Raw genomic sequence first — 63151 nt, 5'->3', positions numbered from 1 at the left:
TTTGTGTTTTACCTGCCACTGCTGATGACCAGACCTCTCATTGGAGGAATTTTCCTCTCAGTATAAATCCTCCTGAAGCTCAATCCTCCTTCTCTGTGTCTTTGTCAGACCCTCTGGGCACCATCGAGGAAACTTGGTTTTCCAAACCGGCTGATAACAGGTCCTAGTTGATTCTACACGGCATATATTAGGGTCCCTGTAGAATATTTCCTCATCGGGAACTCTTGCGTTTGCCATCTCCTCAAACTCCTCTTGATTCCTTGGAAAATATCCAGCGCGTTTACCAATCCTCTCATGTACACTTAGTCTGCCCCCCAGCCGATCATGCACTGATGCTCTGCCTCTGATCGGCTCATTGATAGATAAACCCTGATTACTAGGTTGAAACCTCCTTTCTGACCGATTGACCCCGTAATAACCATTGCACTCAGGGCAATTTTCAACAGTTGGCAATTTAATACCTTCTTCCCAACAATGGATGAAAAATGGGCATCTCCAATGATCTTTATGCTGATGCCATTCTTCCCGACGTCTCTCTTCTTGCTGTTGTTGATATCGGTCATTTTGCTGACGCCAACTCTCCTGCTGCCTTCGATGAGTAATGCCAGGTCGAGGAGGATTTTTGGAACTACTGCTTTCTCCCAGCAAACCCTTACTTTTTGCATCATCGGTAGTTATCCGATGTTGGGGATCCACTGACGCGTTTTTCTCAGCAGCCTCTGATGTTAATACCTTAGTCTTCCCTTTGGCCTCCAACATATTTGCTAGAAAAGGGTGTTGATCAATTTTCATCGGCTTCTGGGCCTTGGAAGTACCAAACTTAATTCTCCCAGATTCAATAGCTGATTGTAACTGTTGCCTGAACACCTTGCACTCATTTGTACTATGTGAAGTTGCATTGTGCCATTTGCAGTACAAGATCTTCTTCAACTCTTCTGCCGATTGGATCACATGATTAGGTGACAGCTTAATTTGGCCCTCTTGAAGCAGAAGATCAAATATTTTGTTGGCCTTGGTGATATCAAAGGTAAACTTTTCTACCTCTTTTTGACCAAAGGGACAAGATATCGGCTTTTTATTCTTAACCCACTCAGCTAAGCCGATAACTGGTTCTTCATTAGAATCAGAATCTCCCACTTCTTCAACAAATGATACCTTTTTACTCCAATTCTTTTTAGGTTCAAAAACCCTAGTATCTTGATTAGAGATCCTTTGCACAAGATGACTGAGGCTTTCAAACTCCTGAGAAGCATATCTGTCTTTAAGATGTGGCAATAACCCTTGGAAAGCCAGATCGGCAAGCTACCGATCATCCAGCACCAGACTGTAGCACTTATTTTTTACATCTCGTAGCCTTTGCACAAAGCTTTCTACCGATTCATCATTGCGCTGTCTCAATTTTACTAAATCGGTAAGCTTCTTTTCATGGATTCCAGCAAAAAAATACTTATGAAATTGTTTTTCTAGATCAGCCCAGGTAATAATAGAATTTGGTGGTAATGAAATGAACCACGTAAATGCCGATCCAGACAAAGATGATGAAAATAATCGAACTCTTAATTCATCTCTGCTAGCTGCCTCTCCACATTGAATAATGAAGCAATTGACGTGTTCCATTGTTGATGTGTCATCTTGCCCGGAGAATTTAGTGAAATCTGGTACCTTGTACCGATTTGGGAGAGGAATTAAATCATATGCAGGAGGATATGGAGTCCGATAAGAATAAGTATTGACCTTGGGCTTTATCCCAAACTGATCCTTCATAATTTCTGCTATCCTATCGGCCCAAAAAGCATCAGCCTCCTGATGACGAACTGGCTGAATTTCTATAGGAGGTGCCTGCTGATATCCCTCCACATATCTTTGTGGCCCACAATCTCCAGCAATCGGCATATTTGCCGTTACTTGTGGTCCATTAACCTGTTGGAAAGGATTCATCGGCTGTGCTGCCGATGCTTGATTCTAGAAACCAGCTTGCATATGACCTTGTTGAATCCCTGCAACCTATTGATTTTGCTGAACTGTATGTTGAACAGGTAACTGTCCTGACCAACCATTACTAGAACTCATCGGTACAAAACTTACCGATGGCTGGTAATTTGCTAGCATTGTTGGATAATTATAACCAGCTTGAGGCATGAACTGAACCCTAGTTTGACTCATAACAGGGGCTTTCTGCTGCATCGGTAGTAAGCTTGCCGATGGATTTGAACTAGGTGTTTGAACCAAAGGCATCTAGAAACCTCCAGGAGTTGGTTGCACAGTAGTTGCTGTGGCATATTGAGGCACTTGGGCCATCGGCGAAACAACCGATGGTATAGGAGCTTTTCCTACTGCGTCAAATACTTGAGGTAACCCAGGATTGAAAGCAGATGACTCTAGAGGCATACCATATCCCCACCAATTAGCAGGAATCTGGCTATTTTGAGACATAGGGCCTGACATAGCTGATGCCGCTAGATCTGTATTAAGCTGAACTCGTCCTACCGGATCTGATCGTATCGGTGTAGATTGAATATTAGGTAAGCCTATCGATACTAGAGGAGAAGTAACTTATGTACCCACAACGGCCGAGGGAGCCGATGGAGTATTAACAGATGCCGGCTCTGGTTGGTGATAGGCAGGCCCAACATAATGTGGTGACGCTTGTCCTTCTTTGAGAGTTCGAACCACAGCATTATGAACAGTATTGGATAGTACATTGGAATGATTAATCAAAGTATAATTTACTGCAGAATTAACCATCTCTTGAAGTTTACCAGGATTGGAGTCAAAGGTAACCTGCGGAGGCAACGGTAAATCTTGCTTCTGGATGACTTGTCCACTCTTGTTCAGGCTAAACGATTTCAGACAAAGCTGCCTGTATTCTTCTACAGCTTTTTCCATAGCCTGCCTCTGCTCTTCCTTAAGATCTTCTTCTGATACCGCGATAATGTTCTCTGAATTGATCTCGGAATTGAACATATTGATCGGATTGATTGGTCCCACCGAGTGTGCCAAAAGATGTGTTGATGCAAAAGTGGATCTGCAAACACAAAGGGCTAATACCCGAATCGATATCCAAAGCATGCCAGTCGATTTGACCTATTAATCGACAAGGATGAAGATACGAGCACTTTGGTCCTGACAACAGCGATACGCCCGGAAGTCATGGCCAAGAGGTACTCACGTGGAACTCGAGAATCGCCGAAGGTTGCACTGCGATGCAACTCGCCGAATCAATGAGAACTCGTAAAAAGAAAAATATGCAAGTTGATGAAGTCGCCGAAAAGTAAGTAGATGCAAATAGGAGTAAAAATTGGTTTTGATATTGATTGATATATTTTTTACATTGCCCTTCAATCTATATTTATACCCTGATCTAAAGAGACATAACCAAACATAACTAGGACACCAAATCCATACATAAGGAAATACGTGACTCTTACATGAATCATGTTCTAATAAATACAGAAAAGGAAATCAACTCCTATCTATTTCCCTGTCCGCCTCAATTACGATGGAAATCTCACCGACCTCCTTTCCATCGGCATACTTCCTGTTTCATCGGCAGTAGTCTTCAAGCCTTCCCTCATCGATATCGACAATAACACCTCCAACCTCATTGGCAACGCCCGAATCTAAATCAACCTTTCCATCGACCACCACCAGTCATCGGCAACCATCTTTACAAGCTGACTTTCATCGGCTGTCAGCGTATACAGTAACTTTCCTCCTACCGATTAGTCCACTCCGATCATTTTGACGCGTGCAAAAAACGGTGTCAACAGGTGGTCACCACCACCCTGAGGGTGGTGCCACCGCCACCCCTGTCCGGTGCCCATGACCAGTCAACCTAGCTGTTATGTGACATTAAAGGGGCACTGCCACCCCTAGAGCGGTGCCACCACCACCATGTCTAGTGCCCTCATAGAAAAGGGATCTTTGCTCCAACGGCTCTATTTGGGACTAAGTGTCCATGCTTGGGGAGTGCTTGGGAGCCCTCTAACTCACTTGTGTTTGATAGTGATCATCCAATCGAGTGAGTGAGCGATTCTAGTGTGATTGCATTGTGAGGTTGCATCGAGTGGCACGAGGTGATTGAGTTGCAAGTCGGTGGTGCTTGTTACTCTTGGAGGTTGCCACCTCCTAGACAGCTTTGTGACTTCTGACTCTGTTAAAGCACGTGAGAAGATTGTGCAGTGCTCCAGAGGAGGATTTGTGAGGGGTATTGTGCTCACCTCATGGGGATCGCGAAGAGCAACTCTAGTCGAGTGTGTCATTGAGCTACCCTCACTTGGCTTGTGTGGTTCTTGCGGTGTCCAACATGTGGACAAGGTTCATGGAACACCTCTTAACCACCGAACCACCAAGTGAGCGGTCGACACATAAGGGACGTAGCTTGGTGGCAACCAAGTGAACCTTGGGAGAAAATCATCGTGTCAACCATGTCTTCCCGTTGGTTTGCAACACCGTTACACAAGCTTGTATTTACTTTCACATACATTGTGCTTGTGTAGTTACTCTTGCAATTAGTTGGCTTGTGTAGCTTGCTAGTTACCTTCTTTCTTGTGTAGCTAGAAGTAGCTCCCGTTGCGTGACTAATTTGGTTTGTGTAACCTAATTAGTCACATTGCTTAGTTTGTGTAGCTAAGTAATTTGTGCTCTCTAATTTGGCATTGGTTGCCTTGTTTTTTAGCATTGCTAGTGAGCTTAGGAGCTTTGTGCTTTTGCTTACTAGTTGTGTAGGAGCTCCCTGGTGTGCAAAGTTCTAGTGGCATAGGTTTGTGTGACCTTGCTCCCTAGAATTGGTTAGGTGACCTCTTGCTAGCCTGGTACCTTTTTGCTTAACTAAGATCTTTTATAAGGTTCTTGAGAACTTAGATAGAGGGGTGTAGTCTTGGCTAGACCGATAGTTTTAATTCCGCATTTGTTTTAGTTAGCTGGCATGATTAATTTTAGAAAGGATTATTCACCCCCCCCCCTCTAGTCTGCCATCTCGACCCTACAATGGAGGAGGATGTGGGGGAGGCAGAGAGTGCGGCTCCAGGGATAGAGGAAGGCTGCCGAGATGTGGTTTAGCTCAAGGAAGTGTTGAAAGCCCTCAAATGATGAGTTTCAAAAGACAATATTTGAATTATGTGAGGCTTAATTAGTATTAAATGTGTATCTTTAATTCTTGAGTATATGTATGTCGTACTATCAAGAGAGGTGCAACACTAAGTGCTAGATGTGACCTAGTGAAACCATCTAGGCCCCTAGTTGGGTTTCGGTGATTAATGATGACACAAGATTACTATGACTAACGTATGTTTTGCAGAGACAATTTGAGTTAGGTCATGGTAATGATGATTGTTTGGGCAATTATGGTTTTCATGCCCCTATCGATGAAAATCATTTTGGTTTTCAAAGGATGGATGACAAGGTTAAGAATAGACAAGTTCTAAGTGTAGTTTGGCATTAGAGAGACATTTAGAGTAGTTTAGGACTTTGTTTTTCCTTTGGCCATACTATCAAGGGGGTATGAACTAGTAGCTTGACCTAGGTGAGTCTAATAGATTAGGTGTGGTGCACACTTGTCAAACTTAGCACTAGGTAGCTCAGGAATAGCCCAAAGATCAAGTGGAGTCAACTTCATTCACAAAGGATTTTGAATTGGAAGTGAATGGAGGGTCAAAATGTTGATCGGACGATGGTTTGGTGATGATAGGACTCACAGGTGCTGCGTCCAGTCAATGATCAGTGCACGTAGCAGAAGCCAAGGAGCGACCGGACGCTACACAGTGATTGTAACTAGATGCGCCTCTAGTCATATCTATAGCAGTGGGGCCTCGCTGTCAGGGTGGATCGGACGCTAAATAGTAAATGATCAGACTCTAAGTTTGCAGCGTCAGGTCGACATCAGAGAGGGTCTAGAGATAAAAATTCTTGACCAAACGCATCTGATGGATGTTGACCAGACGCTAGTCAGTGTTAGGTCACGCCAATGCTCTCTCTGATAGGGTTGGCCAATTGCAGCTGTGGTGTACTGACATGCATGTTCGGTCATGAGGACCTGCGCGTCCGGTCACCTCGTATTTTGCTGAGTTGGACAGTAATAGTCATGTTTTGAATGGAGGAGTATAAATACTTCTCCTACTTTTCCAACTTAGCTCTCTTGTCCATTTGTTCAGCTGAGAAACATCTTTGGAGTGCAAGGGAGAGCAAGAGCCTAGTGGAGTGATTGAGATTTGAGAATCTAAGATTAAGGACCTCATTAGAGCATAGAGAGTAGCAAGTGTGCATCCACCTTTCTCATTAGGCTTGTCTTGGTCAAGTGAGAGTTTGTACTTGTTACTCTTGGTGATCGCCATCACCTAGATGGCTCGGTGGTGATTGAAAGCATGGTGATCATCCGGTGGAGCTTGTGGATGACACAAGTCATGGTATGAGCGGTTGTGGGTGATTCACCGCAATGGAGTGTCAAAAAATAAGCTCATAGAGAGTACTTGATCCTTGCGTGGATCAAGAGGGAGTTACACCCTTGCACGGATGCTCCAACGAGGACTACTAGGGAGTGGTGACTCTTCGATATCTCGAAAAAACATCAACGTGTTCCTCTCCATCTCTTTACTTTGAGCATTTACATTTGAGCAATTCAATTCTTGTCTTTACATTCTTAGAATTGTCATACTAGAGTATGATTGGAACCTAGAGTGCAAAACTTTTATGCGGTAGAACAATAGCAACACTTATAGGCATAAGGGGGTGAAATGGGCTAAGTGTAGGGCTTAATTATTGCAAGAAATTTAGAATTATCCCAATTCACCCCCCTCTTGGGCATCTTGATCTTTTCAATTGGTATCGGAGCCTCGTGCTCCTTAAATTAGGCTTAACCGCCTAGAGCAAGATGTCCCATGGGGATAGACCCCCTTCCATCTTTGAGGAAGATGATTTTCCTTATTGGAAAATTCGCATGGAGGCATACCTAGAGGCTTTAGATGTTGGAGTGCTTAGAGCCGCCTCACAAGGCTTCCTAAAACCTAAGGATCCCACCAACCTTCAAGGTGATGAGGTTGACTACGAGAAGTGGAATGCAAAGGCTAGAAACACCCTTTTTAGAGGCCTTTGCAAGGATGTCTTTAACCGTGTGCGGAACCACAAAGACACCCATTCACTATGGTCGTACATTTGTGCGCTCCATGAGGGAACCAAGAGTGAGCGTGAGGAACGCTATCACCTTGTGATGAAGAAGCTTAATTCATTTGAAGTGCTTCCTAGTGAAAGTGCTAATGAAATGTATTCTCGCTTGAATGTTCTTGTAGAGGAGGTCAAGTAGGCTTGGACTCACTCAAATGCAACCATCCGATGTTGTGAGAAAGATCTTAAGTGTCCTCCCCATTGACAAGTATGGGCATATTGTGATGGTGCTTCATCAAGGTGATCTTTTCACCACTATGCCAACTCAAATATTAGGGAAGATCAATACACATGAGATGTACATGCACATCACTCCACAAGATGGCTCTTCTTCCACCAAGAATAAAGATTTGGCATTTAAGGCTAGCCAAGAGAAGAGGGACAAGGCAAAAATTGATCATGATAGCTCAAGTGATGATGAGATTAATGATGCAAGCCTTACTCTCATGGTGAGAAAAACCACCAAGATGCTCAAAAAGCTCAATAAGAATGGTGTCAAGTTTGATGGAAAGAAGAAAAAAATTCTTCACTAGTAGCAAGAGGAAGCCCATCTCCGAAATGGATTGCTACAATTGTGGACAACTTGGTCATCTAGCCCATCAATGCCCTAAGCCCAAGAAAGACAAGTACAAGAAGAAGTACAAGGTCAAGAAAGATGACTCAAGTGATGATGATGATGAGAAGAAGAAAAATAAGCCATACAAGAAGAAGGATGGCAAAAAGGAATATCACAAGAACAAAAATGGCAAGGCTTACATCGTTGGTGATTAGCTCATAGACATTGAATCATCAAGTTGCTCATCTGGTGATGAAAGTGATAATGAGTAGGAGAAGGTGGCCGCTCTTGTGTTTGGGACTTCACTACCTCCACTGCCACCGCCGCCATCATCCTCTACACACCTATGCCTTATGGCCAAAGGTGATTGAAAGGTACAAAGTGATGATGATAGTAATGGTGACGAAAATGGTAGTGATAGTCATGAAGAATTTGAATCACCTTCATATGATGATCTAGTTGTCTTGCTAAATGACTGCACTAAAATCATAAGAAAGATAAGAGTTAAAAATGAAAAGCTCAAACTTGAGAATTAGTCTCTTTTAGCAAAATGTGACATAGCCGAAAAAGCTAGTTGTGAGCTTAGAGAAGAAAATGAAATTGTGTTATCCAAGCCCAAGGAGCTCAAAACTTCTAAAAAGGAGCTTAGAGAAAAACATGATAAACTTGAGGGGTTACACAATGAGCTCACCACTAGATACAACTTGCTAAAAGAAGAACACACCACTCTCAAGTTAATCATGATAATCATGTGCTTTCTCATGAGTATTTATCCAATGAACCGCATGATGCTACTAACCAAGTTGTTAAGATTGATATAGCCACATCATGTGATGACTTGATTGTTGAGAGCATTGAGTAAAGTTCTAGTAGCAAAGGCAAGAAAGTGGTTGAGTCTGACAATTATGATGATTATGTCAAGCTCAAAAATGAGAATAAGAAGCTTAAGAAAGATCTTCAAAAGCTAGCAACCACCAACACAATTGTCTTGGAGACACTTGACAATGATCATGACATGGCTCTTGAGAATAAGATGCTTAGAGAAGAGAACAAGAGGCTCAAGATGGAGAAGAATCTTGAGAGGCTATCAACTCATGATGAACTTAGAGAAGAAAATAAGAAACTCAAGTTGAAGAAGGAACATCTCAAGACTAGTTTGAGCAAGTTCACAAGAGGCCAATATCTCCAAAGTGAGCTACTTATGAACACCGTGATGAAGATGGATAGAAGAGGTATTGGATTCTTGGCAAATCAAGAGAAGAAAGCTAAAGCTCAACATCAACAATACAAGTCAAAGCCTAAACCAAAGAGGTTCTTTGAGTGTGGACAAGAAGGTCACTTTGCTCATGAGTGTGAAACTTCACCACCACAACCCTTGCCAAAGCATGCTAGACCCTTTGCTTTCAATGCTCACTATATGCTTAAAAAGGATTCTAGTGGAAAGATGAAAGTCATGTTCTTAGGTCCACCAAGCAAGAATAGGCCTAAGCAAATTTGGGTTGCTAAGTCACTAGTGAGAAAGTCAAGGGCCCTCATCAACTTTAGGTCCCTAAACATCAAGCTTGATCTCTTGTGTATGTAGGTGAACTACAAGACCGGTGGAGGTCATTGGGTTATTGATAGTGGTTGCACTCAACATATGACCAGTGAGCCTCATATGTTCACCTCACTAGATGAAAATGTGGATGGTTAAGAAAGAATTACATTTGGTGACAATTCAAAGGGCAAAGTACAAGGATTGGGTAAAGTTGCAATATCAAATGACCACTCAATATCAAATGGGCTATATGTTGCTTCATTGAGCTTCAACTTGCTATCCGTTGATCAATTGTGTGATCTTGGCTTTCGATGCTTGTTCACCGAGAAGCAAGTGGTTGTGTCAAAGAAATATGATGATCAAGTTACATTTAAGGGCTTTAGATACAACAACCTATATCTAGTAGATTTCACATCCGAAGATGCAAACTTGAAGACATGCTTATTCACCAAAACATCACTTAGGTGGCTTTGGCATAGAGGACTTGCACATGTTGGGATGAGCTCACTCAAGAAGTTAATGAAGAATGAGTTGGTGAGAGGTTTGAAGGATGTAAAATTTGAGAAGGACAAGTTGTGTAGTGCATGTCAAGCCAACAAACAAGTTGCTAACACTCATCCAACCAAAGCTTACATGTCAACAAGAGTGTTAGAGCTTCTCCACATGGATCTATTTAGACCAACAACTTATAAGAGTTTGGGAGGCAACCTCTATTGTATTGTGATAGTTGATGACTACTCTAGATACACTTGAGTGTTCTTTCTTTATGACAAAACCGAAGTGGACTTATGTTTCAAGAAGTTTGCCAAGAGAACACAAAATGAATTTAAAGTGAAGCTCAAGAAGATAAGAAGTGACAATGGGAAAGAATTTGACAACACAAATATTGAAGTATATTGTGATGAAGTTGGGATCAAGCATGAGGTCTCCGCAACCTACACTCCTCAACAAAATGGTGTAGTAGAGAGAAAGAACCAAACACTAATCACTCTTGCAAGAACAATGCTTGATGAGTACAACACACCTCAAGATCTATGGATGGAAGTTATCAACACCGCATGCTATGCATCCAACCACCTATTCCTTCAAAAGTTTCTTGGCAAGACCCCTTATGAGTTGCTCAATGGGAAGAAGCTGAATGTCTCTTTCTTCTGGGTGTTTGGTTGCAAATGCTATATCTACAAGAAGCAACAACACCTAGGGAAGTTCTAAAGACGTTACGATATTGATTTTCTTGTTGGTTACTCATCAAAGTCCAAAGCATATTGAGTATTTAATCATGCCACTGGCTTGGTTGAAGAAACATATGATGTGGAATTTGATGAATCTAATGGCTCCCATGGAGCACATGAGAATCTTGATGATGTAGGTGATGAATCATTGAGGGAGGTCATGAAGAATATTCAGGTTGGAGACATCAAGCCTAAGGATGATGAAGATAAAGTGCATGTGATTGATCCACACTCTTCATCAAATGTGCCACAAGATGATGATAAAGATGGGAGAGTAGAAAATAAAGATACTCATGTCTCCCATGATCAAATGGTGGCACAAGATCAAGATGTTGATGCTCCACAACCTCCTCCTCAAGTGATTGATAGAAGAAATTCGCCTCTAGTTCAAGCACATCCTTAAGATCTCATCATAGGGAGCCCTTCAAAGGGTGTAATGACTTGCTCTAAAAAACTTACTTTATTTATTGAACATCACTCATTTGTTTCTTGCATTGAGCCTAAGAATGTGGAAGAACCTCTTCAAGATCCGGATTGGATAAATGTCATGCATGAAAAATTGAACAACTTCACCTAAAATGAAGTTTGGACACTTGAAGAGTGACCACAAGATGCAAGAGTCATTGGAACAAAGTGGGTGTTCCACAAGAAGTGAAAGATCCTAATGGCTAGAGAGGGGGTGAATAGCCTTTTAAAAATTTCTACAACAACACTTAGCAAACCGGTTAGACAAATATGAGGCGAAGCGAGTGTTGTGCTAGCCAACTGAAAAACAAGCCACCTACCACAATTCTAGTTTCTATAATCTCTATCCACACAATGGCTATGTTACTATACTAAGTTAGTGTGCCCTCAAAGGCTAACTAAAGAGCCACACTAACAAAACTAACAAGCTCTCACGACTAGCTACACTAAAGAGCTTGACAACTAGTTTGCGGTAATGTAAAAAGAGAGAGCAAGATGGTTATACCACCGAGTCGAGGAATGAACCAATCAATCACAAGAATGAATACCAATGAAGACTAATCACCTCAGAATCAAATGATGACATAATGATTTTTACCGAGGTTCACTTGCTTGCTGGCAAGCTAGTCCTCGTTGTGGCGATTCACTCACTTGGAGGTTCACGCACTAATTGGCATCTCACGCCAAACCCTCAATAGGGTGCCGCACAACTAACACAAGATGAGGATCACACAAGCCACGAGCAATTTACTAGAGTACCTTTTGGCTCTTCATCGAGGAAAGGTCAAGAACCCCTCACAATCACCACGATCAGAGCCGGAGACATTCACCAACCTCCGCTCGACGATCCTTGCTGCTCTAAGCCATCTAGGTGGCAACAACCACCAAGAGTAACAAGCGAATCCCGTAGTGAAACACGAACACCAAGTGTCTCTAGATGCAAACACTCAAGCAATGCACTTAGATTCTCTCCTAATTTCACAAAAATGATGAATCAATGATGGAGATGAGTGGGAGGGCTTTGGCTAAGCTCACAAGATTGCTATGTCAATGCAAATGGCCAAGTGAGTGAGCTTTAGCCGGCCATGGGGCTTAAATAGAGAGGCCCCATGAATAGAGTCGTTGGCTCCTCTGTCTAGTGAAACATGGGCTGACCAGATGCGCTGGTCAGGTTGACCGAATGCAGGACGCCAGCGTTCAGTCACCCGATGCATGCCATGTGTCATCAGCCTCAAATGTTGAGTGCCCGATCTTAACGGCTAGTCTGCTTCACGCCATGTGTTAAGTTATGACCGGACGCACTATAGTGTAGGACTGGATACACTGTCACCCGGCGTCTGGTCACTTCCAGTAAGGTTCCAGAGGCGGAAATTCACGATCGGACGCATCCGATGGCTCATGACTAGACCTAGGCCAGCGTTAGGTCAACTCAGCCTCTCTTTGTTGCTTGCGTTAGCATACGTCACTAGGTGACTGGACGCACCCCCTACATGTCCGGTCCCTCTTTCCCTTCAGCGTCCGGTCAAGGGACTGAGGGCGGCCTTCACTGTGCGCCACTGACCAGACGCGGGGTCAGAGTCCGGACAATACAAAACTTCTCCTTTTGACCCCAAACTTCACCACCCTTGATCAAATGTGCCAACCACCAAGTGTATCACCTTATGCATATGTGTTAGTATATTTTCACAAATGTTTTCAAGGGTGTTAGTACTCCACTAGATCCTAAATATGCAATGAGGTAGAGCATCTAGTGGCATTTTGATAACCGTATTTCGATACAAGTTTCACCCCTCTTAATAGTACAGTTATCGATCCTAAATGTGATCACACTCGCTAAGTGTCTCGATCACTTAAATCAAAAAGCTCCTATCAATTTTACCTTTGCCTTGAGCTTTTTGTTTTTCTCTTTCTTCTTTTCCAAGTCCAAGCACTTGATCATCACCATGGCATCACCATCATCATATCATGATCTTCATTTTCTTCACCACTTGGAGTAGTGCTACCTATCTCATAATCACTTTGATAAACTAGGTTAGCACTTAGGGTTTCATCAATTCACCAAAACAAAACTATAGCTTTCAATCTCCCCCTTTTTGGTAATTGATGACAACCCTTTCACAAAGATATGAATTAAAATTTAATTGAATCCATGTTGCTTGCCCAATCATATTTACCATGTGTAAAAGAATATGGACAAGTTTCATGAACCCCAAATGGTAGCAATTGCTCCCCCTACATATGTGCTAAGAGTTTGGATTGAAACTTGCATATATGCTTAGATAGAAAATATAGGAGACAATGTCTACCAAAAGATGCTAAGGTATAAGAGATGGACCTTTGAAGCGTGATACCAATCAGAGTGCACCAATATACCATCCTTAGCACCATGAGTAACTAGACATACACAAAAACTAGAATACCCCATGAGATCAACATTAGAAGCAAGGGTCTAGTTTTCATAATATGATCATGAGTCTAGTTACTTAACTTTTGCATGCTAGTTTTTCATTTTATCATTCAAACCTACAACTAGCATACACCACATAAGCATGAATATTGAAATTTAAAACTTGTGCCATGCAAGGAAACATATGAAATGCTCATTCAAATGTATCCACCAAGTTTATGAGCTTGCTCCCCCTACTTGTGTGCTGAAAATTTTAATTGATCCCTTACTTTGTCATATCTCTCCCCCCTATGTCAATTTCTCCCCCTTTGTTATCTTCTCACTATCTTTTTCTCCCTTTGACATCAATAACCACAAAGGTTTAATTTTAAATAGGTTGAGATTATCAATGTCAATCAATGGGGTGAGGATCATTTTTCTAAATTTGATCCAATCTAGATCATTTGCCAAAGATATTTAACTCGGTTTGATCTAAGGACAAGCTTCTTCACATCTCCAAATAAGGGTTATCTTGTACCATGTTGAGTTAAACACTTAGAGCTCATTTTCTAGATCAAACACTAGGTTTACATGCCCACAAACGTGTCATATGCTATCACTAGATCAAGTCAAGCATAGAAGCAATAGTGGTATCATACAATTATCAAATTCATTTGATTTTCATAAATGAGTCTATTAAATGTGAAACATGACTAGATACACTAATCATGTCCTTAGTAAGGATGTATACCATGCCAATCAACTTTTACATTAGATTGCTCGAAGGAGAGGTATGTCATATAAGTGGGGGTGCATCAACACAAATTTGAGAAATCCAATATGTTCAACTTATTCTTTAGCTTGCAAAACCTTTTTCTCATCCAATGACTTGGTGAATATATTGGCAAGTTGATCTTCGGTGCCCACATTTTCAATACAAATGTCCCCTTTTTGTTGTTGATCTCTTATGAAATGGTGGCGGACATCAATGTGCTTTGTTCTTGCATGTTGAACCGGATTGTTGGTTAACTTGATTGCACTCTCATTGTCATATAGCAATGGCACTTTATTGAACTTGATTCCAAAGTCATTCAAGGTGGCCTTCATCCAAAGTATTTGTGCACAACAACTACCGGCGGATATGTATTCAACTTTGGTGGTTGATAATGCACCACTATTTTGCTTCTTTGCTGACCATAAAACAAGTGATCTTCTCAATAATTGACATGTGCCCGAGGTCCTCTTCCTTTCAACTTTGCATCCCGCATAATTCGAGTCAGAGTAACCAACTAGTTCAAACTTTACTCCTTTGGGATACCACAAACCAACATTTTGTGTATGCTTCAAGTACCTCAATATTCTCTTTGTAGCCTTCAAATGACTTTCTCTTGGTGAGGCTTAAAATCTTGCACACATGCATACACTAAACATGACATCCGACCTTGATGCGGTTACATAGAGTAGGCTTCCAATCATAGACCGATATAATTTTTGATCCACCATATTGCCACTTGCATCACTATCCAAATTGTCTTTTGTCCCCATTGGTGTGCTAATGGCTTTGCTATCACTCATGCCAAACTTCTTGAGCATGGCCCCGTTCGGCTTACCCCATATCTGGCTTGTTTGGCTTGTTTTTTTAGCTGAAATAGTGTTTTTCTCTTACAACAATTCAGTCAGAACAATGTTTTTCAGTCAGTTTCAGCCAAGATTCAGCAAGCCGAACGGGGCCCATGTCTTTGATGTACTTGCCTTGACTCACAAATGTACCATTCTTCAATTGCTTGATTTGAAGACCAAAGAAGTAACTTAGCTCCCCAATCATAGACATTTCAAACTCATTAGTCATCATCTTTCCAAACTCTTCATAAAAATCTTAATTGGTTGATCCAAATATGATGTCATCAACATAGATTTGCAACACAAATAAGTCTTTTCCAATCTTCTTGGTAAAAAAGTGGTGTCAACCTTTCCCATCATGAACCCTTTAGAGAGTAAGAAGTCCCTCAATATCTCATGCCATGCTCTAGGTGCTTGCTTTAAGCCATACAATACCTTCTTCAACTTGTACACATGGTTGGGCTTCTTGTCATCTTTAAAACTGGGAGGTTGCTCAACATATACTTCCTCATTGATGTAACCATTGAGAAATGCACTCTTAACATCCATTTGATAGAGCTTGATGTTGTGGGCATAAGCATAGGCTAGAAGATTCTAATTGCTTCCAATCTAGCAACCGAGGCATATATTTCTCCAAAGTCAAGACCTTCAAGTTGTGTATATCCTTGTGCTACCAATCTTGCTTTGTTCCTTACTACTATCCCATCTTGATCTTGCTTGTTTCTAAAAACCCATTTGGTTTCAATCACATTGTGTCCCTTTGGTCTCTCTACTAATTCCTATACTTGATTTTTTATGAAGTTATTTAATTCTTCATGCATAACATTCACCCAATCAACATCCTTCAATGCTTCATCTATGTTTTTTAGTTCAATAGATGACACAAATGAGAAATGCTCACAAAATGAAGTCAATCTTGATCTAGTTTGCACACCTCTTGAAATATCACCAATGATAGTGTCCAATGGATGATGCCTTGCAATATTGGTTGGTTGGAGTATTGAAACTTGATCACTTGCACTTGCTTGATCATTTGGTTGAGATGATGTACTAGCCACTTGATTTTGTTTATTGTCATGAGAGCCATTTGTACTAGCTTGATTTGTATCGTCTAGCATATTTGTGTTAGAGAGCACTTGCACTTGTTCATCTTCATCATCGTTCACTTGCCTAGGCCTCAATTCACCAACATCCATATTCTTCATGGCTTTTGAAAGTTGAATGCCTCTAACATCTTCTAAGTTCTCATTCTCATCTTGGGAACCCTTGGTTTCATCAAATTCAACATCATGAACTTCCTCAAGAGTACCACTATCCAAATTCCAAACTCTATATGCTTTGCTAGTAGTTGAGTATCCAAGTAGGAATCCTTCATCACATTTCTTGTCAAACTTGTCCAATCTAGTGCCTTTCTTCATGATATAGCATTTGCAACCAAAGACCCAAAAATATGCAATGTTGGGCTTTCTACCATTCAAGAGCTCATATGGTGTCTTCTCTTTTAATGGATGACAATAGAGGCGGTTGCTACAATAGCAAGCCATGTTGATAGCTTCGGCCCGAAAAGATTGACTCATATTGTACTCACTAAGCATAGACCTTGACATATCAATGAGTGTTCTATTCTTCCTCTCACAAAGGCCATTTGATTGTAGAGTGTACTTGGCCGAGAATTGATGTCTAATTCCAAATTCATCACACAACTCATCAATTCTAGTGTTCTTGAACTCACTACCATTGTCACTTCTAACTCTCTTGATGGTTGTTTCAAACTCATTGTGAATGCCCTTAACAACTGATTTGAATGTTGCAAACACATTACTCTTGTCCACTAGAAAGAATACCCATGTATATCTAGTGTAATCATCCACTATCACAAAGTCATATTTGTTGCCACCAATACTAGTGTATTGAGTTGGCCCAAACAAGTTCATGTGCAATAACTCAAATGCCTTACTAGTGCTCGTCATGCTTTTTTAGGATAGGTGTTTTCAACTTGTTTTCTGGCTTGACAAGAGCTACAAAGCTTATCTTTCTCAAACACTACATCTTTCAAGCTTTAACCAAGTTATGCTTGACCAATCTATTCAATTGTTTCATGCCAACATGACCAAGCCTTCTATACCATAACCCACCCATGCTAGACTTAGTGAACAAACATATAGATAATTGAGCTTCACTAGCATTAAAATCAATCAAGTATAGATTCTCATATCTAAAGCCCTTGAAGATCAAGTTAGTCATCTACACTTATGATCTCTACATCATCTATCCTAAATATGCATTTGAATCCAAGATAACACAATTGAGCCACGGATAGCAAAATGAAGTTCAAGCTCTCTACTAGCAACACATTGGATATGCTCATGTCATTGGATATTGCAATCTTACCAAGCCCTTTGACCTTGCCTTTGCCATTGTCACCAAATGTGATACTATCATAACCATCATTGCCATTGGTATTGATTGAGTTGAACATTCTTGCATCACTAGTCATGTGTTGAGTGCACCCACTATCAAGAACTCAATTCCTTCCTCCGGCTTTGTAATTGACCTACAAAAGAAGATCAATTCTTTTTAGGTACCCAAACTTGCTTAGGTCCTTGAAGGTTAGTGACCAAGCTCTTTGGAACCCAAATGACTTTCTTCTTTGAGCCCATCCATAGTGTACCAGTGAACTTAGCTTTCACACCATTTGTACCCTTAGTAAGCATATAAAAAGAATTAATCTTAATTGAGGATACATTAGTATTTTTGCTCTTGTTCTTGCACTCATGCTCTTTATGATCAACTTGCTTGCAACTAGTGCAAAATCGACCATTGTTCTTCACAAAACTTGTCTTGTGAGGAGCAAAGGTTGCCTTGCCTTTTTTGGGGGTATAGCCCAATCCCTTTTTATAGAGAGAAGCTCTTTGGCTACCCAAACACATAAGCAAGCGGTCCTCACCACCATAGGCCTTAGCCAAGGTGTGAGTGAGCTCATTGACCTCCTTCCTAAGGGTCTCATTCTCAACCATTAGTTAGGCATCACATGTAAAACCATCACTACTAGATGAGGTGAAAGTAGAAGTGCTACAAGAAGAGTTAGTGGGAGCAACAATGATATGCTTATAGAATGATTCATCAATTATATCACAAGTTAAGCCTACATCACATGTCTCAACATGCTTCTTCTCATTTTGTTCAGTAAGCAAAGAGGAATGAGCTTTTTCAAGCTTCTTGTGAACCTTGCCAAGCTTCTCATGGTCTTTCTCTAGCCTCTCATGAGATGCACTGAGCTCATCAAAGGCTTGCTTAAGGACTTTTAGTTCCTTACGCAAGCTTTTGCATTCCCTTCTCTAAATGTCAAAGTGTTATTTAGCATCATCTAGCATGTCAAGTAATTCATCCTTAGTTGGTTCATCATCATCACTATCGCTCTCATTTTTATTTTTATTATCATGTTCCTCATCACTTCCATCATCACAAGTTTGTACCTTAGTGACCTTAGCCATGAAGCATGATGGAATGTCGAAGAGAGAAGGCTTCTCATTGATAGCAATGCTTGCAAGTGCCTTCTTCTTGGTGGTCTTGTCATCTTCACTATCATCATCATCACTTGATGAAGCATCACTATCCCAAGTGACTACATATGAACCACCCTTCTTCTTCTTCTTCTTCTTGAAGGTCATCTTGTCCTTCTTCTCTTTCTTTTTCTTCTTGTCCTTCTTCTTGTTCTTCTTGTTGTCATCACTATTATCGCTATTGTATGGGCATTGAGCAACAAGATGATCTTTGCTTCCATAATTGAAGAACCTTCTTGATTCTTCGTTGTTCTTGGATGAAGACTTCTTTCTTCTAGCATAGCAGCCCTTCTTCATCATGAACTTGCCAAATCTATTGACAAAGAGAGCCATCTTCTCATCATCCATCTCATCAAAGCTCAAGTCTTCATCTTCACTTGATGATTCTTGCTTTGCCTTGCCCTTGGATGATGTGGCCTTGAACGCCACACTCTTCTTCTTGTCATATTTCTTCTCCCTCTTTTCTTCCTTCTCATCATCATCTCTATATGTATCATCGGTTATTATATCTCCCAATACTTGGTTTGGTGTCATGGTGTCCAAACCACTCCTCACTAGAATAGTGACCAATGTGTCAAATCTTGAGGGTAAGCATCTCAAGAACTTATGGGAGAAGTCGTTGTCCTCCACCTTCTTACCAAGTGCTTTGAGATCATTGACAAGCACTTGTAACCTATGAAACATCTCCGGCACACTTTTATCCTCCTTCATCTTGAAACTAGCAAACTTCTTATTGAGGATATATGCCTTGGCACCCTTCATAGCTTGAGTGCCCTCAAATGATTCCTCCAACTTCTTTCAAGCTTCATGAGCTATCTCAATGTTCTTGATTTGCTCAAATGTTCTCTCATCAATGACATCATGAATGGCACTAAGAGCAATGGCATTGTATTGGAGAAGCAATTCTTCTGCGGCGGTGGGATTCTTTGGATCTTCTATCTCAATCTTGGACTCTACCACTTTTCAAACCTTCCTATTGATTGACTTGATATATGTTGTCATCTTAGCCTTCCAATAGGGATAGTTTGAGCCATCAAATTGGGGTGGCTTCTTGGTGTTGTTGATTTGAGCCATTTTGACACCGAAGGTTGTTAAGCCTCAAATCACGGTGATCACGGCTCTGATACCACTTAAAAGGTCCTAATGGCTAGAGGGGGTGAATAGCCTATTAAAAATTTCTACAACAACACTTAGCAAACCAGTTAGACAAATATGAGGCGAAGCGAGTGTTGTGCAAGCCTACTAAAAAGCATGCCACCTACCACAATTCTAGTTTCTATAGTCTCTATCCACACAATGGCTATGTTACTATACTAAGTTAGTGTGCTCTCAAAGGCTAACTAAAGAGCTACACTAACTAACAAGCTCTCACGACTAACTACACTAAAGAGCTTGACAACTAGTTTGCGATAATGTAAAAAGAGAGAGCAAGATGGTTATACCATCGAGTCGAGAAATGAACCAATCAATCACAAGAATGAATACCAATGAAGACCAATCACCTCAGAATCAAATGATGACACAATGATTTTTACCGAGGTACACTTGCTTGCCGGCAAGCTAGTCCTCATTATGGCGATTCACTCACTTGGAGGTTCACGCGCTAATTGGCATCACATGCCAAACCCTCAAAAGGGTGCCATGCAATCAACACAAGTCATGAGCAATTTACTAGAGTACCTTTTGGCTCTCTGCCGGGGAAAGGTCAAGAACCCCTCACAATCACCACAATCGGAGCCGGAGACAATCAGCAACCTCCACTCGATGATCCTCGCTACTCCAAGCCATCTAGGTGGCAGCAACCACCTTGAGTAACAAGCGAATCCCGCAGCGAAACACGAACACCAAGTGCCTCTAGATGCAATTACTCAAGTAATGCACTTAGATTCTCTCTCAATCCCACAAAGATGATGAATCAATGATAGAGATGAGTGGGAGGGTTTTGGCTAAGCTCACAAGGTTGCTATGTCAATGCAAATGACCAAGAGAGTGAGTTTGAGCCGGCCATGGGGCTTAAATAGAGAGCCCCCATGAATAGAGCTGTTGGCTCCTCTGTTTAGTGAAACACGGGCTAACTAGACACGTCGGTCAGGTTGACCGGACGTAGGACCCTAGCATTTGGTCACTCGATGCTCGCCACATATCATCAGCCTCAAATGCTGAGCGCCCAATCTTAACGGCTAGTCTACTTTGTGCCACGTGTTAAGTTACTACTAGAAGCACTATAGTGTAGGACCGAATGCACTATCGCCTAGCGTCCAGTCACTTCCAGTAAGGTTCTAGAGACGGAAATTCATGACCGGACGCATCTGGTGGCTCATGACCGGACCCAGGCCAGCGTTAGGTCAACTCAGCGTCTCTCTATTGCTTGCATCAATGTACGTCACTAGGTGACTGGGCGCACCCCCTGCGTGTTCGGTCCCTCTTTCTCTTCAGCGTTCGATCAAGGGACCGACGACGGCCTTCACTGTGCGCCACTGATCGGACGTGGGGTTAGAGTCTGGTCAATACGAAGCTTCTCCTTTTGACCCCAAACTTCACCACCCTTGTTCAAATGTGCCAACCACCAAGTGTATCACTTTTGTGCATGTGTTAGCATATTTTCATAAATGTTTTCAAGGGTGTTAGTACCCCACTAGATCCTAAATGCATATGCAATGAGTTAGAGTATCTAGTGCCATTTTAATAACCGCATTTCGATACGAGTTTCACCCCTCTTAATAGTATGGTTATCGATCCTAAATGTGATCACACTCGCTAAGTGTCTCGATCACTTAAACCAAAAAGCTCCTATCAATTTCACCTTTGCCTTGAGCTTTTTGTTTTTCTCTTTCTTCTTTCCCAAGTCTAAGCACTTGATCGTCACTATGGCATCACCATCATCATGTCATGATCTTCATTTGCTTCAACACTTGGAGTAGTGTTATCTATCTCATAATCACTTTGATAAACTAGGTTAGCACTTATTGTTTCATCAATTCACCTAAACCAAACTAGAGCTTTCAACAAGAAAGATGATCAAGGCATTGTTGTGAGGAACAAGACAAGTCTAGTTGCAAAGGGGTTCTCTCAAGTTGAAGGTTTGGATTTTAGAGAGACCTTTGCACTGATTGCAAAACTTGAAGCTATTCATATCCTCCTTGCATATGCATCACATCATGAAATGAAATTATATCAAATGGATGTTAAAAATGCATTTTTAAATGGCTTCATAAATAAACTAGTCTATGTTGATCAACCTCCCAGGTTTGAAAACCCTAGATATCCTAATCATGTTTATAGGTTGTCCAAGGTGCTATATGGGGTAAAGCGAGCCCCAAGAGTTTGGTATGAGCGCCTTTGGGATTTCCTCATTGAGAGGGGCTTCACCATTGGGAAGGTCGATATCACACTATTTATCAAGAAGCTTGATGGAGAGATCTTCATTTGTCAAGTATATGTTGATGATATCATATATGGCTCAACAAATGAAGATTATTGCAAAGAGTTTGATGAATTGATGTCGAAGGAGTTCAAGATGTCTATGATTGGAGAGCTTACATTCTTTCTTGGTTTTCAAGTCAAGCAAATGAGATAAGGGATTTTCATCTCTCAAAAGAAGTATACCAAGGATCTTGTCAAGAGGTTTAAAATAGATGAATGTAAGCCAATCAAGACACCAATGCCATCAAATGGACATCTCGACCTAGATGAGGGAGGTAAATTAGTTGATCAAACTCTCTACCATTCTATAATTGGTAGCTTGTTATACTTGACCGCATCTAGGCCTGACATCATGTTTAGTGTGTATATATGTGCTAGATTTCAAGCTAATCCTAAGGAAGCTCACTTAGTTGCCGTTAAGAGAATCCTTAGGTACCTTAAGCACACACCAAGCATTGGTCTTTGGTATCCCAAAGGAGCTAGATTCCAACTAGTTGGCTATTCCGATTCAGATTATGCCAGTTGCAAAATTAATAGAAAAAGCACATCCGGAGGGTATCATTTGCTTGGTAGATCACTCTTGTCTTGGACCTCAAAGAAACAAAATAGTGTGACCTTGTCCACCACCGAGGTAGAGTACATTGCTGTGGGTGCTTGTGCACAAATCCTTTACATGAAGCAAACTCTTCTAGACTATGGTGTGGTTTATTATGGCTAATTTTGCACCTATTCTAGAGCAATCACTTGATTAAGCTAAAGCCAACATTAGTAACCATATCCAGGTTATCATATAATCATCATAACCATCATGTTCCATCCAGCGTTACTACGATGACGAGGCTCAGTCAAGTTTCTCACTATTCGAGAGAGACGGTGATTCGAATCGATTGCAACCAGCTAGGTAGAAATCCTAACACAAACCCACACTTCCCCCGTCGAGGTCGCGTTGGGTCACCTTTGGTACAACTCAGGACTCAACTTCGTGGGTTCGACTAGCACCGCACCCTCAGGGACTAACCAGCTGCCAGGATGCTCAGGCCTAGCCTTTCCTTGGATTCACATTCGGCTCCTCACACATCCTTACTACCTCCAGTGTGCAAACTTGTATAGAACGAGGCCTGGCTTGAGTTGAGCTACTCGGCTTCGCAGTCGAAACGAGTTATCCGGCCAGCTAAGTGAGAGGCTGCGTTCAAAATGACATGAGGTCCCATAATGATACGGTCCTTAACCAACATAGACGGGATAAATATGCAAATCCTGCTGCCTCTAAATCACCAGATCACGTCCTGTCTCCATTTATTCATCATCACATGGCTATTTTCCACGATAGCAAATATAGCCAACCGTGACCAGGTATCCACCTATACTGCAGGTGACATGAAATCACCCACTTCTATAGGTCTAAGCATGGCTAAGCATGGGTTGGCCTATTCATCTAGTAAGGGTACCGGCTTTTATATATATAGTGGACAAGGTAGGAAATATGTACCAACGGCTTCATTCAACTCCTATCACCTAATGCAGCATACAAAAGTTATACTTATGTACATTTGTAAAAAGAGAGGGTAGGAGACTTAGAATGCTCTAGGGCTTGCTTGGGATCCAACACTAGGTCAGTGTTTGTTAGATGACACTTGCTTGACGAGCATCTCTAGTTCAGGCATGAACTCTTGGGGTCCTTCCATCTTCTGGATCCGTCCACCAACACACCATCTTTGGGACTTATCCACCAACATCGTCTTCTGGTTCGACTCCAATATCATGTCCTTCCACCCTTCACATGGTTCATCTAGCGTACCTAAATAAGATGCACAATGCAAAGATATTAATACAAAGAATGGCCACAAGGGATGCATCATATAAAAGCATTCAAAACAAGCTCAAGGTTACACAAGAAGGCATTGCACCTAGAGTTGTTTAACTAAACGTCACACAATCTATTATAAAAAGGTAGCAAGCACATCAAACATGGCACACAAGTTAACTAAAGTTTAGCTATTACAAGCATTCATCAATCAAGAATTAACTAAACATGTTTAGCCAAACAAGAGTAAGCTAATGCAATCAACTTAGTACATGCACAGAATCTGGACAATAACACAGAAGTCACTTGTTTCAACCATAACTGGAGTTATAGGTATCAAAGAAAGGTGATCTTAGACTTTCTAAAAATCTTAGAAATTGTATACAACTTTGTTATTTACACCTAGAGATGATTCAAAGGTTAACAAGGTTGAAAAACACTAACAAGCAGATCTGCACAAACTAGGACAAAAAACTGACATGAACTTTAGAAATGCATAATTAGAGTTCTAATCATCCAACAAATATGATTCTTAACTTTCAGGAAATCTTATTAAGTTATTTATAACTTTCTTATTATCATCTTAAGATGATTTTACAGCTAATAAGATTAAACAACCCAATGAAGATATCTCTGTCCAGATTTGGACAGAACCTGCCATTCTATTTTGTACAGCTATAACCGGAGTTCTAGGTCAGCAAAAGTTGCGCTCTTAGACATTTTGGAAATATTAACAAAAGAACTACAACTCTTCTATTATCACCAATACATGATTCTATGTTTAAATAAGCTAAACAATATAATCATTCAAATCTATACAGAGCACATGCAAAAGCTGACAACAAAGTTGTAAAATCCATAACTCCTAATCCATCAGGCCTAAAATCACAAAATTTTAGGACAAGCAATATTAGGAAACTATGTACAACTTTGGTATTCAACATATCAACAGAAAATATCATTTAGGCCACGAAATCATCACCATACTGCTAACTGCTCTAGCAGCCACAACAGCAGAGATACAACTATATGCATTTATCATTTATGTTGTTAACAACTAACATTTTGTTGATATATATGCAGCTCCTAATCATAACCAAGCAATCACATTACTTAGCACCAATTATTAGAAGTATTACATGGCATAAACACATGTATCTATTAATAAACTTTCATCCTCTACTTATATATTGCAACATATATATTATTTTTAGTGCTATACAAGAACAACTAGTTTAGGGGCTGAGACTTTTATGAGTGGTAGATGTTATCCAAACATGGCTAATGCATAGATTTTACATGCTCAGGTTTTATAATTTAATTACTATGAAAAAGATAAATCTTAATTATCAATAAACAAGTAAGAACAAGATAAATATGAAATTCAATATTTTTTGCAAACACATGGCCATATTATATGTTATTATGGTAGCACAACATTATACAAAGGTTGAGGAACAACATTTTCTATTTTTACACCTTCATAAAAATTATAACTTATTTAAAACCATTTATTAAGCACTAAACAAGTTAAATCAATTATATTGCATCCAATGAATCTGAAATTTTTAACATAACACACATATAGCATCAGTAGCCTACCATAAAAATTTCACAGTAATTAGAGCACCACAACTCTAGATATGAATTTATTCCTAGAAAACCCTAATTTACAATAAATAAATAAAAATAGGAGAAACTTAGTACTAACACAAATCATATTATGACTCTACTGTGTAGATCTACTCACAAGGATCCAATACATCTTCATTTGCTATTTTATAATTTTTCTATGAATTAATATGTTTTTTTCAAAGCTTCAACCGATTATATGCATATAAGAAAAAGAAAAGGAAAAACACTTTTTCATCTGAAGCCCATAACTGAAAAGTTCTCTCTTTGACGTGCTTGCATCAGGAACCTTGCAAAGAGTTTCTATTCCAATGTTTGCCCTTCTTCTTCAACCTTTGTATAGAAACGAAGCAGAGCCACGCTGGCGACGTCGATTTGGCCGGTGGTGATCGTTGTCGGCCAGGAGCGGCGGTCTAGGGGCTCGCCGGGTCTAGGCGCTCCTGTAGAGGGGCGCTGCTCGGCCCATAGGCAACCCAAGTGGCTAAGCCACGGGTGCCGGCGGCTGCAGCAGCAGCTGCTCTGGTGTCTCGGGGCAGCAGACGATGGCGTGTCCTGGGAAGCATCACGGCGGAGGCAGCGCAACACGTGGAAAGGGATGACAAAGCTGGCTGGTATAGAGATAGTGCAGAGGAGAGGAATAGCGGTGGCCTAGGCGAGCTTCGCGCTGCTGCCATGGCGAGCGCTAGCGGCAGTAGAGCGAGAGGGAGCAGAGCAAGCATGGAGAGTGAGCAGCAGTGCGAGTGGCAGAGGTGAGGCTGAGAGGGAGCTCGAGCGTGTGTAGAGGCAGGGGGCGCGTGGCAATGGAGGTGGGGGCGCTGCCCTTGCATGGACACCACTAAGTCATTCCATCGAACACCTGGCACACGCGAGACTGCCCGACTTGGATGCTATTTTTCTAGATATTCCAAGCATATTCGGGCCTAGTGGCTTAAGGCAAAGTTGCTCTTCTCTAGCTGCTCTTCCATCCATATTAAGGGTATATGGCAATTAGAGTCCTCCATTAGCGGCTAATTAAGCCCGAAGTTGACACTGTCAATGACTTGACGAGGTTTAAGCCTTGCTCTGCTTGAGCTCCAATTACTTGGTCAAAACATGATCAAACTTGATCCAACTTCTTTCCAGACCTTCTTCATGAAATTAGCTCCAACTCTTATTTGTGGACCAACTCAAGTTACTTAATGAAAACACGAGAACGCGAGACGTTAACCGTCATTGCTACTGAAATTCCCAGAATTGGAATATTTTTTAGGGCTAAAAACAGTAGCAGATTCACTCTTGAGTCCTCTGTTTGACAAGCTTCGACATAGATTCAGCCCTTGGTCTAAAAACAAAGTTTGTAGCACACAAACTAAACTACAAGTTTCATTTATGGTCAAACCCTACCACTGGTACAGAAGTCAAAGTTTTACTTGTGTCAAAGCAGCATCATAAATATGCTTAAAATTATGTTTTTTGGTCCATTGAAGCATTTTCTTGACATTTGCTCAACATGAACCTTTCATAACTTTTGTTCATGAGTTGAATTAGGACTGTTTGAGCAAGGTTGCAAGGTTTGGTAAACATCCCATGTTTCCATTCCCTAACGAAGCAATTCCAGAAAGGTTATAATTTATCATTTCATGTGACTTCTTGGCTCCAAACTTCATGAAACTTTTTCAATAGTCAATGTAGATGAAAATAGATGTGAGGCACATGAAAGGGGCACCTTTATCATTACTCAGGCATACATTTGGAAAAAAGGTTTACCATTAAACACCAAGTGTTCTGTCTATTCCCAAAAGTTCAAGTTGGGCTCATTCCTATAAATTGACCTAACATCTTTATCACCACTTCCGAGATAAGGAACTAAAGCTCCTGATTACCACTTAACCTATCATGTTTGAGCTCAAATCCACTGCTTAGCAAGTGGCTAACACCAGGGGTGCTACATTGGGTCACAACAGTGTTCGCGCATTTTGATTCAAACTCCGACTGACATGTGGGGCACGTGCCTTCCCTTTCCCGTTTCGGCAATTGCCTCTATCTGTCACTCTCTTCTGTCAAGTGGGGGCGTAGGCATCTTTCCATTCCAAAATGAGTTGGACCACGCCCCTAACTTCTTCGTACGCAGCGTCGCCGCTAACCCTAACCGCTCGTCGCCACGCGTTGCATTCCATCTACGCCGTCCTGCCCACACCATCGCATCCGCCAGCTGCGCCCATGCCTCGCCTAGCCACCATGGCCATCTGTGCACCACGCACCTACGCTCACATCCTTGTGCCACGCCCACATCACTCCTCGCTACTGGGTATCTTCACCGAGTCTCACCATTGTCCTCTTCTTGTCAGGTGACCTCGCGTGCATTCTCTCAGTGGTCTAAGCCGCTGCTCCGGCGTTCCCTAGGCTAGCTTCAACTTCACCCTGGGTGAGTTCCCTAGACGCCCGCTAGGTGCTCGTCATAATGTCTCAACCAAATCCAGTGCACTGTCTTGATCCCCTTCTTCGCTGATTCTATTGCAGTGCCCTGGTTTGACGACCAGCAGCCGTGCTCTGGCGTTTCCCTGACCGCAATAGCTATTCTCAGGGTGAGCCTCTACCGTGCCCGCTATGTGTCTGGTCTTTTGCCTGTATCAGCACTACAACTCTTTTTGATCCCTTGTGACACTGTTTATGTGCACAGTGGCTTTGTCTTAACATCATGGTCAGTGACTTATCTTTTCACAGGGTTTGTCTCATCCAAGGTAGCAAGCCTTCTCCACATTCTTACCAATTGCTTGCTTCCACATGAACTTCACTCCTCTAGTATTATATGTTGCTTATATATATATATATCCATGCAACGTGTCAGGGGCGGCGAGTCGGTGCTTGTCAGTTGTCAGTGGCAGATAAACTCGAGGCCAAGCTCGCGAGTATGGATTGAGGCCAAGCCTCGCAAGTGTTAGTGGGCAACGATGGCATAGTTAGTGGTAGTGGTACTTGTAGTTGATCTTGTCAACGATTGTCAGTGATAGGGGGAGCAGTGTTTTTGTCAGTCTTTTCTCTCAGTGGTAGTTTATCCCTCTGTGGTAGTTGATCTCTTGCAGTGACAGGCATGGCTCGTTGCATGAACATCAGGGGTGGTTCGGTGATAATGAGAGGCGTCTGCCTCGTCTAACAGAGCAAGAAAAGGTGAAGGGGGCAAAGAAGATGGTTACAAAGAAGAAGCGCAAGCGTGGTGACAGCGGTAGAGAGAGCAGCAGTAGAGTGTGCTGAGAGAGGAGGTAGAGGGAGTGGTGTTCACATTGGTAAGGCCTAGTTTCACCTTGAAGGCCGAGAGCTAGGCACTGAGGGGGCAGAGCAGCCAGCGGTAGAGGAGCCTACTTCATAGTCAGAGGAGCAAGCAGAGCAGACAAAGCAGCCATGGCTTTGACATTCCAGCCGTACTCGCACTCAAGTGTCATCGAGGCCCGAGACATAGAGACGTCGTTCTTGTCCACCTCCTAGACCATAGGGTCCACCGCCAGTGGTCCACTTAGACTTGAGGGCAAGCCACAACAAGGTAGGTTCAGCAGCTATGCCTTGTTGAGTTTGAGCAGTGGTTCCCACCTCAGAGGGATGAGAGAGCTTCAGAGCAGTTCTACATAGTGTTGTAGGAGGATTTCTACAATGCCTACCTCCATAGTGGTGTGGCATTCAGGTCTCAGAGAGTGTGCTCCTTAGAGGCTATAGTTGTAGTTGTAGGAGAGTAGATCCATCCCCACCTCAGCTACCTGCTAGGTCTGGCAGATCTCTTAGGACGAACTAGTCGGTATATTCCATCAAGGATTAGAGAGTTCTATGCTTCTTTGTGGATTGACCGGGGCACAGGTTCATTCACTTTGCTTTCAAAGACCGTGACTACAGGCTATAGAGCTCGAGGGCTAGAGAGATACTAAGGATTCTAGAGTCTTCTACTTGGATTCACGAGATCTGTTATGGAGAGATTGACCCGACCGAGATGCCCTCACGGTGGACGGGTACCACCCACAAACTTAGTCAGAGCTTGCTTCACTAAACCATTTGGAGAGGGCTAGAGTCGCACACCACGTGACCTTACACCTATAGCTCGTATCATTGACTCAGTCATGAGGTCTTTGCTCCCGAGGGGTGGCTATCATGAGGGATTGACACGGATTCAGCTTTGGTTAGTCCACCACCTGATCTCTCAGACTATGTTTGATATTTGGGATGTGATACTCTCAGAGATGGATGACACCGTAGCAGAGGGCTTCAAGGTCATCGTTAGCTGCCTTATGCTCATTGGATTACTTTTCTCATTTGGAAGGTAGTTTCACATATATCCTAGAGACAGTGGCTGACTAGAGTGGTGCTACTACAGAGTTTCTGAAGTACGACATGAGCCAATTGCTATGTCATAGTCGTGGGAGGACTCCAAGGCAACCGAGCCATGGACTAGAGGTGTTAGAGACTGCAGCTGAGCAGGACAAGGCCATTAGGGCCGTTGCAGAAATAGAGCTTTAGCAGCTAAAGGCACAACATTGCGACAAGATTAAAGACGACCCGACTGACAGCTCATATGAGGACTACCAGTCGATTCCATGGATGCCCCCATGAGCTCACGATAAAGAGGCTAGTGGCTCTAGCTCAGCCCTACCTCAGCCACCTCAGACCGACCCTACTTTGATTGCCATACTTGAGAGGTTGTAGCAGGATCAGACACGACAAGCATAGGCTACTATAGCTACTATTGCTCAGATGCAGGCATGTCAGGATCAATTCCAGCAGCAGCAGGCCATTCAGTAGCAATAGCTAGACACTTAGCGGTAGCTCCTTGGTTTCATGCAGCATGTCCTTACAGCTATAGGGATTGCTCCTTACTAGCCCATGCTATAGCTTGGTTCGACTGTTACTAGCACTCTAGTAACTCTAGCTATACATCCTAGTGGGCTTTAGAGTCAGGGATAGCTGACTGCATAGTTTGCCTCACCTTCCGAGCAGGTGTCTTAGTGGTTCGCTTCACCAGGGATAGAGCAGGCTCAATGCTTCACTCCATAATTATGGGGTTCACTCCTACTCAGTCAGAGTCTGTGCTAGTGACAGACACTCCAGTCTCCCAAAGTTTGGGTCCTACCTTTAGTGAGCTCATAGGACAGCCTACACCTCTAGAGTACTAAATCCTTGCTCCTACTATAGCAGCTCCGGTCACCGGGACGACCGAGACTCTTCCGTCATCTGTTGCTTTGTTAGAGCCGCCTCCGATGGTCACTCCTACACTTGATGCTTCAGTGATAGAGACAACGGCAGTTGTGGCTCCACTTTCTACAGAGACACCTTCTGAGCCATAGGGTCAGGCTACTACCATAGCTTTAGAGTCTCCATAGGCCGACCCAGCTATCGAGTCCATCGAGTAGACCCAGACCACTTCACCTACACTTCTAGTGACAGAGGGTCTGCTTGAGTCTACTCTAGAGGGTCCGATCGCTCAGAGTTCCAGGTTCGAGGATGATGCAGCTCAGTTTTAGATCTCTCATCGCATCTCAGCGCTCGACTCGTCTGCTTCTATCCTACCGACTGACCCTTAGGTTTTGGTGCTTGACGCCAAAGGGGGAGAGGGAACGAGTATGTTAGACTCAGGGGGGAGCGTGTGAGATGGACTCATTCTTTTGCGTGCCACTTCATGCATTCACATTTACTTTCATACATTGTGATACATGTGATATATGTATGATTGTGAGTCTTATGTGACATGTGTGCTCTCTACTTGTTATATATATGTCATGCCACTTGGTTATACTCATTTGCTTTGCTTCCGCATTATACTCCGATTCAAATGAGCTTTACTTTGTGTACTCGTGCTTATTTCATATCTTGTGAGTACATTAGGTTGGCTTGAGTCATATAAGCATGCCTAACCCCTTTGTTTTTATTGTCATTTTCTTATAAGAACCAAGCATGTTGAAAAACCTCACTCGTCTCTTTTACACATACTCTAGGTAGTGTTGTCATCAATCACCAAAAAGGGGAAGATTGAAAGCATTTAGGCCCCTAGTTGAGTTTCGGTGATTAATAATGACACAAGATTACTGTGACTAATATGTGTTTTGCAGAGGCAATTTGAGTTAGGTCATGGTAATGATGATTGTTTGGGCAATTATGGTTTTCATGCCCCTATCGATGAAAATCTTTTCAGTTTTCAAAGGATGAATGACAATGTTAAGGATGGACTAGTTCTAAGTGTCGTTTGGCATTGGAGAGACACTTAGAGTAGTTTAGGACTTTGTTTTTCCTTTGGCCATACTATTAAGGAGGGTATGAACTAGTAGCTTGACCTAGGTGAGTCTAATAGATTAGGTGTGGTGCACACTTGTCAAACTTAGCACTAGGTAGCTTAGGAATAGCCCAAAGATCAAGTGGAGTCAACTTCATTCAAAAAAGATTTTGAATTAGAAGTGAATGGAGGGTCAAAATGTTGATCGGACACTTGTTTGGTGATGACCGGACTCATAGGTGTTGCATCCGGTCAGTATCAGCGTGCACAACAGAAGCCGAGGAGCGACCGGACACTGCATAGTGATTGGAACAGGACGCGTCTCTAGTCATATCTGTAGCAGTGAGGCCTCGCTGTCAGGGAGGATCAGACGCTGAACAGTAAACGACCGGACTCTGAGTTTGTAGCGTCAGGTCGACATCAGAGAGGGTCCAAAAACCAAAATTCTTGACCGGACGTGTCCGGTGGATGTTGACCGGACGCTGGTCAGTGTCAGGCCACTCCAACAGCTCTCTCTGACAGGGTTGGCCAATTGCAGCTGCGGTGTACTGACCTGCGTGTTCGGTCACCTCGTGTTTTGCTGAGTTGGACAGTAATAGTCATGTTTTGAATGTGGGAGTATAAATACTTCTCCTACTCGTCCAACTTAGCTCTCTTGCCCATTTGTTCAGCTGAGAAACATCTTTGGAGTGCAAGGGAGAGCAAGAGCCTAGTGGAGTGATTGAGTTTTGAGAATCCAAGATTAAGGACCTCATTAGTGCATATGGAGTAGCAAGTGTCCATCCACCTTCCTCATTAGGCTTGTCTTAGTCAAGTGAGAGTTTGTGCTTGTTACTCTTGGTGGTCGTCATCACCTAGATGGCTCGGTGGTGATTGTAAGCTTGGTAATCATCCAACGGAGCTTGTGGATGACCCAAGTCATGGTGTGAGCGGTTGTGGGCAATTCACCATGATGGAGTGTCGAAGAATCAGCCCGTAGAGAGTACTTGATCCTTGCGCAGACCAAGAGGGAGCTACACCCTTGCGCGGGTGCTCCAACGAGGACTAGTGAGGAGTGGCGACTCTCCAATACCTCGTTAAAACATCGCCGCGTTCCTCTCCCTCTCTTTACTTTGAGCATTTATATTTGAGCAATTCAATTCTTGTTGACATTCTTAGAATTGTCATGCTAGAGTAGGATTAGAACCTAGGGTGTAAAATTGTGTGCGGTAGAACAATAGAAACACTTATGGCACAAAAGGGTGAAATGGGCTAAGTGCAGGACTTAATTATTGCAAGAAATTTAGACTTAGCCCAATTCACCTCCTCTCTTGGACATCTTGATCGTTTCACCTAGAATAGCTCAAAACATCCTAAGGCTGTGTTTAGTTCCCAAAAAGTTTCCCAAAAAGTGCTACAATAGCCATCACATCGAATCTTGCGATACGTGTATGGAGCATTAAATGTAGACGAAAAAAACTAATTGCACAGTTTGGCTGGAAATCGCGAGACGAACGTTTTGAGCCTAATTAGTCCATGATTGAACACTAATTGCCAAATAAAAACGAAAGTGCTACACTAGCCAAATTCTCAAATTTCGCGAACTAAACACAGCCTAAATGAGGAATTTGAGTAACTAGTGTTAAGTATGCGATTAATTCAAGATTGACTTGGAAAATCAGCCTAGGATGGTTTCCAAATCGGCCAGGGCTGGTTTTGGCAGGTTTCAAACCCTAATGAATATATTCAGGGAAAACCAATTTGATCTATTTTGATTCATTCTCGCTTCCGAACTTGTCTCTAGGCTATTAAGACATGGGCTGTTTTTTATTCATTCTCACTTCTGATTTGTCTCTAGGCTTTCCTAGCATTGTTCTAAGGTTAACTAGTCACATTAAAGCTATAAGACCTTGTATTTGCTAAAAGAGATGTGCTTTGCCTGAAAATATGGTGAACAATAATGAAGACCTTGTTAGAACGAGGTACAATATAACATAATTTCTCTTTAACAACATTATAATTTCAACAAATCCAAACGATATAGTTTTCTACAAGTTCTAGGTGTACCAGAAAGTTTTCATGTTGTGCTTCACTGGTAAGAAATATACTTGGTCTAGACAATATTACCTATGGTGTATCTCTTAGTCATGCATTCCTCAACATCTTCAATAGTGGCACTGCAGCACTGCCAAACGTCCTTGTAGGTTGATGATTACTTAATTTCTGAAGGCTAGCCAACAGACCAATATTGAGATCTGGAGTTGAGGATGATCCTTGGCCTACTAATTTATTCCAAGAGTTGTGGTGTTGTTTAAGTTTATTAGGTATATCTGTTGCACGGATCACCTTCACAGGCAATCGGGATGATAATATTGATCTTCAATAGGGGGAAAAACTTCTCCTTGCATACTTGAGTTCCCATCCTCTAGGTGTTTTATTTTTCATAACCTGACAAAGTTCAATAAAAGATCCAAATGTTAGAAATTGCAAACATCACATCAGGTATTTCGGTATGACCAGCCAGCAAGCACTTCTTTTTAAACAAGGTACATCCAAGCACTCACTAAGATATTAGATATTATGATAGCATTTGGTTGGAATAAGGAAACACAAAAGCAAGGAATGGAATAAACAGCGCAAACGTAAATATGGCAAGAAATTAAGTAATTTGTTTGGATAGGCTTGGTAACATTAACACGGAAGCTACTACGTCCAGATTTTACTTGCATCTTATCGTTTCGTTTTTTTCTTCACTTGGCTCGAATTGACGATTGCGTGACCGCGTGAGCAAACAAGGTGGACCCACGATCCGAGGCTAACGGAGACGTCATTCAGTAGCAGATACCGTCACGGTGGGAGCGTTATCGCTTTTGTGAAGTCTCTCGTATCCGATTGTGGCGTGATCCAATTACACGAGGCTCAAAACAAACGCCAGGCAACGGCATCTATTACCCTCCGTAGATGAGTAACGTTACAATCATCCGAACCAAACACTGTCTATATTTAATGTCACAGAAAAATGCAACGTCACTAAAGCTACTAATAGGGATGCAGCCGGTGGTTTTTGCAAATCAGCACGGGAAACGGAGTAAGGGAACCAGCGCTGCAGGCTGCTGGTTGGCTCGGGCGCCGGGCTCTAGCTGATGGGGCGCACCGCATGCGCCTGGTCTAGGCTGTGCGCGCATGTGGCACGCGCCGCACGCGCCTGGTCTTCAACGTCGTCTCTGTCCGAGGCCCCACCTCTCTCTCTCTCTTCACTTGGCTGCACACTTTGAAGCCGGTACCTCGGCATCAAGATCTGTGGCGTCGAGCTCGGCGCCATGTATTCTGGCGCCGATGTACCAGCCACGTAGGATTTTCTTCTATACACGGCCAGGCACCTCGGCGCTAAGATCTGTGGCGCCGAAACGCTCATGGCGCCGACTCCCAGGGTCCAAAGATGCGTTTAAGTCTCTCAGGGAGGCAAATATAAATTTTATTCAAAAAGGGTCAAATAGTAAAAAATTAGGGCATAATACCTGCTTCCTTTGATCAGAAATACAAGTCCATTAGGACATCGACATGGTCTACAAGGCCTATATATAAGCTTATATGTAAAGAGTTATATATTATGAAATTATTTTTCATATTAAACCTAGTAATACCAATCTTATGTTGTCAATCGATATAGTTTTTAGATATTTATAGTCAAAAGGTAAAGGGTATTACATTCCTTTATGTGAGGGGTGTTTTGAGTGGGCCCTAAATGCTAACGAAGTCCTAAGTTTGAGGATTCACAAAAGAAATGACTTGAAGTGCCCTTGCATTTAGTGTTCTAAACAAGTAGGAGCTGGTTGATGTTGGAATCTTATGTCCCTAGTTATGCGCAACAGCCTCAAATATTTGAAAAGATATTGTGAGTATGACATAAGCTTGCACCGTATTAAGACATAGACGAATCTCGTAGAAAATCATAGATGATGATATTGAAGCAACCGCGACAATTAGAATTTGGCAAAACCGACCGCAAATTCTATAAGCACAACTATAAAACAGTGCAAGTGATTGTTGCCTCTCACAACCCTACTTGACCCTCTAGGACTCACTGATTTTTGTCCAGTGCAATAGAATTGTCTAGCCTAACTCTTGAGCTTTCCTATGAGTCTATTGTGTTGGCTTGGGTGATGCCTATGCGTCTATGACCTCCATCCCTTGTTTAATGTGCATTGTTGTTGACTCGTTAATATAGCTTAATCTCTTGAGCCAACAACAAAGCACATTAAGAGACTACTTGGTTCCTTTGCCAACACAAGCTAGGTAGGTAAGATTGTCTAACCATGCCCAGCAAAGCTAAGCAAGGACAGGGGCATGCAAGGGACCCATCCTTTTGGCTAATCATAAGCCCATGCGTGCTATTCTCATATAGCTTTTTTTTTTTGCGCATGCACCGGCCACTCGCCTTGCCAGCGTGGGAGAGTCAGATTGGCTCGTCTAACTCGGCAAGGAAAAGCTTACCCAAGCATGCTAGCTTGCTAAGCAAAACAAGGGTCTACCAAACAACCCCCAAGCTGTTGGCTCAAGAGATTAGCTCGTGGCACAATTGCCTTCGTTTCACAAATATTTCTACCAAAGAAGGCTCAATAAAACAACCAAAAAGAAGCACACGAGCTGTAAAATAACAAGAACCCTGGCCATAATCTTACGATAATAAACCTCTGTAGAAAATTTGGAGATCGCAATAACAAATAGATTTCTAAATTAGGTGAAATATTAATTAAATGGGAAAGGAAAACATGAAAAGCAAGACAAATGGGGAGATTGCCAACTTTGTCCTACGCATGAACGATGAGATGGACATACAACAGTATCGTATGAATATCTTTACCTTTTCCGCTTCAGCAAGCTGACATAGGGTTCCCTTAGCTTTCTTGATGGCATTCATATCACCTCTTTTCCATCACAAAAATCATTGTGGCTTATTGTTTCAAAATTTGAATGAGATTTTGATCAGAACGAATGCTTGCATACCATGTTTGTAAGGTGACTCTTCTTTAGATAATACATCCTCATAACGATCGCTTCAAGAACAAGTAGAAGAAATGAATATTTGAACAAATATTTATTATAACCAAAGGAAAGCAAGGGTTTAAGGAGGTACAGGTTTCCAACGCAGATGACTTCTTCACTAGGACAAAAACCACGGTCCTTGAGAATCGAGGAGACGTGTTCATGTACCTCCTCATGGGGCACCTGCATGTTATGGGAAACCTGCATGGAGCATGATATATTTTACTTGTTAGACATTTGAATCAATTGATAGGGCTGTAATGGACCACACAACACAGTCACTCGATGGATTGAGAGATGATGGACATTACTGCAATGTAACTAAAAGAATAGTACTCAAACCATTTTCAATAAATACGAGCTACAACCAATAATTGTAGCATGCATGGCACACATATCAATATAAGTCCAAAAAAATCATTATTTGAGGTTCTTGTGAATTACTTGCAAGATATCTTAGGGGAATCTTAAATCATACAAAACTAAACTATCCTACGCATTTGAAATTGTCAACGTTTGCACAATCCTTTAACACGTAGCAACAGTAAAATGTAGTTACACAAGTTATTCATGATTTGACATGTTCATTTATAGATATATGTTCCATATTGAGGCTGTCAGTGGTTGCGCAACAGATAATGTTTGTCATCTTTATGGCGAAATTACCAAATGATATTTGGATATGCAATTGATCTAAAACAAGCCTCAAGATTACTGGTAATAATCCAACATAATTACAAAAGACACTTCTACATAGACATATCAATTTTATAAACCAATATTTCAGGAAAATAAGTCATTAGAGCTGATGTATCAATTACCAGAGATATAATTAATAAATTAACCAGACGGATTCCATGATAATATCTTTCAGCTACTGAATTGGATCAGGAGTTACAGGGGTCTACTATTGTGTATATACCAACTGTATCGAAGTAAATTAATATTTTTTAGAATGTAACAGCTGACAATCTGCAAACAATGTCTCATAATACAAAACAATTTGACACTTCACGAATACAACTTTGAAAGAAATCAAAATTAAACTATCTTATGTTAGATAATCTACTGCTACGTTGTGTGAACACAGCAAGGGAAGGCGGCGCCGAAAGGCCCCCTGCTGTGATACTGTAGGCGCGGCAGGTGCAGGCGCCGCACGGCTCACATGTAGCACTGTAGCCACATGCAGAGGCCGGCGCAGAGTCAGCCCTGTATGTTATCTAGTCACTATTATAGTAGAACAGATGTATTAGGACTAGATGGATAGAGTTGTATAATAGACTACCATGGCAACTCAGTAAAGAGAGTTCAGATTTGTCATCTCCCATACAGGGCTTCGGCCAACGCTGGTGTCTTGTACTGTGTGTGTATGCTCTGTTCTCCCTTCTTCAACCTCTGGCCATAATGTGTGGGGACGGACAACGCTTGTTCGTGGTCGGCACGGCTAGTGGGTGCTCGGCAACACTAGCGGGTGCTCGACATGACTGGTGAGTGGTTCACTCACCTGAGCCGGTGATCCTGTGGGCCAACATCTTATGCATTTGAAATTGTCAAAGTTATTTCACAATCCTTAACACACCAGTAAAAAGAGTTTGTAGACTGGACGTTTGCTTTTCCTCTCAATTGATCTGAGTAGTTCTAGCATCTTTTATTGATTAGATTACATGCAGGCCCCAAGTTCAACCTGGGAAGATGTTCTCAAGCACAGGGAAAGATGCCTTTAGGCATGCCTTTTTTTAGAATATTAAATGTCAATGCGACACAGTAGATCATACTCTCTCCATCCCCATATAAATCACCTTTCAGAATTAAAGCCAAACTTTTGTATGTTTGATCACTCTTATAAGAAAGAATTTCAAAATCTATGACACCAGATATAAGTACACTATAAAAATATATTTCACGGTGTATCTACTGATACTAATTTGTGTCATAAATATAAATTATTTATGTTCTTATAAATTTGGTCAAAATTACAAAAGTTTGATTCAGGACAACTTCAGAAGTTGATTTATTTGGGGATAAAAGTAGTACTGCACAGGAATACTAGGCACTGCAACTGTAAAAAACAATTTGGTACCTTCGGATATGATTGAATATATCCATCGAGAACTTCACCAGCTACGGCAACTGCACGAACAAGCATCAACGCAGTACGAGCAAGCCTTTTCTCCATCTCCTGCTCCTTGTCATTCTTTCTGTTTTGACTCGCCTCCAGTTCCAACGTGTGGTCCCGAATACGGTTAATGGTACTACCAAACCCATCTGACTTGTAATTTCAATTTCCGTCGCAGGAAGATCTTGTACGGATATGCTTTTGAGCAGCCAGGAGCAGGACTGCAGTCTGAACAAGCTTTCCATGCTTTATGTAACACCAGAGCTCATCACAAGATTATCTGTGTGTTTCGCAAGCAATCTAACTGTATCCAAGAAAATCTTCTGCGAAGACAATCAACAAGAACCAAAATCTTAGTCTTCTATAACTCATATATATGTGCAGTGCTAATTTACTTCAACAGGTTTGCCACATCCAGATCCAGGCAAAATAAAATCAATGTTCAAAATTTTGGTGACACAAACTTTAACTTTGCAATTTCTCAACTGCTCTTTCTACTTCTTTTTACAAGGCACACTTTCAAGATTCAAACCTTGTAATCTTCAATCAACAATTAGTCTTACAAAAAAATAATTTTTGCTACAAAAATGTATTCGAAAGTATTATCTTATAGTACTGATCTTGCTGCTACAACATTATGGTATAGGAGAAATTGCATGTCAAAGTCTAATTTGGGAGACCATGCCAAGTGAAACTGCACCTTACATTTTTTAAATGGAGGGAGTAGTAACTAAAAAACGTGTCTCCACAAGCGAACACATAAAAAATATTACGGAAACATTAAGTATTTGAGAACTGCAGATGTAAGTTGCTCAGTCCGTAGATCACGGACTTAGTGGTTTGAGATAAGAAGTCAACATTTTCCTTCGTTGTGTTGAGAAAGTAAATGGATGTGGCATACCATCTCAGGCAGACATAGAAGATGGATGAGCTTGCAAATATAGATGATATTTGCATAATCGCTATCCAGGTCCTCTTGGTTAGGAAATGCATTATCCTCCAGATACTTGTGCAAGCAAGTGTTCTCCACAGCAACATGTAGCGGCAGTAGGTTCTCAATAACTTCAGTGCCTGATGTGCATACATTTGCTGATGCATTGTATTCGAACAGCAACTTGATCATGTCAACAGAGAAAATTTCAGCAGCTTGGTGGAGGGGGAAAAAAACAAATCGGTTCATGCAATTGGGGTTGGCACGAAACCCATGAAGCTCAGGATCCTTGCCCTCCAAGACAACTTTGGCACATCGCAATGCATTTTGCAAGATCATCTGGTTGAAGTTTTGTGGGGTGATGATGTAACCCCATCCCATGCCCCGTCCTTCCTGATTCATTGAGCATAGGAGGCGCCGGACACTATCCTTGTCCAGGATGGGCACCAACCGGGGCATTGTAATGTAGAAGGCATCATTCACCCACTAGATTGATCCATCCACAATTAAAAAAAAAACAAGTTGCAAGCTAATCAGTTATCAATTCGAAGATGAAATGAAAATAAACACAATCTTAAAATAACACTTCATCATACAGTAAAACATAAAACCCAAAACATGCAAGTTAAATACTGAAGCAAAAGATATTGCAGGCACAAACGAATAATTGATATCAAATGACATGAAGATTTTATCATTTGAAATTAGTGAATGGAGATAAGAAGTTACCTCTGGAGTACGGTCTGGGATGATTAGATTGGTCGCTTTTGAGGTCATAAGCAGTTCATCTTTTTTATCAAACCACTGAGAGAGAAAATGCATCAGCAGCCACAACTAATAAGGAAAGAAAACAGAAAAAAGAGGAACACCATAAGTGTGGTAAGTCTCCTTTACCTTAGTGACCAATTTGGAATGGGAATTCAAGTCCATATCGGGAGGAATAGGAGGACATGAAGGAAAGGAAGGATTCCATGGGTCCCATTCATACATGGTTGAAGCATCTAATAAACCTTCACAAGGACTAGTTTTTACTTCCGCCGTGTCCATTGTCCCCATTTATGTAAAAGTGCCCTTGAACTCTAGTTCCAATGTTTGATTGGCTAAAGTAAGTTCAACCTGGAATTAAGCTTCAATTCAATTTCATCCCCAATTCTAAACAAACAACTTCTAGCACGCCTGAATGTTACTTACATACAGCATAAACAATCAACTGAAGATTACCTTGATGGAGTTGCTGCCGGCCGTGGCGTTCCAATTCGACAGGGCGGCGACCTCCGGCTTTTCTCGGCGGCGATCTCCGTCAGAGACAGGGCGGCGGTCCTCGGCAATACTGGGAAGAGACGGCGACGGGCTCCGTCAGACTGTACAGGCCGCGGCGGTGGCAGCTTCCGCCTTGGCTGGATGGTGCCGGCGGCGGCGCCCAGGGCTAAATAGACAAAGCCCAACGTTTGGAGTCTAAAACAAAAATTAGCAGATATGGAATTTCGAACATTTCAATGAAACATATGAAATTTTGACACAAGTAAAAAGACTTTTATGCCATTGGCCAAACTTCACCTGCGGCGTTTACGGCTCCGGGCGTCGGCAAACCTCGGAGTGGGCACGTCGGGCAGCAAGCGCCGGGCGTCGGGGCGGCAGGCGCAGCGTCGCCGGAGCGCGGTCGTCGGGGCCGTAGCCCGTAGGCGTAGCCCAAGCCGTGTGGGCGGCGCCCGCACGAGACCTAACGAGGAAGTACGACGGCGCGAGACGGTTCAGTTCCCAAACAAACGCAGCGGACCAGCAGATCCATCCAAATGCACTACATGGAATTTGGCCAGGGGTATAAACGTCCTTTGGTGTGCCTGAGGAAAATAAAAAGAAAAAGAGAAAAAGAAGGGATATGGCATATAGTATAGTGAAATTCAAAGATAATTTACATGGCAAATTTGAACATACAAATCTTCATTTTATCTGAATAACGGCGTTTTATTTTGATATTGTATATGCATATCTTGTTTTATACTCCATTTGAACAATATCTTGTATACTAGCAAACGTTGTTAGTTCAAATGGTCATATTCATCATTAAACAATATAAAATCCAAACATAATGACCCATAAGATCCATTTTCATTACAGGACGATTGACTTAAATCAAAACTCATATCTTTAATCGATGGAGTAACGTTTGTTAGGAGAACCATACTTAAAATCCATTTTTTACTCTACCTAGAAATTGTTGCCGTAGTCGTGGTAGCGTAGATCAAACTTGCCAGCGTCTGGAGTTCTAATCCAGGGCACTAGCGTCAGAGGGTGCCCGTGCAGCGAGCGAGCAAGTACCCAGCAGTGGGTCCGCACCGCTCTAAACGTCACCCGCGCCGCCAGACCACGCGCAAAGATCGCCCACTCCCCCTCCAGCTTTCCACGCGCATTCTATGTGCAAACATCTAATCTATTTTTAAAACATCCAGATACAACACTTTCAATATACAAAAGAAGACAGATGAAACACTTGAAGCATGCGTCTGAAATCATTGCAAAAACAACTATAAATCACTTGAAAACCATTGCAAACATTTTGCAACATCGAGATAAAACACTTGCAGCATATATGTGAAACATATGCAACATCCAGATAAATACACTTGCAACATACAGCCTATTCGCTTGGTTGTAGCTTGTCGTAAACGATTGTAAATTTTCAGCCAGAACAGTATTTTTCTCTTACACAAACCAGCCAGCAGTACTTCTTCACGAACCAGCAACGATACGAACCAACCAACCGAACGGGCCGATACATCTGAAAACAGATAAAACATTAGGAACAAGTGCTTACAATATACATATACAACTATTACAACATATGTAATATCTCAATCTACTTTTGCAACATCTGACATACATCTTAAACTGAAACAGTTGAAATATAGGCTTGCAACATATCTGAAAATGCCTGAAACACTTGAAACATGGCATCGTCGGTGACCACAGCTTACCTGTGTGGGGAACTACGGTAGTGCAGGCCTTCTCTTCCTGCCGACGCCGCGAGGTAGATGGGGGCTCCGATCTACTTTTTTTTGAGAAGTCGTGCAGCGGCGACAACCATGGGCAGCAGCCCAGAATTTGTGTTCGTGCTCTAGAAGACGAAGGAGAAAGCTCTTGCATTCGTGCTCTGGAAGACAAGGGGGAAAAGGAGAGTTGAGAGGATGATATGCGGGTCCCGCATGGGATAATGAATTGAGTGAATAAGAATGGGAAAGGGGTGGTGTTAGTTGTACGGGAGTACACAAGAATTAAGGTCTGTGTGTCCATCCGATGCTTTTGAAAAGCGGCCGACGCTCAGATCAAAGCATTTCCGTTAGTAGACATAGGCAAATGGAACAAACCATAAATAATAAAACTTTGCTTTTGATTTTTGTTCACTCTTATTTGTCTTCTCTTTTCCTTTAATTTATAATCAGCCGATATAAACTAAAAACTATGTGAATATTCGGCAATGTGCGGTCAAAAAGGCTGGAACTTCTCCCTTTTCACGAAAAAAAAAACATCCCACAAAAGAAATGTTCTACCGTCTCCTGGAGTCCTTGTGATGGTGCTGCTAAGCCTTTGAATTGATCAAGGTTATGTTGCCTCAGCGCATGCACAACACCACGAAACTTTTTGACCTGCATAATGTCTAGTTGTGCGTCTTCATCTCTAATTCTCTACGTGTGGTAAATATATATATATATATATATATATATATATATATATATATATATATATATATATATATATATATAGGGAGAGGCTATTCAATAGCCGGCTATAAAATAAGTTATTCTGTAGCCACCTCCATTTACTATAATTTTATATACTAATTTACCATAATGTCAATACATATTTACGATAGTTGGGTTACTATAACACATGGGGATATTTACCATAACATTATATTAAACAACTTAGTAAGGAGTTACTATAATCTCATAAATTAACATAGTAATTATCATAACTCAAAGTGGCTACAGAATAAGTTATTCTGTAGCCAGCTACAGGATAGTAGTTCTATATATATATATATATATATATATATATATATATATATATATATATATATATATATATATATATATATATATATATATATATATATATATATATATACACACACACACCACACGCTAAGAGGAAGCGAAGCCAAGACACAAAACAGCAACTAGCAGTTCATCATGGGTACCGCTGTTTTCATAGATGGCTACGCGTGGAACCGTTTAGTTCCACTTCATTTTGCAAAAATTTTCAAGATTTCTCGTCACATCGAATCTTTGGATGTATGCATGAAGCATTAAATATAAATAAAAAATAAAACTAATTATATAGTTTAGACAAAATTCACGAGACGAATCTTTTAAGCCTAATTAGACTATGATTAGACATTAATTGACAAATAACAATGAAAATGCTACGATATCATTTCGTTAAAAAAATTGCAAACTAAACAAGGCCTCAGTGCCCCCACCAGCCGAATCGGAAACGGATAGGGGTCCTCTTTTTCTCCCGGCCGGCCATCGATCTCTTTTTCGTGGATCCCATGGTGGTCATCCTCCTTCCCTGCAGTAGTGCAGCTTCTTCTCTCGCAGTAGCAGGCCGCATGCGCCTCCCCCTCGTCAATGCGCGGTCAGCATCCTGAGCCCCACCATGCACACCCCCACGCGACCACACCGGCGAAGTGGAGTGGGCAGCACAGTATACTTGATCAAGTCTCCAACTGTATCTGGGTGGGTCGCCCATGACTAAGAGGTTGATGACCACAGCTTTTATTTCCAGCCTCTGCATGTCGATCTGTAGGTGCACCCACATAAGTCAAAGACCATGCCGGCCGGCCCTTGTATGCACTGAAAGGTTACGCGGGTGGCTACACGTCAGCACAAATTAATAATCGCGTAAAAACAGGATCACTTGCATGTAAATGATCATATATTATATATTTCCGACGCGCGGCGCAACGGAAGACTTGGCGGGACACGCGTAGTCGATGTAGTCGACATCGAGGAAGTAGTCGTACCATATGACGCGGTGCTCAACACAGCAGCACCTCCACAGACGTCCACACGTACGGAGAGGAGAACGGCGCGACGGAGTGTGCTAGCACTCAACACCGGCGCTCGAGGAACCGCAGCAGTAACAGCGGTGCACGCGTCCAGGCACTTAGGAGCGGCCGCGTGTGTAGCCTTTTTTATTAGGTTAATCAACCCCTTAGCCGGTGTTGACGGTAGTTAACAACCATTATAAACAGTCAATATAACATGCATACGGGCATAAATATAATCACCAACAAAGGTCTAGGGGTTTAAACTAACAAATTCCATGAGTTTTGATGAATCTGTATTTTTTGCAGGATTTATTCAGAAAACCGTCAAGGTGGACCTACATGTCAGATTTAATTACGCTTATCAACAGCAAAACGGACACCAGAAGACTCTAGAAGAGTCGAGAGAACTCCGTGCCGAGGCAGAGGGGCAGAGGCTGCCAGGTGGGGCCGGCTGACCCCACCTGCAGGCCGCCCGACTTTCTGGGCCCACATGTCAACCCCTCCTTCAAATGTTGGTTCTCCACCGCCTCCTAGGTTACATCTACATCGTCCTTTAAGTCGGTTTGATCCAAGGGCTCACGTTAGACGCTCTGGGCTATATATACCGGCCCCTGCCGCCCCAAGCATCATAACTCCAATCATCAAGTCATTTAAGAAGACAGAACCCTAATCATCCTTAGAGCTCCACCATATTCTAGGGCATAGCTAGTTAGGCTAGGTCTAGAGGAAGGCAAGCAGGCTTCGCTTGGATTCCCGATTGTGTCAAGAGTGTGGTTTGGTATAATCTTTGTATCCCCTATCTTTTGTACCTCCATTATTTTTTATATGCTAGCTACAATTGTTATGACAATCTTAGTATTCATCTTATTCATGTTCTTTCGTTATAATGTTCATCGTCTAATTTGACTATATGCTTAGTATAATTCGATTATCATCACGTTCATGCATAAGTTCATATAGCGCTCACTCTAAGGTACCATGGGGGAGTGGTCGACATTGTGTAAGCGTAGTGCTTATATGTTGTATACCTACGGATACACCTTATATTCTGATCATGTGGTAGATCGCGGATGTGACACTCCCATTGAGTCTTTTGTAGTCCACTCCCTGAATATAGGCGTATGTAGGGTTCGGTTATGAAGGAAGAAGAAGCTTTGTTCTTAATCTTTCTTAGTAATATCCCTTATGTGTAGATAAGAAGATGATCTTAGCAATGACTACTAGGTATAATTGCACTAATCAATGTATACTTTGACTTGTAATTAAGAATGACTTAGGAATTATTTCTCTAATATTCTACCTGACCATGCTAATGTCATAGAAAAGAGTACTCTGAGCGATTTATCATTATCATTGGTCAATACTTATCATATATCTTATCCTATGACTTACCCCTGTTATGAGTAGAACATTGGTTATGGTTTATTTCTCCATCAATAGTGTAAGTTATTAATACATGTCCATGCTAGACCTTTCCTGTGGTAAAAATATAAATAACGATACTTAAAATACTCCCGGGTGAAATGCTACAATGGTATATGTGCGCTTGCAGATTTCTTTCATTCATATATATTCTTTCTAGTCATATAAATTAATAAAGAACTGCTTAGTATTATTCTAGTAGTAATACTATGTAATACCAACAAGCATTTCTAGCACCATCACTAGAGATGACAACTTAGTAAAAGATGCTAAGGAATGTCAACATCATAGGGTGACTACTTAAAACAAGTGACACGTTAATAAATACCAACAAGTATTTTTGGCACCGTTGTCGGGGAAGGTAGCTAGGCAAAGGAAGTATTGATAAACTTATACTTATTGATGTGATCGAAGATAACCATTGACCTCTGCTCAAACAAGCTTACCCTTGTTTTGTCTACTTGTGTATCTTATGCAGGGTAATGTATGACCGGTTTTGACCTTCCGACAAACCACGTTGAAGATCCAGAAGCATTAATCAGGAGGACTAGAGCCAAACTCAAGAAAGTTCTAGCTTTAAAGTCTGAAGACAACCATATAAGGTGAAGCTTAACACCTGAATTTAAAGCTATGGCTAACAGGACTCTCCATAAATTCTCTGCTCCAACTACAGCCAACATCTGTACTAAACCGACAGTCAATGTCAGAGATAATAGATTCAAGCTCAAGCCAGCCCTCATCAACATGGTGCAAGCAAGCCAGTTTTGTGGAAAACACATGAAAATGCGAGTACACATCTCCAACACTTCCTAGAGATCTGTAGCGCTTTCACCATCAAAGGAGTAACCCAAGATGCCATATTACTTTGCCTCTTCCTATTCTCACTTTTGGGGAAGGCAAAGCAATGGTTCTATGCCAACAAAAGATAGAAATACTACATGTGATGACTGCTCCACTACCTTCCTAGCTAAGTTTTTTCCCATGGACAAGACCAATGCCCTGCATGGGATAATCTCAAGTTTTCAGCAACAACATGATGAATCTATCCTGAGGCATGGGAACTTCTTCAAGATTACATATCGGAATGTCCTCATTATGCGATGGAGAATTGGCTACTCATATAGACTTTCTACCACGGGTTGACCAGCAGTACCCATGAGACTATGGATGCTGCTGCTGGAGGTGCATTCATGTCACTCACAATACCAGCTGCAACAGTTCTTGTGGAGAAGATGGCCTCCAACCAAGGTTGGAATGAAGAATGTCCTCAGACCCACAAGAGAGGTGGAGGTATGCATCAACTCAAGGTAGACATGTTATCTGCTAAGATGGACCTGCTAATGAAGAAGCTTGAAGGTCGAGCTAATGAGAAGCAAGAAGTTAGGCACATTCATGATTCTCGCATGACATGTGAAGTGTGCAGAAACACTGGGCATTTAGGGAGCAACTGTCCTGAAACCCATGAGGATGTGAACTTTGTCAGCAACAACAACTACTTTCATCCCCAGTGGAATCAAGGATGGAACCAGCAACAGAGACCAAACTACCAAGATAACTATCAAGGTAATAATTTTAATAATTTCAATCGACCACTCTTGAGAGAATTAATGGCTAGCCAATCCAAACTTATAGAGGGATTATCTAGAAAGATAGCTACCAATGATAAAATTCTAGAGAACATAAATAATAGAATGGATAGCTTTGCTTCTGCCATTAAGAACCAGCATAGCTTTAATAAAATGATAGAATCATAAATAGCTCAGTTGGCTACTGTTGTTCCTCCATCCGACAAAGGTACAATTCCAGAGCAACCAGAAGATCTAGAAACTGCAAATCTTGTCGATATTCACAATGCAACATATTACTGTATACAACCATCGATGGAAAGGTGGATAGATTATACCTTGCTAGAAAAGAAGAACGGTCCATGGAGACCTATCATCCCCATCACCATTGGACCTCACATTTTTCAAGAAGCTACTATGACTTCGAAGTAAGTGTCAACATTATGCCTAAGATAATTTATGATCAAATTAATGGAGATACTTTGTTATACACAAATATGTGTTTGTAGATCAGTCACTCTGTTACCCCAAGGGATTTTTTGAAGATGCCATTGTTTGAGTGGGACAATCATATGTTTCTGTAGACTTTGTGATTCTGAAAACAGGTGGAGATGTAAAGGAACCCATTATTTTGGGTTGACCTTTCCTGAGCACCGCAAAAGCCATCATCTACGCGGATAGTGCCAAGATCTGTTTCACAATCAAAGATGAAGGAAAAGTTTTCTTTCAAGAATCGTATCCTACAATCTCTTGGACATCCGCAAACGTTGTACCTGTCCGAAGAGACAACAGTAACCAAGAAGAAGAAGAACAGGAAAAGGAGGAAGAACAAGGCCAGTCAGCCTCAAGAAGAATCAGTTAACATGAACAACACACTTCGATCAGAGTACGACCACCTCCTCACTTCATCATTCCTTGCTAAGAAGGATGATCCAGGAGTATCCACGATCGAGTGTACCATTGGACAAAGAATATTCCCCAAGACCTTCTGCGACATTGGGTTGGATGTCAATATAATGTCTAAGGTAACGTATTAATACTTATTCGGTGATGAACCTTTGTTCCCTACATATATGCAATTGCATATGACGGATCAATCAATCCAATTTCCGGAAGGAATAGCAAAATATGTTATGGTAAGAATACATGATCAGTTTGCCCCTACCGATTTCATGGTTCTAGACATGGGTGAAGAAGAAGATGATACACCATCATCCTTGGAAGAACGTTCCTCAATAGTACCAACGCAATCATCTATGTTGGATCTGGACAAATCCACTTCCAATTCCCTAGAGAGAAGGTATGATGTTATTTTAATAGTTATACCACTTATGAACAGCCCAAGAAGACCCACTTTAGGAGGAGTCGTCGAACATCCCAACGCCGAAAGAATCAACCTCCAAAAAATGAATAAAAACAAGATGAGGAACCTAAAGAAGTTAAAAAAGATGAACCTACTCCGTCTAAGTCAAATCCACAGACCAAATAGGTATGGAAAGAGAAGGTAACACCACCATCAGAGACACCGTCATAAGATGTGCAGCTTTCTAGGTCTCCATCGTTGAGACCGGATGATGCACCCGAAGAGTAAAGAACTTTTCTCCAACCAAGTCTTGTCCGGAGGATTTAAAAATCCAAACCTTGGCTGTGATATAACATCGGTAGTTATCTATATTTACTTTCTAGTATTGCATGAATTACTTTTCACTTTAGCATATTTATTTTTCTACATTACATCATTGCATCATAAAGCCTAAGCCCCATGTGAATTTTTTTTTCTCAGTGTGTAAAAGCCCAAGGGAATATACACTGTGGTGGCATAAAAAATATAAATATATACCATGCATGCATATTTTCTAAAAATCCAAAAAAAATAAATAGACATCCTGCTAGAACTTTGCCAATTAGAAAATCTGACTAAACCCCTAAGGACAATAAATCTCTGAATTGCTAACCGCTAACCCCTTATCCTAATCTGTGCCATGAGTTTTGGTGTTCTTATTGGAGTATTTTGCAAGGTGATCAAGAGTAAAGCCATTCATCCGAAGTACATTATCCAAACCGCTGCTACACCCATTGCACAAGGAACCCTACTTCTGGATGGATGAGAAAGACTTCTGTTAGCAGACTCACTCTAAGAAAGACCACAAAAACATTCAAATTGAGGGAGGAGCATCCCCATGTATCTAGCTAAGTATTTCTCTCCCTTTTGGTTTTACTATTTTTAAGTTTGCTTCATATTTGCTAAAGAAATAAAAAGATGCATAACAAACTAAAAGAAAAATAAAAAAAATATATTTGTATTTGTCTTATATATAATAGTAAGGTGTGATCCAAAAAATAAAAAACAAAATAAAAGTGTGTGTCTAGTTTTCTATTTTTAGGAGCTGAATAAATGAACTCTGAGAATAATCTCTTGCAATGGAAATGATAAATAGCTGCACTGTCGTAATTCCTTTCAATTACCTAGTTTTTAGCCTTAAATTCTCCTGAGTTTTGGATATGACTGTTTTGATAGAAGAATTTACTCTGAACTTAAAACTCCTGAATCTAGGTAATTGTCGGATATGATATGAGAAGGTCTGAGCTGTTGTTTATCTTCCAAATGATACTAAAGTTCTGGAGATTTATCTTTTGAAAAACATAAAAATATTACATGATGAGATCATATATGGCAAAGCTTGAATTCCTACTAGAGCCATATATGATATTTAGATTAGAAAAATTTCCACTCATATATGTTGCTTGTATTGCATTAAGTTTTGTCAAGCTTTGTTGACCCTTATGAGAGGTTTGTCATGTTCTTAAAATCAAGATCACGTACACACCACCCAAATATGCACTACTCCTACATTAGGGGTAGACACAACAACATGCCATTCCATCTAGATCCACCCAAAAAAATGTTTTACTCATATATTGGGAGTAAACACAAAAATATTCTTGATAGGATATCCACCAAATAAATGCTCCAAGTTCTTGTTGCTATCTCTCAAAAGTTTTGTTGCAGAAAAAAGCATGTGGCTATGCAAAAGTTATTCATAAAAAAGTGAGAAAAAGAAAAAAGAGATGAGAAAAAATAGACAAGTGTTCGAGATATTTAAAACAATGGGTACTTAGATGCCCGCCAGAAAAAAATGAAAAGATGAATAAGATAGCTCATGTTTTCTTGTAAAGTTGTTTTCAAGTTTCAAGAAACAGATATGTTTTCAAGGAGTATAGTAGAAATAGGTTAGCTACCATATATGTCCACCATATACATCCATACACATGCACATCTTGATTTGATTGTATGACTCAACTCTCTTTGATCCGAGGTTTGACTTTACAATATATGTATTGCAAGTATACTCTTTCATGCTTTCTCCACTTCTATGAGCTCCACATGCGCTTTAGTTGTAGGAAGAAAGAAAGGCATAGCATCACTTTTGACTTGAGAGTGTCATACAATGGAAGCACTGAGTTTTATTTTGAAAATCTATAAAAACTCTAGAATAATGGTTGAGCAAAGAACTTGAGACATAGTGCTTGACTTGATCATTCTATCTTTTAATTGCTTAAGACCCAAGTGAAGGCTGAGAAGCCCCATGGTTGAAGGTAATATGGGTAAGTTTGAAAGTCAGATCGGTTTATTCTAATCTAGAGGAGAATTCTTGTTTTCATGCATGTGTACTTTTGAGGACTGAAAGCATTGAAGCAACTCCTAATCCATTTACTAAGTTTAGCTTTACTAAGAGACTAGCAAAGGTTAAGTTTAGGGGAGTTTGTTGACGGTAGTTAACAACCATTATAAACCATCAATATAACATGCATAAGGGCATAAATATAATCACCAACGAAGGTCTAGGGGTTTAAACTAACAAATTCTATGAGTTTTGGTGAATCGATATTTTCTGTAGGGTTTATTCAAAAAACCATCAAGGTGGACCTACATATCAGATTTAATCGCGCTTATTCGTAGTGAAATGGACACCAGAAGACTCTAAAAGACTCGAGAGGACTCCGCGCCGAGGTAGAAGGGCAGAGGCTGCCAAGTTGGGTTGGCCGACCCCACCTATAGGCCGCCCGACCCCCTGGGCCCACATGTCAGCCCCTCCTTAGAATGTTGATTCTCCACCACCTCCTAGGTTGCATATACGTCGTCCTTTAAGTCGATTTGAACCAAGGGCTCACGTTGGATGCTTCGGACTATATATACCAGCCTCTGCCACCCCCGGCATCATAACTCTAGTCATCAAGTCATTTGAGAAGATAGAAACCCTAATCGTCCTTAGAGCTCCACCATATTTTAGGGCAAAGCTAGTTAGGCTAGGTCTAGAGGGAGGCAAGCAGGCTTCGTTTGGATTCTCGATCGTGTCAAGAGCATGGTTTGGTATAATCTTTGTATCCCCTCGCTTTTGTACCTCCATTATTTTTATATGCTAGTTATAATTGTTATGACGATCTTAGTATTCCTCTTATTCATGTTCTTCGTTATAATATTCATCGTCTACTTTGATTATATGCTTAGTATAGTTAGATTATCATCATATTCATGCATAAGTTCGTATAGCGCTCACTCTAAGGTACCATGGGTGAGTGGTCGACCTTGTGTAAGTGTGGTGTTTATACGTTGTTTACCTGTGGATACACCCTATATTCTAGGTCATGTGATAGATCGTAGATGTGACACTCCCATTGAGTCCTTTGTAGTACATTCCCCGAATATAGGCGCACATAGGGTCCGGTTACGAAGGAACAACATGCTCTGTTCTTAATCTTCCTTAGTAATATCCCTTATGTGTAGATATGAAGATAATCTTAGCAATGACTACTAGGTATAATTGCACTAATCAATGTATACTTTGACTTGTAATTAAGAATGACATAGGAATTATTCCTCTAATATTCTATCTGACCATGCTAATATCATAGAAAGGAGTACTCTAAGCGATTTATCATTATCATTGATCAATACTTATCATATATCTTATCCTGTGACTTACCCCTGTTATGAGTAGAACATTGGTTATGGTTTATTTCTCCATTAATAGTATAAGTTATCAATACATGTCCATGTTGGACCTTCCCTGTAGTAAAAATATAAATAACGATACCTAGAATACTCCCGGGTGAAATGCTACAATGGTATATGTGCGCTTGTAGATTTCTTTTATTCATATATATATTATTTTTGTCACATAAATTAATAAAGAACGACTTAGTATTATTCTAGTAATAATGCTATGTAGTACCAACAAGCATTTCTGGCACCATTACTAGGGATGACAACTTAGTAAAAGATGCTAAGGAATGTCAACATCATAGGGTGACTACTTAAAACAAGTAACACGTTAATAAATATCAACAGCCGGTGATTAGCATATATAGGAATTGTTAATTGGGCCACATGGGCTAGTTAGGTCCATACTGACTTGGGCATATATCCAACAATCTCCCACTTGCACAAGATAATCAGTGTGGCCAAATACAGCTGTGTCATGAAATCAATCCAATTGATCCATTTATCCTTTTAATCCTCCCTCCTTAAGTGTGTGACCCCGTAGGTTCATGCAATCAACGACTATGAGCAGGAAACACTTTCTGATCAATAGATGGCATTGGCCTCTAGCAAGGCATACCGACTCCCAAAGATTCAAGAAGATATTATTTTGCACAACCTTTTAACACTCTCCATTTACTATGTCCTTCAGCCACAAGAAACCAAGCCAAGTACAAGGCGAGTGAAGTGCTACCCTCGATTCTTAGCCATTTCTCGTTCCGTGTAGAACTTATTTTATTGACTAACCATTAGTCAAGGCATGGCCATGCACTTTCAGTTCTTAAACATCGTGAGGGCCAAGAGGAGTCTCTCCTTGATACAAGAGGGGAAGATCCCATCTTGAATCGACACACCTTGCAACTTGCTTCAGAACATACCCAAAAGCTACTTTTATGACTACCTAGTTACAAGATAGTGTTTGGAAGCCACAAAGTATGACTTACATAATCCGGGACTCTACGTCGATCTTAGGTCAAAGGATGTTAGTTTGTGTGTCATTTGCGAGACAAACTAATAGCACATATTCGTGGTGTCTCATAGTGGGTGGATCTGACACTGTGTTCCCAACCCATATCTATATTGTTGGTGCAATATCCAATATCACTATGACCCGTGAAACATGATCATCCACCCAACACATGTACCAACTTATCTCTATGTCATAGTCCCACATGACGGATAGAAGTTTGGGATCTCATTTAGTACACCTTCAATTTAAATCATGGAGTTTCATCACATATAATGAAAAATGTCATGGAACATTTCACTAAAACATGCAAATTACAAATGTAGACACGATGTCATCATCCTATGACAACCATTAAGGTATACATCATTATAAGCCTCCCACTCACATTAGAGTTTATCATGCCAGCATCTTATGCCCATCGCTCTTATGTGTGTCTCATGCTTTGCTTGTGGTAGCGGCTTGGTCAATGGATCTGCCATGTTTAGGTCAATGTGCACCTTGCATATCTTCACATCTCCTCGATTAATTATCTCTTGGATTAGGTGATGATGCCATAGTATATGCTTGGATTTTTGGTGCGACCTAGTCTCCTTTTCTTATGCAATAGCACCATTATTATCACAATAGAGGTCTATCGGACTGGAGTAGCTAGGGACCACACCCAACTTAGAAACATATTTTCTAATCCATATAGCATCCTTTGCAGCTTCTGAAGCAACAATATACTCAGCTTCCGTTATTGCATATGACCGTCTCTTGCTTGGAACTTTTCTAACTCACTGCCCCACCGTTGAGGCAGATGACATATCCTAACTGTGATTGGCTATCGTCCTTGTCGGTTTGGAAGCTAGCATTAGTGTAACCATATACAACGAGCTCTTCCAAACCTCCATAGACTAGGAACTGATCCTTAGTTCTTGGTAAGTACTTAAGGATATTTTAACTGCTACCTAATGAGCATCACCTGGGCTTGATTGGTACCTGCTCGTAACACTTAGAGCATATGAAACATCGGGTGCGTGCATATCATGGCATACATAATAGAGCCAATAGCCAAAGCATATGACCCTCTACTCATCCTTTCTTGCTCATGAGGCATCGAGGCACACTGAGTATCGCTCAAGGTTACACCATGTGAAAGGTATGACTCCCTTTTTGGACTCATTCATGTTGAACCTATTCAACGCCTTGTCAATGTACATGCTTTGACTTGATCCAATTAAGCGCTTAGACCTATCTCTATAGACCTTTATACCAAAAAATGTAGGATGCTTCTCTAAGGTCCTTCATAGAGAAACTCTTTCTCAACAAGGTCTTAACATCCTCCAGTAGTGGAATATTATTCCCGATCAGTAGTATGTCATCCACATACAAGACCAGAAACACGAGTGCGCTCCCACTAACTTTCTTGTAAACACATGGTTCTTCTTCATTTTTTGAGAAGCCAAACGATTTAACTTCCTCATCAAAATGAAGATTCCAGCTCTGAGATGTTTGCTTTAGCCCATATATAGACTTCATGAGTCTACAAACTTTTCTAGTATTTTGTTGGTTGACAAAACCTTTAGGCTGTGTCATGTACACATCCTCACTTACGTTTCCATTAAGTAAAGCTGTTTTAACGTCCATTTGCCAAATCCCGTAGTCATAATACGCGACAATTACTAGAAGGATCCAGAAAGACTTAAGCATAGCGACAGACAAAAATGATTCATCATAATCAACACCTTGAATTTGATGAAAACCTTTTGCTACCAGTCTTGCTTTGTAGATGTGAACATTTCCATCAGTGTCTGTTTTTTCTTGAAAATCCATTTACCTCATCATTGACCTCACCATGTCCAACAAGGTTCGGTTTTTCTGCTCTGACGCACCATTCCATTGTGGCGTTCTGAGTGGAGTCAGTTACAGAAAATTCCATAATTCTTTAGATGGTCACTAAACTCATGGCTCAAATATTCCCCACCACGATCTGATCATAGGAATTTAATTGTCTTACCAGTATGATTCTGCACTTCATTTTAGAACTCTTTGAACTTTTCAAAGGATTCTGCCTTGTTCCTCATCAAATAGATATAGTCGTATCTACTCAAGTATCGGTAAAGGTAATAAAGTACTAAAAGCCACCTCTCGCGGTTGAGTTCATTGGGCCACATACATCTGTATGTACTAGGCCTAATAACTTGCTTGCTCTCTCACTTTGTCCAACAAAGGGAGCTTTAGCCATCTTTCCAAGTAGGCATGTCTCACATGTTTCAATTGATTCATAATCAAAAGAATCGAGAAGGCCATCCTTGTGGAGCCTCTCTATGCGCTTTTTGCCTATATGGCCTAAGCGACAAGGCCACAAGTAGTAGGATTAGAATCATGTTTGCGAACTCTCTTAGCATTAACATTATTGATTCCAGTTTCCTCAAGATTAAGAACATAAAGCCCATTCACAATGGTACATCTCCCATAGTACATGCCATTCATAAAAATAGAACAACACTTGTTCTTTATTACAAATTCAAAACCATCATCCTCTAAACATTAGGCAGAAATAATATTCTTATTCAATGTAGGAACAAAATAACAATTATTAAGTTCTAGCACTAATCAAGAAGGTAGCGACAATGAATAAGTGCCGACGGCCAACGCAGCAACCTTTGCTCCATTCTCGACACGTAAATCCACGTCGTCTCTTGTAAAGCGTCTAATTGTTTTTAGTCCCTGCAACAATTTGTAAGTGTGAATCATTGCACCAGTATCAAATATCCATGCATCATTGGGACGTGTTGCAAGATTAATTTCAATAACATTAATACCTTGAGTGGAGGTCGCACCTCCATTCTTTTTCTTCTCTTCTAGGTACTTCTTGCAATTCCTCGACCAATGTCCTTTCACACCACAATGGAAACAAACATCATCAGAGGAGGAGCCAGCCTTTTTATTCTTTTCTTTGGCCTTAGTTGCCTACCCAGATTTCTCACTTTCGGCAGGTTTCTTAGCCTTGGCTGGATGCTTTCGCTTCTTACCCTTCTGGACTATCATCACATGACTAGGAGCCTTCCTAAGGCTCACCTCTGCCGTCTTCAGCATCCCATGGAACTCAGTAAGCGTCTTCTTCAAGCCATTCATGTGATAGTTCATAATAAATGGCTCAAAGCTAGCAGGCAAAGATTGCAGTATCACATCGGTGGTGAGATCATCATCTAGAGGAAAACACAGTCTCTGCAAGCTCTCATTGTAACCAATCATCTTGATTACATGAGGACTAACCGGAGCGCCTTCAGCAAGCTTGCTACCAAATAGGGCCTTCGAGGTGTTAAACTTGTCAACTCTTGCCTGGTTTTCGAATATGCCACGTAGCCCCACGATCATATCGTGTGGGTTGGTGCTCTCATATTGCTTCTGCATCTAAGAGTTCATGCAAGTAAGCATCAGGCACTGCACATCCACAACATCATCAGTGTGCTTCACATAAGCACGATACGCATTAGAATTGTGCGTGACATTCTGAGGCTCATCCGGGTAAGGCGTATCAAGAACGCCGAGACCGCCCGCGCTTGCGTCATTTTCCGCGCGCATGCAGGGACCACTCGTGCCTACTCCCGCCGTCTCGCACACAAACGAGGGAATCCACGCGCCTTGCCCGCGGATGCGCGCCGCGTCACTCCGGCCGTCCCAACCAAGAGTATACACTTCATGAAACACTTGTAACATGAAACACTTGCTGCAACATACGTCTAAAATAGCTGAAACATACACTTGCAACATATGTGTAGAACCACTGCAACATATGCAAACATCTAGATAAAACATTGGCAGCATACGTCTAAAATAGATGAAACATTTTAAATAGACACCTGCAACATGTGTGTAGAACTACTGCAATATATGCAACATCTAGATAAAACACTGGCAGCATACTGTCTAAAATAGATGAAACATTTTAAACAGACACTTGCAACATGTGTGTATAGTCATTGCAACATATGCAACATTCGGGGTCAACTTTTGCAGCTTTCATATGTAACACTTGCAACATACCTCTGAAATATTTGAAACATACGCTTTCAGCACAACATCTCCTTGCTGCTTGGGCTAATCCAGGCTGGCGGTGCGATGAACTGGCTCGGTGGAGGCGGTCGTGGCAGGCGGATGGAGGCGTTTGCGGTGAGCTGGAAGAGTCTGGGTGGGCGGCGTGGCGGAGGCGGCCACGGCAGACAGGATGGAGACGCCCACTGGCATGGTGGAGGCTGGCCGCGACAGGTTGATGAATGGAGATGATGATGACGAGGATAGATTAGGGCGCGGCAACGACGATGATGTAGAGGGCGGGTGGGGGCTAGAGTAGGAAGCTTGGACGGGAAGGGATTTGTGGCGGCCTGGATTTCACGCCGTCTGGCACGGGCACGAGTGGACGCCGAAAGAGCGGACGGCACGCTGAACACCTTGATGGGCGGAGTGGGAAAATTATTGGTTGTAGAGTTGGGGGAGTATGAGAGCATGCCGGTTGCCAGTTGGACGGACGCCGTACAGGAGGCATTATCGCTTTAGCGCGTGTTCGGCCGGGCGTTTCTGGCTGACTGGGTGGCTTCTCTTTTTTTTTCAGCCGGAACAGTGTTTTTGTCCCACTATTTTCCAGCTGCTACTGTCCCCCATTAATGCCAGCCGACCACGCGGTTAGAAACGATGGATCGGAGTACCACCGGTATATATGAGTATGAGTACGTAGGAATTTAGTATGGCAAAACAGGTTCAGAAAGTGACCCCCTGCATGTGGACTGGAGTACTGCGTTTTCCTTCTTCGTCCCTGCATTCTGTACTGTGAACAAGTCAAGGCTCCTACTACTGTACTACAGTATAATAGTAATATACACATTCAAATTTAGAATAAAGACACATTCTCTCTGCGCATTTGGTTTTCGTTGCTCTATATATATAGTTTTCCACCGCCGCCTCCACCCTCCTCTCTCTCTCTGCATTTGCAGTTTTGCACTCACCAAACCAAACCCATCATTTCTCAGCCCCTTCATTCACACTTGCCATCGGCAGGCTACATTTCTCTCCCTCCCCCGGCCTAGTAGCTCTTCGTCCCGGTCCTCGCTCTACTAGCTAGCTAGACTCATGGGGTGCTGTTGGCAGCTGAGAAGCAAGAGGGTCGTGTTGCCGCAGCTTCTCTGCTGGTTCTTACTCGTCCTTCTCCTCATGTTGTTGCCAACAAGCTGCCAGGCTTCGAGAGGCGGCATGCAGCCGTTCAAGGGCCAGCCGCTGGAGGGCGGTGCATCCAACAACTTCTTCGGGTTCTTGCCGAGATGGCCGGCGCCGCCGTCCGGCCCGTCCCGGCAGCACAACTCCGTCGGCATCGAGAGCCAGCGGCAGAAGCAGCCGTGAAATGAAGCTGCAGCATCGTCTACCACACTAGGAGGGCAGGTGCATATATACGTAGGAGGGCAGGTTATCGATATCATATGGGTCGTTAACTGGTTACATTATTATAGTTGATTGTAACATGCCTTGATTAAGGATTAACTGTATCTGTATGTAGCATGTTGCAGTCGTATGCTTTTGAGCTTTTAAAGAGAGAGAAATGGCTAGCCAGCTAGGATGACGCGCGTGTGCACCTAACTTCAATTCTTGCTTAAGTCGTAGGCAGGGGACGAGTTTGACAAAATGTTCCGAGTTATTACACTACACTCACATCATTTTTGTTCATAAACTATATACACTATATCTTCCCAAGTAATGTAATGTGCAGGACTGAATTAATTGGTATGAAAATTTTGTTTGGCGTTTAGATGATGACGGACCCGTTTGCTTGCCTGTGACATGATGATGTTGATGAATATGTTTGGTGACCCTTACTCCATCTATCCCAAATTATTTGTCGTTTTTTTTTCCCTGCCGTAAGTTTGACTCGATTTATAGAAAATACGTACAACATTTATATCTATAAATAAATTTATTAAAAAATAGGTTTAAAGATCTTTCTAATGATACTAATTATATAACATAAATATTAATATTTTTTAATATATATTTTATTAAAGTTGTTTCTCAAGAAAAAAACAGATATTTTTGGACGGAGAGTACGTCGGTGTGGATGGGAGGGGAGAGAAGACGCGACATGACCGGAGCGAGGCATGGACGCTAAAATCTGTTGATGTTTGTGGTTCGGTGGTGACATGTACCAATCGATGGGTAGGCCATCAAGGACGACATCCAGACCAACAACAATAAGAGTCTGCTATCATCAGTTTGACTGGTTCGCGCGGACACGAAGAGCGTTCTCCGGTGACCAGCGACACTGATATGATTGGAGCGTTCTCCAGCCAAATTTCTTTGCGGAGAGATTATCCTTTTCTTTTCCTAGGTCAAATCACACCGCCTTCCCTACCTAAAGTCATGTTCCATATGTGGCATGTACGTCTTTGGCGTGCACACGTACGTACCTTTCGAAACTATCGTGGTTTTCTTATAATATCATTATATATATTGACATAGAGAGACCAATGACCTGCTTCCATCGATGCGTGATGCACTGATGCATCTTCTGTAGTGTAGGTACGTAACGAACCCATGCTGTATTGACTCGATTACACGTATACATGACTGATAAGCCGGCTGATACTGTTTTACCGTAAGAACTGTATGATAAGCTGGCATAATAAATTCAAACGAAGAAGGAGGGGGAACAGTGTTCCCTTGCCTTACGTGTCCCACCCTGTTCCGTATTTTCGAACAAAGACGGAGGCGCACACCGCCCGGCCGCCACGATCCAAGACCAAAGAGGGCTCACGTAACGTACGGTGACGGCTGACGACGACACAAGATCGATGTGGCTTGTAATAACCACGGGAAAAGGGTAGGCACGAAGCGTAGGCTCCGAGCGATGTGTTTGGACGGAACGTGCTGTCCCGGCCGGCAGTAAATCCTGAACTGACCCAACAGCGATCACCGGAAGGAAGGACGGACGGACGGACTTGCTCTCCTGGCCAGCCGTGACTGCAGGAGACACGCAGGCAGGCACGCCGTGGCGCACGCAACCGCCCGAGCAGCCGTCCCGCCTCCGCGGCTCCGCCCGTACCGCGCTGCTGTCCCTGTCTGGTGTACGTATGCCGATCAAATCCTTCCCACGCTACTCTGCGCAGCCAGCAAGCCGCGCCGGCCGGAGGAAATCTCGCTCACGATCGAGATCCCGGCCCGCACTCCCGCAGAGACTGACGTTGACATGGGTGGTCGCACAGGACGGTAGACGAGACGCGCGACTGTACAGTGTGTACTACGTGTACCAGCGCCCAGCAGCCGGCTTTGCCGTTCTCTCGTCAGCTGCCCCCGCGCGCATGGCCACCAGCCCACCAGCAGCCTCGGGCCCGGCCGGGACCCACCTTCGCGTGCATCTCCACGCAAAGCTTCCAATAATACACGAGCGTAGCAGCCTGATCATGTTGTGTTTCACATGGCTACACACACAGTGCTGGAGCTCTCCGTCTCCGGGTCCGTAGCCGCCGCCGCCGCCGACGACGACGACATGGCGCTGCCGAAGCACCTTTTTTTATGAAACTGGAGGGGCCAAAGCCCTGCAGGGATTTATTTGAAAAAAAAGAGAGAAGAGTTCTCAAACAGGACTTACAAGGAGGTTAAGCCTGAACCTAAGCTAAGAAATTAGGGAACAAAGAAAGAAGCAAAGAAAATGAGCTTAGCTCTAACTATTACAGCAGGCTTTGAATCCATTGTCCCAACTGAAAGTTCAGACTTGACTTCACTCTATGCAAAAGCAAGAAGATTTCTTTGTGAACAAGCCTTCTACCATTGTTTACTGACGGCTGGATCCCTCTGAAGATTAGGTCGTTTCTTGCCGTCCAAATGGCCCAACAGATTAGGATGACAGCTGCCGGAAAAAACTGAGAATGCAGTCTGTCTTTTAAATAATCAGTGATCTCTGGAAAGTTCTCATTCCTTTGCGAATGGGCACCGAAGGAAGAGATGTTGACAGGTTTCTTCGGTGTTTTGAAGGCACAGAACACAATTGTAGGACTCTAGGTGCATGTTCTTTCTTTTTAGAATATTCCTTGTACTCAATCTGTCCTTGATTAAAAGCCAAAAGAAAACCCTATGCTTAGGTTGGCAAAGACATTCCCACAGCCATCGAAATGCATAATGAACTTGGTGATGCCCCATTAGAGCCCTGTATGCTCTTGAAGAGCTGAAATTTTCTCCCCATACATACCTCCAAATATCCTTGTCTTCTGTTATTGTCAGACTTTCCAAGATTTGTAGCAGTTGCTGCATTTGCTCAAAAGCTTCTTCTGAGATTGGCAGATGAAGTAGTTGGATGAAATCTCCCTGCTCCCTGACCTTCTGTACTGTAATGAGCTTGTTTTTTGCAAAGGAATATAGTTCTGGAGCCAATGGGTTTGTTGGGCTGGTATTAAAGCCAGCTGATAAGCCGGCTGAAGTTGTTTTTGTATAGAGAAAAATACTATAGATTCTAGCTGATAAGCCGGCTGATAAGTTCAAGCGAACATGATTTAGCTCTTGCCCATTCCAGTTATCCTGCCAGAAAAGAATACTGCTGCCACATTGTAATTGAACCCTTGTCATTTCTTTGAAATGTGGGAGATATTTCAAGATATCCCTCCACCAAAAAGATCATTTCTTTGTGTGACCTGGTAGTTTCCCATTCCTATAATGTTTCTCCCAAATCAATTGTACCCAAGGAATATCCTTCTTGTTGAAAAACTTGTTTAGGTTCTTTAACAGCAGGGCTTCATTTTGTTTCTCAATGTCAATGACTTCTAGACCTCCTTCTTCCTTGGTTTTACAAACCATCTTCCATGCTGTTTTTGGTGGTTTACTGGCATTAATATCATTACTGCTCCAGAGGCGGTGCTTTTTAAAGATATCAATTCTTTTAATCACAGTTTTGGGTAAAGCAAGTGTACACATGAAGAAGGTTGGGAGGGATGTTGTCGACAAAAGATGCTCGACAGTCCACCGAGAGATATTCCACGATGGTAGATTTGTAGTAGAGGTGAGCAAGATCAGGAGCGAGATGGTAATACAAGCACCAAGACACAAGATTTAGACAGGTTCGACCGTCAGTATGATGTAATACATATATCTTGTGTTTTGATGTATTGCATTGAGATGTATGGATCGTGTCCACTAGGGGACCCCTGCCTCTCCTTATATACTTTAGAGGGGTAGGGTTACAAGGAAAGTAGCCTATTTGATACTATATAATATCTTCGCGTGCACGCCGAGCAGCGCCGTACATGCCTTGATCTTGTGGGCTGGGCCACCTTTGATGGTGCGACCCATGTCTTGTCTTGTGGATACCGGAGGCCATACCCCCATGCTAGTCCTCGAGCCTGACAGTAGGTGACATAGTCACGTGGTGCCAGGGTCAGAAAGAGAGGCAGAAGACCGGCCGAGCAG

The 63151-nt window shown here is 41.9% G+C and overlaps 1 protein-coding gene, 1 non-coding gene and 1 pseudogene across 2 annotated transcripts; 1 reads left to right on the top strand and 2 right to left on the bottom strand.

The window, feature by feature from the left end:
* The first annotated feature begins 7716 nt into the window (after positions 1 to 7716).
* On the top strand, positions 7717 to 28607 carry LOC136495777 (uncharacterized). Its single transcript, XM_066491609.1, has 3 exons — positions 7717 to 7917; positions 8637 to 9025; positions 28439 to 28607. The coding sequence occupies exons 1-3, from the start codon at positions 7717 to 7719 to the stop codon at positions 28605 to 28607; spliced, it is 759 nt and encodes a 252-aa protein (XP_066347706.1).
* A 10069-nt stretch (positions 28608 to 38676) lies between these two features.
* LOC136498593 (uncharacterized) lies at positions 38677 to 41396 on the bottom strand (annotated as a pseudogene).
* Positions 41397 to 47142: 5746 nt separating this feature from the next.
* Positions 47143 to 47251, bottom strand: LOC136498735 (small nucleolar RNA R71). The gene has a single exon (XR_010769741.1). It is a non-coding gene; the product is annotated as a small nucleolar RNA R71 (small nucleolar RNA).
* Positions 47252 to 63151: the final 15900 nt, after the last annotated feature.

Source organism: Miscanthus floridulus, chromosome 12 (genome assembly GCF_019320115.1).
Source record: "Miscanthus floridulus cultivar M001 chromosome 12, ASM1932011v1, whole genome shotgun sequence".
In the NCBI taxonomy this organism is placed as follows: Eukaryota; Viridiplantae; Streptophyta; class Magnoliopsida; order Poales; family Poaceae; genus Miscanthus; species Miscanthus floridulus.
Note: the sequence above shows the minus strand (reverse complement) of the source record. Positions and strands in the feature narration are given on the sequence as shown.

What these genes read in the sequence shown, in the direction of transcription:
- LOC136495777 (XM_066491609.1), top strand. Translation starts at nt 7,717, where the DNA reads ATGGATTGCTACAATTGTGGACAACTTGGTCATCTAGCCCATCAATGC. An exon ending in AAAATGGCAAGGCTTACATC is followed by an intron (nt 7,918 to 8,636) that starts GTTGGTGATTAG and finishes GATTATGTCAAG; the next exon opens with CTCAAAAATGAGAATAAGAA. An exon ending in TCAAAGCCTAAACCAAAGAG is followed by an intron (nt 9,026 to 28,438) that starts GTTCTTTGAGTG and finishes GATCTCTTGCAG; the next exon opens with TGACAGGCATGGCTCGTTGC.